The 72089-nt window shown below is 38.9% G+C and overlaps 1 pseudogene; it reads right to left on the bottom strand.

Annotated features, from left to right (window-relative positions):
• Positions 1-30028: 30028 nt before the first annotated feature.
• On the bottom strand, positions 30029-31078 carry LOC116756375 (annotated as a pseudogene).
• Positions 31079-72089: the final 41011 nt, after the last annotated feature.

Below are 72089 nucleotides of genomic sequence, written 5' to 3'. Positions count from 1 at the left end.
CATGCGGATTGAGAATTACTGTTGTACCAATTTTGTAAAATATGTAAAAGACAATCCGGTGTCTCTAAAAAATGTGTCTATTTCATCTAAATAGTCGAATTAGGTGTGAAGTATTCATGATAATCTTAGTACCCTTTTAATATTAGTAGGATCTGTGAAAACATCCCTTCTTTGATTCTTATTACTGTTGATGTGTGTCTTCTCTCTTTTTTCTTGATTAGACTAGCTAGAATTTTATAAAATTTACTGATGTTTATGAAAGAACCAGTTTATGCTCTCACCAGTTTTCTCTATTTTAAAATTTTATTGATTTTCTTTATAATTTTCTTTATTCCCCTTACTATGGATTTAATATGTTCTTCTTATTCTAGCTTATTAAGTTAGAAGCTTAGATCATTGGTTTTGGCTTTTATTCTTTTTTAATTCAAGCATTTAAAATTATAAGTGTTATTCTAAGCACTTCTAGAGATGCATTTCATAAATTCTGATATGCTGTGTTTTTATTATCACTCAGTTAAAATATTTTCTAATCTTCCTTTGAGTTGACTTAGGGTTATTTAGAGGTGTCATGTTTAATTTCCAAATAAGTGAGGATTTTCTACTTTTCTTTTTTCTATTGATTTGTTATTGAAGTAAAATTCATAAACATAAAATCAATCTGTTTTAAGTGTACAATTCACTGACATTTAATACATTAAGAATTTTGTACAACCATCACTACTTCTAGTTCCAAAAGATTTTGATCATCCTGAAAGGAAACCCTGCGTCCTTAAAGCAGTCACTCCCCAATCTCCGCTCTTCCTGGCACCTGGCAACCCCTTATCTTTTCTCTCTATGGATTTGCCTGTTCTGGATATTTCATATGAAAATTGAATCATACAATATGCAACCTCTTATGTCTGGCTGCTTTCACCTAGCACAATGATTTGGCTATTCATCCATGTTGTAGCATGTGTCAGTACTTCATTTCTTCTTATGGCTGAATAATATTCCACTGTGTGAATATAGTTTTGTTTATCCATTCAGCAGTTGAAGGACATTCGGGTGGTTTCCAACTTATAGCTCTTTGTGGGCAAGTTTTTTTTTTTGAATATCTGTTTTCAATTCTTGTGGGCATGTACCTAGTTGTGAAATTGCTGGGAATATGGTAATTCTATGCTTAACTTTTTGAGGACCTACACAACTGTTTTCCACAGTAGCTGTACTGTTTTACATTTCTACCAAGCAGTGTGTGCAATGTCTTCACATCTTGCCATCATTTATTTTCTATTTTTTTGATTATAGCCATCCTAGTGGATGAGTAGTGGTATCACATTATGATTTTGATTTGTATTTCCCTAATGACTGATGATTTTGAGCATCTTTTCGTGTGCTTGTTGGCCATTTATATATCTTGGTAAAAATATCTATTCAAGTCTTTTGCTCATTTTTTAAATTGGGTTTTTGTCTTTTTGTTGTTGAGGTGTAAGAGTCCTTTATACATTCTGGATACTAAACTTTTTTTTTTAGTTTAGTTTTATTTATTTATTTATTTATTTATGGCTGTGCTGGGTCTTTGTTGCTGCGGGCAGGCTTTTTTCTCTAGTTGCGGTAACTGGGGGCTACTCTTCGTTGTGGTGCGCAGGCTTCTCATTGTGGTGGCTTCCCTTGTTGCAGAGCACGGGCTCTAGGCGTGCGGGCTTCAGTAGTTGTGACATGTGGGCTCAGTAGTTGTGGCTTACGGGCTCTAGAGCACAGGCTCAGTAGTTGTGGCACACGGGCTTAGTTGCTCCGCGGCATGTGGGGTCCTCCCGGACCAGGGCTTGAACCTGTGTCCCTGCATTGGCATGTGGATTCTTAACCACTGCACCACCAGGGAAGTCCCTGGATACTAAACTCTTATTTGATATATGACTTGTAATTATTTTCTCCCATTATGTGGATTGTTTTTTCAATTTCTTGATAGTGTTTTCGGATGTACAAAAGTTTTACATTTTGGTGAAATTTAATTTACCTGTTCTTTTTCTCTTTTTGCTTGTGTCTTTAGAGTCATACATAAGAATCCTTTTCCAAATCTATGTTTATAAAGATTTACCAAATATTTTTCTTGTTTAAGACACTGTTCTTTCCTCATTGTATAGTCTTGGCACTCCTGTTGAAAATCAGTTGGCCATAGGTGTATGGCTTTATTTCTGGACTCTCAATTCTATTCCATTGGTCTAAATATCTGTCCTTATGCCAGTATCCTTCTCTTGATCACTGAAGCTTTGTAGTAAATTTTGAAATCCAGAAGTTTTGGTGCTCCAACTTTATTCTTTTTCAAGAGTCTTTCTGGTCATATGGGTCCCTTAAAATTCCATATGAAGTTTAGGCTCTGCTTTTCCATCTGCCAAAAAAAAAAATGCCATTGATATTTCAATAGGGATTGTATTGAATCTGTAGATTGCTTTGGGGAATATTGCCATCTTACTGTCTTCTAGTCCATGAACATAGACATCTTTCCATTTATTTAGGTCTTCTTTCATGTCTTTAAGCAATGTTATGTAGTTTCCAGTATACAAGTCTTGCAGCTTTTTGGTTAAATTTATTCCAAATCATTTTAATCTTTCTTGATGCTATTGTAAACGGAATTGTTTTCTTAATTCTTTTTTGAACTGTTTATTGCTATAGAAATACAACGGATTTTTGCATGTTGATCTGTATCCTGCAACTTTGATGAATTTGCTTATTAACTCTAATAGATTTTTACAGGTTAAGATTTTCTACATGTAAAATCATGTCATCTGTAATAGAGATAATTTTACTTATTAATTTCCAAATTGGATGCCTTTAACTTCTATTTTTGTTTTGTTTTTGGGAAAATTGCTCTGGTTAAAACTTCCAGAGCAATGGTGAATAGAAATGATGAAAGTGGGGGGCTTCCCTGGTGGCGCAGTGGTTACGAATCTGCCTGCCAATGCAGGGGACACGGGTTCAAGCCCTGGTCTGGGAAGATCCCCATGCCGTGGAGCACCTAAGCCTGTGCACCACAACTACTGAGCCTGTGCTCTAGAGCCCGCGAGCCACAGCTCCTGAAGCCCAGGCGCCTGGAGCCCGTGCTCTGCAACAAGAGAAGCCACTGCAATGAGAAGCCTGCACACCGCAATGAAGAGCAGCCCCTGCTCGCCGCAACTAGAGAAAGCCTGCGCGAAGCAACAAAGACCCAAGGCAGCCAAAAAAAAAAAAAAAAAAAAATAGGGAATCCTTGTCTTGTTTCTGATATTAGTGGGCAAAGCTTTCTGTCTCTCATCATTAAGTATAATATCAGCTGTGTTTTTTTCATAGATGGTCTCGTCGTGTTGAGGAAGTTCCCTTCTATTCCTAGTTTTTTGGGTGTTTTTTTGTACTATTTTAAAAATATTTAATTCTGCTATGGTCAAAAAGCATACTTTTATTACCTTTTAAATTTATTGAGACTTGTTTTATGACCTATTTATGGCTATTTGGTGAATCTTTATAATGCATTTTAAGAGAATGTCTGTTCTGCAGATTTTTGCTATAGTGTCCTACAAGTGTCAGTTAAGAAAAGTTGATTGATTGTCTTGCTCAAGTCTTTAATATTTTTCTAATTTTCTATCTACTTGTTTTATCAACTATGAGACAGGAATGTTTAAATTTTCAACTTAATTATGGATTTGTCTATTCCTATTTTCAGTTCTGTCAGTTTTATTCCATGTATTTTAAAGCTCTATAATTATGTACAGACACATTTAGGATTACTATGTCTTCTTTGACAAATTAACCCCTTAATCATTATGAAACAACCCTCTTTACCACTGGTAATATTTGTCTCCTAAAGCCTAATTTGCTGATGTTAATGGAGTCACTCTAATTTTCTCATCATTATGGTAAAATAGCATATCACTTATGATCCTTTTACTTTTAACCTGCATCTTTATATTTAAAGTGAGTTTATTATAATGTAAAATTGAATATTGCTTTTAAGAAATCTTGCCAATCTCTGCTTTTAATGGAGTACTTAACCATTCACGTTTATTATATTTATCAATATGATATCAGTTTAAGTCTATAATCTTGTTACTGTTTTATATTTGCCCTTTCTGCTTTTTGTTCCTTCTATCGTCTTTTCCTAACTTCTTTTGGATTAAGTGACTATTTTTTAGTATTACATTTTATCTCCACTATTGGCTTATTAGCTATCTCTTTGTTTTATTCTTTTACTGGTTCCCAAGATTTATAGTATGTACCTTTAACTCAGGGGTCCCCAGCCCCTGGGATACAGACTGGTACCGGTCCGCAGCCTGTTAGGAACCAGGCTGCACAGCAGAAGGGGAGCAGTGGGCAAGCAAGTGAGCAGAGCTTCATCTGCTGCTCCCCATCTCTCCCCATTGCTTGTATTACTGCTTGAACCATTCCCCCCAACCCTCATCCGTGGAAAAATTGTCTTCCACGAAGCCGGTCCCTGGTGCCAAAAATGTTGGGGACCGCTACTTTAACTTATCACACTTTGCCTTCAAATAGTATTATACCATGTCACATAAAACATAAGAATCTTACAAAGGTATAATTCCATTTACCCTCTCCCATCCTTTGTGTTGTTTTCTTGCATTTCTCTTCTATATATATTATAAACTCCACAATACCTTGTCATTCTTATTGCTACTAGTCAGTAATCTTAAAAAATTAAAAAATGAGAAAAATATGTTGCAGTATGATATATAAATGTCACCTTCAGCTTATACAATTTTGTATATCAATTATATCTCAATTAAAGAAAGAAAAATAATTTTATTTTTACCCACATCGTACCATATCCAGCATGCTTTATTGTTCTTTGTATATCTGTGTTTCCATATGGTGTTATTTTCCTACCACCTGAATCCTTCTTGACATGCAGATGTTTACAGTGAATTTTTTTCAGCTTTTGTTTGCATGAAAACAAAAATAAAATGAATGAAATATCTTTATTTCTCTTTTTTTTTTTTTGCGGTATGTGGGCCTCTCACTGTTGTGGCCTCTCCCATTGCGGAGCACAGGCTCTGGACATGCAGGCTCAGTGGCCATGGCTCACGGGCCCAGCCACTCTGCGACATGTGGAATCTTCCCAGACCAGGGCACGAACCCGTGTCCCCTGCATCGGCAGGAGGACTCTCAACCACTGCACCACCAGGGAAGCCCTATTTCTCTATTTTTGAAGGATATTCTCAATAGATATAGAATGCTAGGTTGATGGGTCTTTTTTTGTTTTGTGTTTCTGTCAGTTTAAATACATTATTGCATGTCTTCTCTCTTGCATATTTTCTGATGAAAAGTCCACTGTCACTCTTATATTTGTTTCTCCATCTTGTGTGTCCCCCATCTATTGTTTTTTGTCCTCCTCCCCACTTTATTGAGGTATAATTGACAAATAAAAATTGTATACACCACGCACAAAAAATTGTAACTATGTGAGGTGATAGATGTGTTAACTAACCTTATTGTGGTAATCATTTCTCAATATATGTGTTTATCAAATCACCACATGTACACCTTAAATTTACATGATGTTACTTGTCAATTATATCTCAGTAAAGCTGAAAAAAGAGCTAAAGGAAAATATCCAATCCAATATTATAACCCTGAAATAAATAAACACATACATAAATAAATACAAATAAACAAGCATATATGTAAAATATATTTAAGGTGTATATGTCATGTTTTCCTTTCTGGCTGCCTTTAAAAGCTTTTTTTTAATCCTTGATTTTCAGCAATTTGATTATAATGTGCCTTGAAATGGTTTTCTTTGTTTTTATCCTGCTTATAGTTTATTGAGTTTCTTGGTTCTGAGATTTATAGTTTTCATCAAGATTGGAAAAGTTTTTGCAGTTATTTCATTCATTCATAAATATTTCTTCTGCTTCCCTCTTTCTCTTTTCCCCTCTGGGTCTCTAATTACACACATGTTAGACTGCTTGTTATTGTCCACAGGTCACTGAGATTTTGTTAATTTAATAAATGTGTATTTTTTACTCTGTGCTTCATTTTGGATAGTTTGTATTTTTATGTCCTCAAGTTCACTGATCTTTTCTCCTGCAGTACCTAATCTGTTGTCATTTACATCCAATGAATTTTTTTTCAGAAATTGTATCTTTCATCTTTACAAGTTCCATTTAGCTTTTTAAAATAATTCCATCTCTCTTTTTATTGTTGTCATGTTTTTCTTTAAATCCCTGTGAATATCTATAGTAGTTGTTTTAATATCTTTGCCTAATAATTTCATCATCTCTGCCATTTTTGTGTCTGTAATTATTTACTGATTTGTCTCCTTGTTATGGGTAACACTTTTCTCTTTTTCACCACTCCAGGTATTTTATTTATTTATTTATTTTATTTTTGGCTGCTTTGGGTCTTTGTTGCTGCACATGGGCTTTCTCTAGTTGTGGCAAGCAGGGGTTACTCTTCATTGTGGTGCATGGGCTTCTCATCATGGTGGCTTCTCTTGTTGTGGAGCATAGGCTCTAGGCACATGGACTTCAGTAGTCGCGGCATGCAGGCTCTAGAGCGCAGGGTCAGTAGTTGTGGCACACGGGCATAGTTGCTCTGTGGCCTGTGGGATCTTCCCAGACCAGGGCTCGAACCCATGTCCCCTGCATTGGCAGGTGGATTCTTAACCACTGTGTCACCAGGGAAACCTGGTCCAGGTATTTTTGATTGAATCCAGGACATTGTGAATGTTAGTGTTTTGTCGGATTTTTGTCTTTCTTTAAAGAATGTCAAACTTCATTTTACTAGTAAGTTAAATGACTGGTAGATTGGCATTATCCTTTCTAGTCTTGTTTTAAAGTTTTTTAGGGTACCTCTGGAGTAGTCTTTACTTTAGGGTTGGGATACTTTGGTAACAAGTCATGACCTTCCAGAGATTTCTACTCCATGTCCCAAGTGTTCAGCAAGGTTTTTCCACTCTGACTGATTAGAACTTAGTATCTCTGAGTTTTGTGTAAGCTCTGGGAATGGTTTAGCTGACAGCTTCTTGGTAGTTCTTTACTTGACATGATGGAGTTTGTACTCAACAGCAGACTCAAGGGGATTTCTATGTCGATTTCTGGAGCACTTTCTTTGAAGTCCTCCCTCATATTGTACTCTGTCCCAAATATTTCAGCTGTGTCATTCTCCTCAAAGTCCAAACTCTGTCTTATCAATTTATAATTTATGAATTATATGATATATGAATTTATCATATAATATATGATATATAGCATATAATATATATATCATAATATATAATATATGAATATATATCATATAATATATGAATTTATGAATCATGACTGCTATGATCTGCTTTGGTTTTTCCTTTTTGTCATGTTCAAAAAAGTACTAGACAGACAGGCAGGGTGATCTTAGGGCTCATCTCATTTACCTCCTTCTTCTAAAAGATCTCAGTCCCATGTTTCCAAAATTTGAAAACATCTGTTTCTTCTGTTTCAGTTTTTCTAGTTCTTTATGGTGGATGGATAACACCAGTACCAGTATATATTTCAATATAAATAGAAGTAAATTAAAATTTATTAATTAAGCCTAATATTAATGAAGCAGATTCATGGAGAGAGTGCATGTTAGAAACTTTTTTTTCTTGGAAGCTAGTTTTTATTTATTAGTATTTTTTTAATTTTTAATTTCGTAGGCTGGGCCACATGGCTTGTGGGGTCTTAGTTCCCCGACCACGGGCAGGGGAACAATGCTAACTCTAGTGCTGGAAGAAATTTAGTTTGGAGCCATGGGTGTTGCATGGTATCCTACCATCGAGAAGTTTCAATATGTGGATGATAAGAGAGACAATATGAATTAAGTCTTTACTATATCCAATCACTGTGCTAAGTGTTTTACAAATTATATTGGAAGTGCTTGTTTTTGTATGCCCTTTCCCTCCCTTTTCTGGTAACTTTCCTTGGGGGAGTGATCCTCTCACAATCCATGTGCTTTTTTCTCACTCCTCTTAGGCACAGGTATAGGCATATTAAACAAGATCTCATTTTGTTATTGTTAAAAGGTGCATATGTGATCCAAGAAGAGCCAGTTAAATTGGGATTGATATAGAAATTCTTGAAGAAAGATAATCTGTATTTTTTACTGGGTTGTTAAATTGGAATAATTTAAGTTTGTAGCTGCCTGTGGCTATATTCCATAGGTAGATGGAGGAGACTCCTCTATAGTAAGAGAAATGAGGTTTGAGCTCAGAAAATCAGAGGCAAAAGGTAAGGAGAGAGCCTAGTGACATCTTTGAACTTTAGACCCACCTGTACCTAAAATCAGCAATTTTTATGGGTCACCTTTTTATTTCTTGAATTAGATTTCAAAGATTTCTGGCTAAGACATATTATTTCATATATTCTCTTATTAACTTTGTGAAGAAGTTACTATTGTTACATTTGTATTTCAGAAAAGGAAACTAAGACACAGGTTAGATAAATTAGCAAGAAATTACACATACCCAGTAAGGACTTGAGTCAGGATTTGAAAGCAGGCAGTCTGACCTCAGAGCCTGAGTTCTTTCCGCTAAATTAAACTACCTCTGAATAGTACCTTCAGGACAAGTAAAGGCAACTCAATAATGGGGAACCTAGAACCGAGGAATTCAGTAGTCCAGGCAGGCATTAAGCTGTCATTCCTTGAGAAATCTGCCAGTAGGTTACAAGGCCCAGCCCCAGTCTGAGTTTCAAGTATTATATGCTTTGGGGTAGAAAGTGATGCAAGACAATCATTTTCTATCTTTTTCCATCATCTGCCATTTCCTTTCAGCCCAATCATGTATTGAACGCCTACTTTGTGCTCAGGGCCACTTTCTCATTTCATTCCTTAACTATTTTTTTGCCAATTTAAAGATGCAGAGCTTTGTAAGCTATATTTCTGATCATAATCAATAAAATAAAAGTAAACAAAAAGACAAAAAAATCTCAACCTTGAAAATTAAGTTAAACAAGCCCCTGATTATAAACTACAGACCATAGGAAAAACAATGAAAAGTATAATAAGGAACCCCAAGTCTTTGGAATACAGCCAAACTCAGAAAAAATGTATATAATCTCAATAATGTTTGCTATTAAAGAAGAAAGACTAAAAATCAAGGAATTCAGGATCTAAAGAAATTATAAAAGAACAATGATAATAAAATAAGAGAATGTAGAAAGAGGGAATTTATTATTGTGTGGCTGGACCACACTGACTCCATTTTGTCAGCTCCATCTTAGGTCCATGGTCTTTCCCCATGAGCATGTGCATTTCTAACAAATTCCTAGATGCTGCTGAGGCTCCTGTTTGGGGCCACACTTCGAGAACTGCTGACTTCAAGGCTGGAGAGAGAGGACCTGAGGCTGAAGGTCAAGTGGCTCTAGCTGTGAGGAGAGTGGGCTGCAGAGACTAGGAACCATGCAGGCCCTGATGACATGATTTACCTTTTTGAGTTCTTTTTACTATCAATCCATCTACCTGCCGACTCCCTCTAAAGCCAGACAACCTCACCTACTTCAAAGGGGATTTAAGTATCATTAGTTGCAATGACATTTTATACTAATAAGACTTTATTGATACCTATAAAATATATACTCTGCTGGTATGCTACCAAGCAGTCTGTCCTACATGAGAGGAACCCAACTTTGCCTGACAGAATAAATGGATGCAATACATTTTGTAAAGCAGTATCTTTCATTTTTGTGTTTCGCGTTGACATTCTCATTTTCTGAATTCAACAGCACATCATTAGCGTGGTTTCTGGGTAATTTTTATGATGTAGCAAGATTGTAACTCTTTCTGAAACCACTGGATTAATTAATCCAGATTTATCTTCTCAGCATCCCTGGTTAGTAAGTAGCTGTATCAGTTCTACTGATAGAACCCCACTGACTTAGAAGGAGAAAGAGGAGCTTGTGACTCAGCATATAGTAGTTAGGGATTGCAGACTGCTGGACTCTTCCTTCTAGAGTCACTTTCCTTTTCTTTCTTTTTAAATTTTTTTCTGTTTTTGGTCATTCTACTTTAACCCCAGTGCACAAATGAGTGTGATTCAAGAATGCAAAAATTACTGTGTATATTCCCCACCGACCTGCTACAGTTTCTTAATTCCTACTATGTTGGACATTCTCTTTGGTTATCTTAGGTAATGGATGTTTGATGTAAGGATGAGCAGTAAGGAAACAAAGTCTCTTTGACCCCAGTTTTAAGAATTCATTTTTAGTAAAGATTATAGTGAAATCACAGGAAGCAATTTTCAGTGGTATCCAGTAAGAAGTTTTTTTTTTTTTTTTTTTGCGGTACGCGGGCCTCTCACTGTTGTGGCCTCTCCCGTTGCGGAGCACAGGCTCCGGACGCGCAGGCTCAGTGGCCATGGCTCACGGGCCAAGCTGCTCCGCGGCATGTGGGATCTTCCCACACGGGGGCACGAACCCGTGTCCCCTGCATCGGCAGGCGGACTCTCAACCACTGCGCCACCAGGGAAGCCCCAGTAAGAAGTTTTGACTAAAGAATTTGAGTAAAGATTTACCCTCCCACCTGAAATAAGTCGGATAAAATATATGAAACAACAATTTTCAAGTTTTCATTCATGCAGTGAAGAAAAGTGATTTCTGAGAGTTTTGAAAAGTAAGTTGAGCCCTATGATTTCCCCAGCTTACTGTGCTGAGAGAGTATCCAGGCGGCAGCACAGAGAAGGTGAACCCAGATGGAGCCTGGCAGGTACCCCAAGTTGAAGAAATGGAGCTGAGGGAGACCGAGGCAGTGGGAGTTCCAGGAGAGAGTACCAGGAAAGAGAGACACACAGGGGTCAACCTTGTACTCATCAGCACACGTGTATGAGGAAAGTACCTGAGACGTGAGAAAGAACCACCAAAAGGATTATGGGGAACAGCGCTAGGGCCTATTCTTATATTTTTATGTCCTCAAACCCTCCCCTCCACCTCCAACACACATTCAGAGAATTCTTGGGTAGATGGTCTTTCCTCTCTATCTTCTCTTTCCAGGATCTCTGCCTCCTTTGAGCAGAAGGTACAGGCTTGGAAATTAAGCCTGTTTACTTGTAGGGTCAGGACAGAATATCTCTGCTCCACTGCTCCTGTGTTCTGATCTTTCCCAGGCAAAATTTACTTAGCTGAATGTTGTGGACTGAATGTTTCTGTCTCCCCCAGATTCATATGTTGAAGTCTGTAAAAAAAGTTAATAAAGGAAAAAACCTCAGTTAAGAAGAGTTGGGAGACCAGGACGGGGAGCTCTCAAATCCTGTGATAATAGCTAACCAAGAAGAAAGACTTCTTTCCTGGCAAGAGCTCAGCCAGTGAAAAGCCATGGACTCTGTTTACTATGGCCCTCCCAACTTCCTTTTCTGCTCTATAAAAGCATGCTCCTTCCCTTGCTGTGAGGGAGGGGACTTGCACGTGGCTCACCATGGTTATAGGTTCTGAATTGTAATTCTCTACTGATCCTTAATAAACCCATCTTTGCTGGAGAAATATCTGGTAGTCTATTTATTCCAGGTCAACAAGTCCTCACAACCAATGTGATGATATTTAGAGATGGGGCCTTTGGGAAGTAATTAGGTTTAGAGGAGATTATGAGGGTGGGGTCTTCATGATGGAGTTAGTGTCCTTATAAGAAGAAGAAGAAACCAGAGCTCTTTCTCCACCATGTGAGGACACAGTGAGAGAGCAGCCATCTGCAAGCCAGGAAGCAGGCTCTTACTAGGAACTGAATCTGCCAGCACCTTGATCTTGGACTTACAAATAATTGTGTATAATCTTAGAAATAATCTTGGCCTCCAGAACGGTGAGAAATAAATGTTTGTTGTTTAAGCCACCCAGGCTATGGCATTTTATTAGAACAACCCAAGATGACTAACACTGAATTTCTAGTGTGCATATAGTTTGCAATGTCCACAGCCATATTAAATAGGTAGGCAGTTTTACTTCTCTGGGCTCCAGATGTCTGCCCCTGCTCAAGTTGAGGGGTGGACACTAGTGGAGTGCAGGGTCTGGAGAAGGTGGCAGGGATCTGTGTCTGACTCTACCTGTAAATAACTTTGTGACTCTGGGTAATCTAAGTAAGCTTTCTAAGCCTCAGTTTTTTCAAAGTATGGAATGGAAGTTATAATTTTAGAGTCTTTTTATAGGGTGAATTTAGAGCATTACATGATAATACCCCAAGTCTGAATTCCTGGCAGCCTGTGGAACTGCCCCATAGAGACTATAGTTTGCTAGGTATCAGGGGGCAGTTTACAGATTGATCATAGCTGCTGCATTTATGGCCTTTGTCCTGCTGATTTAACAAACGGGTGACCATGGTTGCCACTCAGGATCCAAGCTTGTTCTCCAGGATCAGCTTATTCCCACGCAGACACCTGAGTGCCAGGAGCTCTGTCTCAGGCAGCCAAGGTGACTCTAAATGTTAGTTTCTTTTCCATGGTGTCTTATTAGCCTTGCCAGTGGGGAGAATTTGGAAGTGTTCTTAAGAGCTTTTAGGCAGTTCAAGTGTTTCCAATATAAATAGCCCTAATAACTTACTCCAGTTCCACCAAAGTGACTGATTGTTCTGGATTATAATTATGTACTTTTCTGCATTGCTCTTTCTAATAAGTCTCTAATCACGTAAGCATTTTTATGCCATGGATCCCTTTGGTAGTCTGGAGAAGCCTATAGACTCCACAGAATAATGCTATAAATGCATAAAATAAAATATCCAAGGTTACAAAAGAAACCAATTACATTGAAATACAGTTATCAAAATAAAAAAATTACAACTTATGTCCTTTATTAACACATTAAATAACAAGATGTAGCAGAAAATAATAACTAATTTTGAAGTAGTGATGAATATAAGCTATTTCTGGAAATCTGCAATAACTGTAATATACTATGAAAGTATCCATGATTTCTATTGTTGACAAAGTTACAGATTCTCTTAATTTTATTGTAGTTCATTGCCTACATTTACAGTAGAAGTACATGCTAAATAATCAATAAGGTATTTGTACAAATAAAGATGTAACTTCCCCCATCCAAGTTCATGGACCTGTGACTTCTTGAGCAGTTAAGGACCTCTGCTCTGCTCAGAGCACATATGCAGACTTCTTTTCTTCTTCATATGGATACATGACCAAAAATCAGACAAACTTTAGAAATCCAGATATTGTCTCAGTTCCAAATGTGCTGTTAGGGATTTTTTTTTAAATACAATTTGTTTTTTTTACAAAGACCTTATATTGGTCTTTATTTTTTAAATTCATTTTATTTATTTATTTATTTACTTATTTATTGGCTGCGTTGGGTCTTTGTTGCTGCACGTGGGCTTTCTCTAGTTGTGGTGAGTGGGGGCTACTCTTTGTATTAGGCATTTTAAATAGGAGGTATTTGTATACGGGCACTGGGTGTCTACATGGATGTTAGATAAACAGCGCGTAGTTGAAAGTATCTGAAGTATCAGGTGCATCATGGGGAGTGTTTGTTTCTCCTTTCTCCCTCTTCTCCTCTCCCTTTTCCCTCTTCTCCTCTCCCTTTTCCCTCTTTCCTGTCTTCCCCTACCCCCTCCTCCTCCTTCTCTTCCTCCTCCTCTTTCCCAGTCCCCTCCTCTTCTTCCTGCCTTCTCTTCCACTCTGCTTCCTTCTTCTAATGAAAATGCCTGAAGTACAGAGAACCATGTCTTCTAAAGATTTGGTCATAGGCCTTCCCGCCACTGTGCCTTGTAAGGTGTGCAGCCCACAAGGCACTTTCAGTCAGCTTGTGAATGGGCTGTATGTGAGAGTTGTGAAGATGAAGTCCAGGCCCTGATATTCATGTGGTGGCAAAGGGGTGAGGGTTAGTAGCTTATCCGAATTGATTTAGATTGGCTTTTAAGGGCTTCCCTGGTGGCACAGTGGTTGAGAGTCTGCCTGCCAATGTAGGGGACACGGGTTCGTGCCCCAGTCCGGGAAGATCCCATGCGCCGTGGAGCAGCTGGGCCTGTGAGCCATGGCCGCTGAGCCTGCATGTCTGGACCGCAACAGGAGAGGCCACAACAGTGAGAGGCCAGCGTACCGCAAAAAAAAAAAAAAAAAGAGTATAGATTGGCTTTTAATATTTTAAAATCAAGACCTTGAGTAATAAATACATTTTACATTGTTACCTAATATACACATATATACTCGCAGATTTCATACATACATACATGTATACTTATAACGCAAACAGTGTTCAAGATGATACCTTACTGGGATGCATTCTGATATTTTTATTCTATTCTATCCTGCTTTATTCTATAATTAAAATATGCTAAATCGATTTCATGATCTACTAATAGGTTGTCATCTTCAGTTTGAAAAGAATAGATTCTGAGGATATGAGGTGAAATATGTTACATTGCAAAACCACTATAATACTCTTTTCACACAGTGAAAAGTATTGGTCCCATGTAGGGAAAAGGGAGCTGGATGGAAAATCCAGTAGTTCTCCTTTCTCATTGACTTCAGGCTCTCGTCTTTACAGTTTGTCTCCGTCTTAACTAACCATTTAGAAGGTTACCATGACTTCCTCCACAAAGAGTATGTACTTTTTCTAAGAATGAATTTTGATTAAATAACTAGGTCTTTGATGTCTCTTGGTAGGGAGTGGCTCTTCAGATGTTTGTATTTGTTTTGGCATGAGTGTGGACTACTGAAGCCTTTTGTCCTCTTGCTGTTTTATGTCAGTCTTCCCATCTCACAGCTCCTGGAATAGAAGAGCTGCCTGTCTTAGGATGCCATGACTTTATCCTTTGTGGATTGGGGTACTACTCCTTTTCAGTCATTTCCCTAGACAGTCAAATCACATCATCTTCACCAACCATTTGGATTGTGCCTGAAAAGGAGGTTCTCTGTCTTGGGGACAAATGGATAACAGAGGCTCTCAAATGAAGAAGGAGTGATGACAGTATCAAGGCATTTTGCCCATTCATGTCAGTGAGTTAGTTGCCATTGGGATGTCCCTAACTGGACACTGAGGCTGTCTGCCCCTGCAAGTTGTGGAGAAAAGCTATTGATTGTTTCTTACTCATAGAGTACTTAACACTGTAGTTAACTTTATAAGGTTCTCCAAAAATGTACCAGCGTCAGCTCAAAGGTTCCTGAGACATGCAAACCTGGCATTAGTACCTTACACAGAGCGCAAAACAGGAAAAAGCCCCGAGAAGGCACAATGCTTTTTTCACAAATAATTTGGCCTCATTTCTTTTTATTTCTACTGTGAGAGATTAGTTTAGACTCTTGTGATTCATTCAGATTTGTTCTCAACTCAGTGATGAGAGAACAGCCATAATATGCCATGTAACCAATTTATCTGTAAAGTCATCACCCATATAATTTTATTTTAATTAAAAAGTGCTTTCTGCATTTTCCTTTCCTTATCTAGCTTAATACCCACTGAAACATATTTTAAAATCTAATTGTCTCCTTGAATGGAGAAAGCTGTATTTTTTGATATTTTTTATTGTAGGGGATTCATAAGTAGGCCTTTAAATCTTTCACTCCTAGGTCATTGGACTGAACCTGGAAGAAATTTTCACTGAATGTATACTGTACTCATCCAACGGTTGATTAGTAATTTGCTTCCTAGCCCAGTGTACCTAGCTAGGTATAGGACATGTGCAACCACAGTGTAACAGCCTGGTGCCTGTGGCATTCTAATGGATGGGAACTACTAGAAAGTCAAGGATTAGTTGCTGTAATTATTCTTATCAATTCTCTGTTGTTTATTTATAGAGTCCTGAAGCCAGACTCTGAGCTCTGTTAGCTATAAACTCATGAGGATGCCTGTGGGGATTGTAACCTGGAGACAGACATTGTGAATAAAAACAAATGCTTTCATGTTGAGTGTGGCAACTGGGAAGGAAGATAAATAGCAGCAGGCCAAAGATCTCTTATTTCTCTATGGCGGAAGGAAAGCTTTGACTAGAGTCCCCACATGGCAGGAAACTTGGGGCAGGTTCAGACTTCATTTCTGGAGTCTGGGCTACATTGAATGATTCTTAGGTCTTCTCCACATAGATCTGCAGAAGTGTGTAGAAGCCCTGAGAGGCACAAGCTGCTTCTGAGCTGGCTGTTGAGAACATGTCAGTGCCTCTTTGAAGAATCTGGGGAATAAGGAAGCTGAGGAAATGTGGGCTCCTAGTTGATGTCATGGGTTAAATTCTTGAGTACTTAGCTGGTATTGCAGGTTGGCTCTCTGGACGAAGATGTTCAGATGGAATTTGGTGTGCAGGGTATTTATTAGGGATTAACACCTGAGGAAGGGAGGAGGCTTGGGGGGAAATAGGATTGCTTGGGCAGAGGGAGAAGCTGATACGTGATAAAGGCACCGCTAAGCTGTGGCCAACACTAGGGGGAGCTCTGGAGCATATTCTACCCATCAGAGTAATAGCTCATGTTGGGATGAAATTGCTGAGCCTATATACTCAATCAGTCACAGAATATTGGCTGCCTTTTCAGGGTGTATCGTTAGGTAAGGTGACTTTCTGCAGCTGAGGCAAACCCTGAGGAGCTGACAGCTGGAATAACATGTTGCCCCTGGAAGGGGATCAGGGGGACGCACCTCCATGACTACCACAGCTGGTAGGTGACAGAGTTAAAACTGAGCTTGGGTTCTACTGACTCCAAAGCTGATGGTATTCCTTCACACTTTCATTCAATTAATAAATATTTATTAAAGAATTTATTAGTGCCAGGCACTTTTTTAGGTGTTGAGGGTTCAGCATTGAAGGAAAAGAAAAAGAAAGTAAAAAATCCTTGCCCTTAGGGAATTACCTTTCAGTTGGGGGCCAAGCTGTAACAAAGAAATACAATATGTAGTATATTGGATGATGATAAGTGCTGTGGTGAAAGTAAAACATTAAGGGTGGTGAAGACTGTGTGTGTATACGAGGGAGGGATAAAATAGAGGGTATTGCTATTAAAAACAGAATAGTTAGAGGACTCACAAAGAAGAGGACATTTGAGCAATGACCCAAAGAAGAGACAGACATGTGTCTTATGGGTGTGTGAGAAACCATTCCAAGTAGAGGAAACAACCAGTGCAAAGGTCTGAGGTGGGAGCATGCGCCGGGTATTCTTATCGTAGCATTTCCCTGCAAGTTTTTGTGTGCAGTGTAACATCTAGCATAAGCTTTGCACAGAAGGCAGTGTTTTCAAACTTCCTTCATTTATGTACCACTGTGATACTTTTTGTAATATTCATGTACCATCTGTACTATTATTTAATTATATTTTTATTTAATTAGCTTCCCTTTTCACAGCTAAGTACATTTGTTTTAGAAGGAGACTTTTGTTTTGTGGAAATAAATGAAGACCACTCAAATGAGAACAAGCAAAGACTGTTTATTTGGAGCTTACTATATAGCATGGGAGTCAGCCACCATCACTTGTGTTTGGCACAGACTCAAAGTCAGACAGGGGAGTGGAAAAGTGGAAAAAATCAGGTATGCCTTGATTGGAGGCTGTTGTCATGGGGAAGCTGTAGGTGGACTAACTAGAATTGGGGTACTCTGTGCGATTGATCGGGGTGCATATTTAGCTCTCTTTGGTTGGTCCTAAGTTGGAAATGGGGGCAAAAATTAGGGAAGCTCTCAGTTATTAATCAAGTTCTGGCCATTTTGGGCCCATTGTTTACAGGGGTTATTGTTTGGCTTCCTGGACTGGTTGATGCAGATAGTGGTCTGACTTTTTACAGTTTTGACTTGTAGATAGTAAGTTGACTTCCTAGTCTGGTTACTGTAGACAATGGGTAGGCTTCTTGTGCTTGTTGGTACAGATTGTGGGTCAGAGTTTTATTTATGTTTTTATTTTTATTTTTTTGCGATACGCGGGCCTCTCACTGCTGTGGCCTCTCCCGCTGCGGAGCAACAGGCTCCGGACGTGCAGACTCAGCGGCCATGGCCCACAGGCGCAGCCGCTCTGCAGCATGTGGGATCCTCCCAGACCGGGGCACGAACCCCTGTCCCCTGCATCGGCAGGCGGACTCCCAACCACTGCGCCACCAGGGAAGCCCCAGAGTTTTATTTTTATATGTGGTCTGGCCATTATCCATTTGTATATGCAGTTTCTCAGTTTTATTTCCCTAAAATACAAAGCTAGCATCATTTAGTGTGTTACTTCTATTTTCAACATAATTACATATAAGTATAGATAACAGCAGAAACATATACACATGTATACATGAACATACCTGTTAAAAATGTTTTCCATGTGACACCTGAAATAATTTTATGTACCATTAGGGTTACATCAAAAGGGATGTGTATCATACTTTGTGATATTTTAGATATTCAATATATATTTTATTTTGAACTATCAGTCTGTAGGGTAACCGATATTTCCACAGTTTTGAGTGTATTTCCATTGATTTAAAATTTTTTTCTCCATTAATACTTCATCATCTCCTGAGAGGATTAACATGCCACATCACTAATTTAATCATTGGTGAGAATTGGTCTAAGGAGATTTGTTCTAATTGATTGATGTTAGTTTCCCTAAGCTCATGGGGTTTTGATGCAATAGAGAAATGGAATGAGTTAATGCTTTGGGAGAGATTGCTTCAGGGCATTGGTATTGGGTATGAGGGAGAAAAGGTGACAAGACAGAAGAAGGGTAGGTGACAAAAACTGATTTTTCACCGGTTACAGGGAACTCAGAGCCACATTCCTTGGGCCATATTCTTCAAACTGGGGAAGAAATTAGCACTTTTTCCAGCCTCATTTTGCCTGATCTTCGCAAACACATCCTTTGTTTATGCACATCTAATGTGCTTATTCATTTAGTCTAATGTCATTTTGTGTTTATCTTCTCCAGTTGACTGTGAAATCCTTGAGGGTTTCTGGAATTAGTCTTCCACATGCTTGAGCTCCGACTTATTAGTCCTGAGTTTGCCAAGTAGCGGCTGCTCAATAAATGTCAATGAGATAAATTAGCAAACAAATCTTCAAGGGCTCTTGCACATTGTGATTATCTTCCTGAGCCTGGTGAAAGTAATGGCCAGTAGGGTCTGTGTCTTTCTCGCCATGGAATTTCACAAATAGGTTCCTATCAAGTGCTTGATGATCAGGTAAAAAGAGAGCTTGGAGGAAGACCAGCTGTCTGACTCTTTGGTGCCCAAGCTCATGATTTAACAATATGCTTTGTAGACATTTGGCCAAATGAAAGACATTCTGTGCTCTCTGCTTGATGAATAACCCAGTCTTCAATTGTGGAGGTTTGCTTTTGTAAAGATAAGAAATGAGGTGTTTGGTGGAGAATTTTGGGGAAGACTGCCAGTACCCATGATAGGATAGCTTGGCAGTTCTTTGTCTATCTTATTTTCACATTCAGGAGCAAAAAGGATCCTCCTATACTTCTTTTCTCTAGATTTTTTTTTTCTTTTCTCATTTCTGGTGGTTGAGGGTTGTCACACTAACTTTGTGTTTTGAGCAAATATATATATATTCCCTAAGAATGTGAAATGGATCTGATTTAATAAATACATTTTCAGTGGTTTACATTTTCTCATGTGAAAGAGTGCAAACTTTAAGAATGATATAAGTAAAACTCCACCCAAATGACAGTCTGAACTTGCTCAAAGGGAGAGAGCTGTGTCATCCTTGCTTATCTCAACCTATCAAGGTCCAGAAGTAGGAATTTTCTTTTTTTTCAAGAAACTATTAGACGTAGACAGGTTTCTCCATACACGACAGCTTGCTGGTTAGTAATGTCTTTTACAGCATGAAAGACACCAAAAGGAGCACAATATCTTAGGGAACCTGGTTTCCCTTTTAGATATTTGGTTAAAGTACTTATTACGATATCTACAATTTAGTCCAAAATACTTCAACATAGCAGTGTTTTTTTTTTAATTAATTAATTTTATTTTATTTTGTTTTTGGCTGCATTGGGTCTTCGTTGCTGTGTGTGCTTTCTCTAGTTGCGGTGAGTAGGGGCTACTCTTCATTGTGGTGCGCAGGCTTCTCATTGTGGTGGCTTCTCTTGTTGCGGAGCATGGGCTCTAGGCACGTGGGCTTCAGTAGTTGTGGCCACGGGCTCAGTAGTTGTGTCACACGGGCTCAGTTGCTCCGTGGCATGTGGGATTTCCCCAGACCAGGGCTCGAAACTGTGTCCTCTGTATTGGCAGGTGGATTCTTAACCACTGTGCCACCAAGGAAGCCCTCATTGTTGTTTTGGGCTTATGTTAGTTTAGGCTATGTTTCAGCAGTAGGGTGGTGAGTTAGCAGTTAGTCAGAATGGCCGCTCTCCATAGGTGGCTACTGCAAGCACTGCAACCTCTGGTCGACATTAGACATTTTGCTAATCAGCATTATGCATGTTAGAAATCAGTGTTAATAGATAAAATTAGTATTTAATTAGCATACTGGATTTAACAGTCAATCCCTCATTAGTGAAATTAGTGGTATTTAAGATTAGTATATGGCTTGGCTAAAGACAATTGCCATTATTGCATGAAGAAGGTATAAAAAAACTTCCGACCATTATAGCTTTGGGCATGGTAGCTACAGTCCTGCTCTTAAGGTTTTCAACTGATTGAATCAGGCCCACTTAAATTATCCAGGATAATATCTTTCATTTAAAGTCGACTAACTGGGCTTCCCTGGTGGTACAGTGGTTAATAATCCGCCTGCCAAGGCAGGGGACATGGGTGTGAGCCTTGGTCTGGGAAGATCCCACATGCCACGGAGCAACTAAGCCCGTGTGCCACAACTACTGAAGCCTGTGTGCCACAACTACTGAAGCTTACATGGCCTAGAGCCTGTGCTTCACAACAAGAGATGCCACGGAAATGAGAAGCCTGCGCACCAAACGAAGAGTAGCCCTTGCTCACCACATCTAGAAGCCCGCACACAGCAACAAAGACCCAACGCAGCCAAAAATAAATAAATAAATTAATTAAAAGAATAAAGTCAACTAATTATGGACTTTAATCACATCTGCAAAATGCCTTCATAAGCAGCACCTAGCCTAGTGTTTGATTGAGAAACTGGGGACTGTAGCCTAGCCAAGTTGACATATCAAAATGAGCATTGTGTCCCTTCTTGGTTTTATAAGCAGCCAAAGCAGGTTTGGTGCCACTCATTCCTGTCCAGGCCCCCTTCATGGTCTAATTAGAAAAGGTCACCAATTGTGTTTAGTCTCAAGGACGCCTTTGGTCTCTTTCATTATTCTTTTGTTCATAATTCTGAAAATAAAAAGTAGTGTTTCTAAAGAGATTATGTTAAATAGCTTATCTTAACTTTTGTGTTTTTTACCCCCCTGAAAACCTGTTTGGACTTTCAAAATGGGCTTCTCCAGTTCAGTTCTCTGATGGAAAGAGGCTTTCTCTCCAAACATATTTCACTAAACAGCTGATGTGCTCTTCTGTATTCCATACAGAGCAGTGGTGGTATCCCAGAGTGAATGGCAGTGGGACAGACATAGGATTTAGAGTCTCATGGAGTCCCATGAGTTCCATGAAGCCCAAGCTCCAGGTCCTTTCTAATGAAGTCTGGCAAATTACTTAATATATTTGAACCCTTGATTCCTCATTTATAACACGGAGGCATTGACTATAGTTCCCATCAAGAATTGTTATAAAGGTCAGAAATAGTATTGAGAAAATCACTGGAACATGGTAGTTTCTTAATAGATGACTATAATCATCACTTAACCAACAATTGTACCGTCTGTTATACTAAATGCTCTAATCAATACCAGAACAACAACAGCAACAACAGCAAAACAAACACCACAGCGCCAAGAGGAAGAAAAGCCTGGTGTTAATACCACCAACATAAATATCCACATAAAACTGTCAAAGTTGTAATATTGATAAAGAACAAATGGTATTTATTATCCAGTTTGTAGTAATAAATTCTTCATGACATTGAATTTCCTTTCTACCTTCTTTCGAGTTGAGTCATGTGTATTTATGACATTTTCTAGCCTTTATTATTAGTTTCAAAGATGTCATTCTTTTTTTTTTTTAAGATTCCATATATGTGTGTTAGCATATGGTATTTGATTTTCTCTTTTTGACTTACTTCACTCTGTATGACAGACTCGAGGTCCATCCACCTCACTACAGATAACTCAATTTCGTTTCTTTTTATGGCTGAGTAATATTCCATTGTATATATGTGCCACATCTTTATCCATTCATCTGTCGATGGACACTTAGGTTGCTTCCGTGTCCTGGCTATTGTAAATAGAGCTGCAATGAACATTTTGGTACATGACTCTTTTTGAATTACGGTTTTCTCAGGCTGTATGCCCAGTAGTGGGATTGCTGCGTCATATGGTAGTTCTATTTTTAGTTTTTTAAGGAACCTCCATACTGTTCTCCATAGTGGCTGTATCAATTTACATTCCCACCAACAGTGCAAGAGGGTTCCCGTTTCTCCACACCCTCTCCAGCATTTATTGTTTGTAGATTTTTTGATGATGGCCATTCTGACTGGTGTGAGATGATATCTCATTGTAGTTTTGATTTGCATTTCTCTAATGATTAATGATGTTGAGCATTCTTTCATGTGTTTGTTGGCATTCTGTATATCTTCTTTGGAGAAATGTCTATTTAGGTCTTCTGCCCATTTTTGGATGGGGTTGTTTGTTTTTTTGTTATTGAGCTGCATGAGCTGCTTGTAAATTTTGGAGATGAATCCTTTGTCAGTTGCTTCATTTGAAAATATTTACTCCCATTCTGAGGGTTGTCTTTTTGTCTTGTTTATGGTTTACTTTGCTGTGCAAAAGCTTTTAAGTTTCATTAGGTCTCATTTGTTTATTTTTGTTTTTATTTCCAAAACATGTCATTCTTAAACAATGTCTCAGTGTCTGGATTTTGCCAGGGAAACCTGCTTTTACTATACTGTTATAAGTTTGTTGTCTTTTACTTACTCAGTATTACCACATTTCTGCTAATGTTATCCACATTTTATTTTAATATTAAACATTACAAATGGGAGGTAGTAAAATAAGCCTAGCCTTTAATAATTGGCAAAATGTAATTCCTCTTTCCTAGAACCAGAGAGTATAAGCATTTTTAATTTCTGATTTTCTTTAAATCTAATATATTTTGTGCTCTGGGTCCTAAGAAATATGTACTTGAGTTATTTGATTAGTGGCAGTAAGAAAAACCAGTTGACAAGACAATATCACATTCTTTGCAAAAGGCATGATTTTATATCTCAAAATATTTTGACTTGAAACATACAAAACAATAAATTTAATGATTTCAGAGGTATCGCCATGCTGTTGGGTTTGGAGATGAATCTTCCAGATAGGGACAGCTTGAGATAAAGTTGCATATAAAAATTTGTCTTGCTTCCCTTTGCCTTCCCTGATTTTCTGTCTCCCTAATCATTGTTATTATGATTAGGGAGACATTACATAGTCCTTGAGTTAATTATGTCATGCAGTGTTCCTAACCTCACAACTGTCTTGCCCACCCCTGCCTCAAACATTAAAATGCATTCACTACATAACTATTCCCAAAGGTTCCTCTTATCAACCAAATTAAGAGTCATTCCTCCTTCCCTTCCTCCTTTCCTTCCTTCTTTCTTATTGTGGACAAATACTGATTTCTTTAGGCTCACAGCACCAAATACTACTAAGTCCTGTGGTCATTGAGATGAAAAGGCATGGTCCTTTCCTTTAGCAAGCTTACAAAAAAGTGAAGAAATGGACAGTGAAAACACAATATAACATTTCTGTAGTGGACATCTGTGTAAGGTGCAGAAAGGACTGAGTTCTCAGGAAATTCGTGGTTCCCAAGGAGGTGTTGCTTTGAGCTAATTTTTGAAGGAGGGTGACTTCAGTCAGGTTGGGCTGGTATAACAAAGTACCGTAGAGTAGGTGGCTTATAAAAAATAGACATTTATTTCTTACAGTTCGGGAGTCTGGAAGTTTGAGATCAGGTGCCAGCATGGTTGGGTTCTGATAAGGAACCTCTTCTGGGTTGCAGACTGCCAACTTCTTGATGGAGAGCAGAAAGGAAGCAAATTCTCTTGTGACTCTTATGAGGGCACTGATCCCATTCATGAGGGCTCCACTCTCATAACCTCATCTAATCCTAATTATCTCCCTAAGACCCCACCTCCTAATACCATCACATTGGGGTGGGGTGGGGGAGAGTTTCAACATAAGAATGTTTTTTTGGGGGACACAAATATTCAGTTCATAAGAGGGTGACAGAGGTTTGCCAGCCAAATAAGGTGAGGGAGGAGTGTGTGTATGTGGTGGGGGGAGACTAGGGTCTTCCTGGTGGAGGAAGTTGTATGCACAAAAGCTCAAATCTTTGAAACAAAAGCTCAAAGGTCTTTATTAGGAAAGCTGTTGATAACTCCAACTTCCATAATAATTCAGCAAAGGGGTGATGGTAGGTTGTACGCTGTGGGAAGGAGGGGGAAGAGATAAAACTCTTAGATAAGAGAAGAGAAACTTGCACTTTATCCTTTTGATGAGGGGACTATTGAGAAATTTTAAAATAATTGTGTGAAATTAATCATGTTTTGCTGTGGAATCTCAGAGGTGTCTCAAGAATAGAGGTGAATAGGCCATTTTAGAGGCTTTGGCACTATTCTGGCTCAGGATAAAGAAGAGAGGTGGGTATTAATTTAAAAATTCATTCATCCTTCAACAAATGCTTATTGAGTATTTACAATATGCCAGGCATGGGGGCTACAGAGTGAATATGAATTATCTCTTCACTCACATTGCTTGTAAGCCAGTGGGAAATTAGACAATCAAACAGACTCTTTTCATATTGTGTTTCCGATTTTCTCCTTTGGGGATACAATGTGTTGTATATGAAAGAATCTTTGGATGAGACCATCTGGGGTTCAGATTCTGCCTCTGTAGCTTTCTACTTAAGAGACCTTGGACAAGTTACTTGTCCTCATCAAGTAATATGGCCAGGATTTGTGAAGATGAGAGAAGAAAGATGTATGCAAAGGATTGAGAACAGTGCTGGTACATCTCTTAGCTCTCAGTTTAGAGCTAAAGGAAGAAAGAGGAGAGGGCTGGAGCCAGGCAGGTGATGGAAAGTGAGGGTAACATGTAGCCTAGTATTTACAACTTGCTAAGGAGGCCAACACAAAAACAGTGTTTCCTTAAGAAAGAGTCTGTCATTTTCTCCTTATTTCTTTCTAGCTCCTGAACTAGTAGCAGTCTGGGAGGGAGGGCGAGGTACATCCAACATAGAAGTTACTGTAATTTGTCTGCCATGACATGGATTGTCCCCGCTTCTCGATTTCTCCACTCCCAAAGTTGGTAACTTTTCACTTCAGCTGTTTCCCCTGATGCATACAGACATGCTTGACACAGGGGCCAATGGACTATTCTTCAATTCAGGTCAGACAGTTCACAGAGACAGGAGTCTAGTATTAAGAATATATAAAGTGGAAAAAAGAAAGCAGAAAAGACCACAATGGTCAGAGAAAGGAAATGATAAGAGAATACTATCCATTTAGAGAGAGAGTTTTAGACTGGCCCCTCTTTCGCAACATTTTACATAATAAAGGCTCGGTAATTGATAATTGTCAAAATTCATGATTCTAAGGCAGTAGAATGGTCCTGGCATTTAGCAGAATGAGAGGCAACTGAGCACAAAATTGTCTGCAAGTGAACAGTGCCCACCTGACAAACATCTCTGGGCCGAGGACAATCCATAATTGTCCTTCAAATATGGATCTCACATTAAAGAAAGAAATCCTATATAAAACAATATCAGAAAAAACAAAACAAAACAATATTAGGTCTCTCACCTGAGGATAGATTAAGATCTGAAAGGCAGTTCTTTTTGGAGATTGCAGTCCAGAAAGTCAAGAACGTTTCTTCCAGAGTTGCCACGGCAACATCTCCTTCTTATAACATGAAGGAAGATAGAGGTCATGTTGGTGGGCTGTTTAAACGTTGCTCTGATCATGTCTTTTATTTCCATGGGAGAAAGGGGAAAAAGGCAATAGGCAGGAAAAAAATAAGAATGGAAAATAAAAGAGATAAAGGGATTTTCCAAATAGATTTTGTTATTGAAGGATTCATATTAATTCAATTGGATTTAAAGTCTAATAGGAGAATCCAAAATGAAATCTCTGACACTTCAAGGTGTAATAAGTATTCAAGTATAAGATGATGCAATGGCTACTTTTGTGTTGTGGAGAGGTACTTTAAACTAGATTTGTAGGAAGAGAGGAGGCTACAAAAGCCATCACTTAAGATGTAGTCCAAGTGAAAAAACAGGTTTTCTTTAAGTTAATACAGCTTCTTTTGGTGATTTGTACTCAATATTTAAACCCACACTTTAGAATTATACAAAACCTCTGTTAAATTAGAGAATGGGATGATATCCAGCCAGGAAAATAGAAACACAGAGGTAGTTTAGCAGAATTTAGTATAGGAAACTAGTTTTCAGATATGAATTTATTGGAAAAGTTAAAGAATAAAGCGGACATTATGTTCTGTATATTTTACCCCTGTGCTCCCCAAACACACACAGAGTGGAGGGGACAGAGAGTCAAGCCAGAGATTAGCAAAAACAGGAGCTGTATCCTGGTCACCCCACTGCTGGAGGGACAAAGGGAGAAGGTAGTGGGTACAGGACTCCAGGGGCCAGGCAACCTGGTGGGAGCAGTAACCATGGTAAGGCAGACTGGCAGGATCTAGGACCACGGAAGAGACAAGTTGCTGCTGGAAATACAATCCAAATCAGAGAGGGGGAAAAGGAGGGAGAGAAGAAAAGAAGGAGGAGAGAGAGAGAAAGTTTTTTGCATTTTCCCACCAGTGCCTCCCAGGCCAAACCTAACAAGAACCTTGTCAAGGGAGCCTGGGAAGTACTATTGCATGGATCAGCCTCCATGCAGGGCACAGGAAGGGCGCTGAATGGATGTTAGAGACAGGCAAATAAATCAGCAAAGGAAGTGTGGGAACATGAGAGAAGGCTAAAATTATGGACTAGTGAAAAGTCTGAATTATAAAGTACTTGAAATTACTTCAGAATGCATATTATATTCGACATTTTGTTTAGGGGGTCTGAGATTGTTCTAAAAAGGCCAATATCTTGGGTTTGAAGTCCAGAGATCCTGGGTGCTGCTTTCTAAAGTATAGAATCTGTGGCATCAAAGACAGCATCATTTCAGTTAGAGCAACTCTTTTTTAGTATCAGAATGAGATTCACCAGGATAAAAAATTTGGAGAATAGAATGAATTTCTTTCCTGAATAGCTAATTATACTTCTAAACTACTGCAAATAAATATACACAATATCCAATTCAATTTGAAGAACTGATCAGAAAAGTGATTGCAGTTGAGCTACAAGAAAAATTAGTGGAATGTTGATGCCAGCTCTATGCTAGAATCCCAGAATATCATCTTTGAATCTAGAGCAGTGTCTCTGGACAGCCTCTATGGTTACTATCTTTTCACTGCCTCTCCTTGTACTATTCTAGCAGGCAGTACTATTCTATTCTTCTAGTACTATTCTACTATTCTCGGCAGGCGGACTCTCAACCACTGCGCCACCAGGGAAGCTCCTTGATCGTTTGTTTTATCTTACCTTCCACAATGCTTAGGATAATGTGTGTATATAGTATAGCAGTATGTAGCATATAGAAGGAACACAAAAAGTAATCTACTGAAGGTCATGATCCCATGCTCTACCCACAACTCTTGGGCCCTTCAACAGCTCTGTGTCTTTTCCTCATGCTGTTCCCCATTGCCTTGAACAGGCTTTTCCTTTTATCTTTATGGAGAACTCCTTCTCTTTCAAGATTCAGCTTATATATCACTTATCCTCCCTAGCTATCTTTGGCTCTTCCTATCCCAGAAGTCTGACTCTCTGAAAGCAGAATAGGGCTTCCCTGGTGGCGCAGTGGTTGAGAGTCCGCCTGCCGATGCAGGGGACGCGGGTTCGTGCCCTGGCCTGGGAAGATCCCACATGCCGCAGAGCGGCTGGGCCCGTGAGCCATGGCCGCTGAGCCTGCGCGTCCGGAGCCTGTGCTCTGCAACAGGAGAGGTCACAACAGTGAGGCCCGCGTACTGCAAAAAAAAATAAAAATAAAAAATAAAAGCAGAATACATTTCTCCCTTATTTGTATTCCTACAATATATAATTCATTCTTTGTTATGTAGAAAGAACCTTTGGTGTGAGAGTCAGGCAGATTTGTGTTTGAAACTCAATTATCACTTGTGGTCTTGCATATTTTGTCTTTTTTAATGCTCAGTGTTTTGTTAAAATATGAAATTTAGGATGATAATTATTTATTTCACTGATTTCTTGAAGGGTTAAATAAAATAATAAATGTTCAGAACTTTGCCTAAATCCTGGCACATACTGGGTACTCAATTTTTATCTATCATAATGGCATTTATATTCATGTATTTTAGTTTTGTGGGCATCTATATACCTGCTATATTTTAATTGAATCTTTTGTATCTGCAGAAGAAAGGACTGAAAAGGTCTATTGAATTAAATTGTTTTCTTTTTATTACACAAGTACTTCTGTGATGCTGAACACTTTATATCTGCACTATCCAATATGGTAGCCACTAGTCACATGTGATTATATTTAAATTAGTTAAAATTAAATACAATTAAAATTCAGTTCTTTATTCAAACAGTGTCTGGCGGTTACTGTATTGGACAGTGCAGATTTAAGAACATTTTCATCTTTGCAGAAAGTTCTTTTGGATGGTGCTGCTCTAGATTGCAATAGTACTGCTTCTAGCTCAGCATAATATTTCCAGCTTGGTCAGCTATCTCCTCCATCATTCTGGATCCTATATTTGTAGCAATCCAACTATGGTTTAATTTCACTTTTGAGCAGCCAAATCATACAACTAATTTATATAGAATTTACAATAAGTTAAATTACCAAGTGCTTTAACTTTTTTCTCTATAGTGCTTTCATAATATTTTGAAAGTATTGACTATACCAAGTGTTGGCAACTTTTTCTGTAAAGGGCCGGATACTAAATACTTTAGGCTTTGCAGGACATACCGTCTCTGTTGCAACTACTCAACCCTGCTATTGTAGCATGAAATCAGCCATAGACACTACGTAATAGTATGCATGTGGCTGTTTTATTTATAAACTAGGTTGTGGGCCACAGGTAGTTTCCAAGGCCTGGTCTGTTTTCACAGACTTCACTGCTTCCTGTAGTGACATAGCCAGTCCTTTCTACCCTTTCCCCCTTTTTCTTTTGGATCAAAATAAGTCTACCTATAAACACTTTTAAATTGTTTTTTGCCAGACTGGAGAGAATCCAATCTCAGTTGGTACTAGGGGCTCACCTTCTCAAAGATTTCATCAGAATTCTGAAGGTTTACAGAGACCCCCAGAAAGTAAAGAGATATTAAGAGGTGCTAACATAGTATGCTTACTGTGTACCAAGCATTGTTTAAACCCATTACACCAGTTAGCTCTTTTAAACCTCACAACAACCTGCTTTATTGATGAGGCAAAGAGGTAAACCCAATCTAGACAACCGCACAGTATTAGTCTCTACACAAGCTTGCTTCCAGGCAGTGCTTGTGTCCTTGCTTTGACCTCCAAACTCTTTTTTTTTAGAACAGGACAGTGGCTCAAGAACCACTTTTCTAAATATATTTCCCATACAAAATAATTTCAAGATATAATAATTATTAGTTCCTTGTACAGTAGTCTATTTAAACAAGAATTAATCAAATAGTAAGTATGTGAAAACAGCAACACCACAAAGATTGAGCCATATTACTGGTGTAATCAAACATTAGAACAGTCTTGGAACAGGCAAGCAAAATATTCAGAAGGCTGAATCATGGCTGCACACCTAACTGATTTCAACCATGACTTGTACACTGTGAGACAGCACAGATACCTTATGCAGATGGTTCAGTAGCAGAATGGCACTTGGTTTGCTCTTAATAGAAGCAACATAAATGCAACTGACAATCTAGAGACAGACAACGGCCTTATTCACATGCTGAAAATCAGGTTGTGTCCCTCCAGTCCACACTCCATTCACTGTGCAGTCTGTCGATGAGTAAACACATAGTGCAGGATTCATTCAGTGGGATCTAGGCCTCGTGGTCTAAGCAAAATCAATTCTTGGTTGATACTGCAATACCATGGGGTATGGGGGTATGACTGATACGAAGGGCCTTCCTGAGGGCAGACTTGTGAAGCTGAGCAGTTCAGACACCGAAAGTTTTTGCCTCTTAGTCTCCATCTTGTCATGTAGATGAACTCCATAGTATGGTCCTTCCCCATAATTTCACCATTGTACAGCACATTCAACTCATAAGAACTTGGAAGTTTTAGTTTTAAACTTAGAAATTTTTTAATAGTTCCCATAGTTATATGTGTAGAGCACCAAATGAATTTCTTCATTAAACCCTTTACTACATTGTCCCCTGATTGTCCATTATTTCATAAACAATCTAGACATATAGCAATCTATGGGTCACTTCTGTGATAGTCTTTATCATCTTGATTTTCCTCACCTTCATCTACTTTAGGCTTGTCAACTTTTGAAGTATCATCTTGTCCATTTTCTTGAGGCTTGTTTTTCTTCCAAAATTCAGACTCCCACTCAAGTTCTTATTCTCGTAGTAGTGACAAACTTAAATATAATTTCCTCTAATGTGTTATCCAACTTCAGCGTTTCTAACGGGTTTGTCTCATGAACCTGTTTGCCACACCTTGGGCAAATCATTGCTGTCTTCAAAGTGCTGGACAATACAAGTCTTACAGAAGGTATGGAGGCATTCTGTCACTGTAGCTGGCTTGATCAGATACAGATATAGCAGGTAAAGATTGAAATGTAAGGATTGATGTAAGGATAGAAGTGTTTCACCAGGTGTTTCCTCTGTAGCCATTCGTGGTTAGCTAGGACTGGCTCTAGTAGTTCAGGCAAGCAGAGGTATGAAAGTATGATCCCAGGAGCTGGTGTGGAGTTCCCAACTGGATGTCCTGAGGCATGAAAACTGAAATCCAGACTTCTCATGAGATCGCTGGTCGTCATTCCTTTTGGTGATTCTGCTTTCCCATACAGTTCTGGAGGCTGGAAGTCTGAAATCAGGAAGGCACCATGGTTGGGTGCTGGTGAGAACCTTCTTCTGGTTTGCAGGTGGCCGACCATGGTTGTATCCTCACACATGTGAAGAGCAGAGTAGAGGAAGCAAGCTGTCTCATGATTCTATTATGATACTATTATTTGCATGAGGATGCTTCCCACATCTTTATCTCCAGAACTTCCTGAGCTCCAGTCTTACCATCCACGCAAGCAACTTGTCCATCTGGGTGTCTCATGAGCACATACAGCTCAGCATTTCTCAAACAGAAATAATTATTTTCCCTCTTAAGCCTGCTGTTTCTCTTATATTGCCTTCCTTTTTGAATAGATTTCCAAGCTGCATATCTGCTTGTCATCTGATTCCTCCTCTGACAGCCCTACCAATTACCAAGTCCTGGAAATTTTTTTTTTTAAATAAATTTAAAAAATTTTTGGCTGCATTGGGTCTTCTTTGCTGTGTGTGGGCTTTTCTCTAGTTGTGGCGAGCGGGGGATACTCTTCGTTGTGGCATGTGGGCTTCTCATCACAGTGGCTTCTCTATGTTGCGGAGCACAGGCTCTAGGCGTGCAGGCTTTCAGTAGTTGTGGCAGGCGGTCTCAGTAGTTGTGGCTCATGGGCTTAGTTGCTTCACAGCATGTGGGAACTTCCCCGACCAGGGCTCGAACCCATGTCCCCTGCATTGGCATGTCCATGTCCCCTCTTAACCACTGCACTACCAGGGAAGTCCCAAGTCCTAGAAATTTTGAATTACTTTGGGAAATCACTTTCAAAACCACTTATGTCTCACTTTTGTAACTTCCACTTGCCCACTTGTCTGTATTCCTGACCATCTCATAATTGGCCTTTCCTTCTATCAGTCTAGCTCTCCTTCCAGATAACTAGTCCTCATGATGCAGTCTGAGAGGTCATCCCAGTATGCAAATTGAACCATGTTATTTTCCTGCTTGAACTCTTCATTGGTTTCCTGCTGCTCTTAGAATTGTGAATTTCATCAGCGACCAACAAGACCCTTCATGATCCTATCCCTTCTTACCTCTCCAGCACATCACAGTGTGTTCCTTTTCACCCTGTGCTCTGTTCATAGTGACCTTGAAGTCTTTGCATAAGCTCTTTCCTCAGCTTGGAACACATTTCCCTCAATTTGGCCACCTGGCCAACCCCTGCCCATTCCACTTTTTTTTTTTTGGTGAGACAGACCTGTGCTTAGATGTTGCTTGCTCTCCATGCCTTCTGTGACTTCTGAGGTGCCTTCTCTAGTCCCTCAAACCAGGGTTAGGTGCCTCCTCTTTACTCTCACAGCACCTGTAACTAGTCCTATTCAGCATCTATCCTTCTAGGTTGCAATTGCCAAAGGTTGCTTATCTTTCCCATAGACTAAACTCTGGGAAGGCAGGGTTGGTCTTTCCTGCTCTTATAGCCCTACTGCTTGCACAGTGCCTAGTAGAAGCTCTATACATATTTAATAACTGAAAAAAAAAAAAAAGATCAGAAAGAGGAAGCTAGGAATATGGGCTCTGGAGTGAAAAAAAAGAAAAAAACCCATGGGTTTAAATCCCACCTTTGCTCCTAATAGTTATATGACCACTGCTACTTGCTATATGACTTATGTTGACCTCCTGAAGCCTCAGTTTTGTCATATGTAACATGGGAATAATAGTAAAACCAAATTTACAGAGTTGTTTTCAGACTTCTGTGAGATAAAGCATGCAGATCAATTAGCCCTGTGACTGGAACATGGTCATTGCTCAATAAATGTCGCTATTAGTAGTACCGTCCTTGCAAGGCACACAATGTCTAAAACCAGACTGCCAGGATTCAAATCCTGGCTTTAAAAGCGTAAACAGACTCACAGATACAGAGAACAAGCTAGTGGTTGCCAGAGGGGAGGGGGTGGGTAGGATGGGCGAAATAGGTGAAGGGGTTAAGAGGTACAGATGACCAGTTATAAAATAAAAAAGTCACATGGGTGTAATGTACAGCACAGGGAATATAGTCCATAATTTTGTAATAGCTTTGTATGGTGCGTAATCTATAAAAATATCGAATCAGTATGTTGTACACCTTAAACTAATATAATATTGTAGTTCAACTATATTTCAATTTAAAAAAAAAACCTGGTTTTACATCCTACTAGGCATGGGACCTTGGGCAAGTCGTTAACCTCTCTGTGCCTCAGTGTCCACATGGTTAAAATGGGAAATTAACACCATATGCCTTAAGGTATTATTGTGAGGGTGAAATGAGCGACTGTGACAAAGATTCTCTCCTTGACCAAACTTTATAGTGATGTTCTTTTGAGCCCTCTGCTCAACTAAACCTGACCCTTCGGACTTCTGTCTCCATCCTTGTAAAGTCTAGTTTTAGCAAGAATCCTGTCAAGTCAGTTTAGCAAGAATACTCCACTCTTGATATCTGATCACTCTTGACATATGATCAAATTCCTCATCACCCACCATCTCCCTGGTGATATCTGATCACCCTTACCTGCCTTCAGCAAGAATCCTGTTAGGTTGGTGTAGCAAGAATTATGCTACCCTCTGAGACAGTTTTTCATCCACAGACCCCTCTACTTTTCTCCTAGGCTATAAATTCCAGTTTTTAACTTGTTGCATTCAGAATTGAGCCCAGTTCTATATTGAGATATTTTTTCTCCTATTGCAGTAGTCCTGAATAACAATCTGTTTTTATTGTTTAAACTACTGTCGGGGTCTGGTTTTTCTCTGACACCTGGCATACTATGTCAGGCTATGGGAACATTTGCCATTATTATTGCCTGTATAAAAAGGAAACTGCCCTTGTCTAAAGGAAATAGTAAAGTTTAATTTTTGTTTTTAGCCTCTTTCTGGAAGGGTAAGAAATATAACAGGAGCTGACAGTATTGTTCCAAATGAAAAGTAAAACACTGTCAATCTTTTAGACATTGGGCCCATTCAGTGCTTAGCAGCAGATGATCATAAAAACCTAGATGTTTTTCACAAATCAGATTATATAGGGATTTGTGACCAAACCTTCACTTTCTCAGGGATTTTCTGGTATTATGCAGTGAAAAATGCTGTGTTTTGCAAAGCTCAAAACTCATGGTATCACATGGGTAAAAATTATTTACAGGTAAGTTCAGTTGCTGTGGAATCATTTAAAATATTTTATATGATCAAAGAAGATGCTGGTAGGTTGCTTTAATATGTGATTTTTCAAATGTATAATAATGCTTTCTTTTTCTGAATTTCCACCATCCCTAGTCTTTCACTTCATGAAGAAGCATATACAACTCAGTTCTAGTCTTTTGTATTAACTCTCAGATAAACAGAATTTTCATGTCGGTTTTGGAAGTTTTCAAGAGATGTGTTTCTTATGAGAGCCTAAGAGCTGGGGGTAATTAATACACAAATGAACAAATAGTAGAAGGGAGTGATATATCAATGTCAGAATTCTGTAAGTATCAAATAACTTTTCTACAATTAGAAGCAGCATGCTTTATGATTTTAGTCACTGAATAAATAAACAGGGAGCCTGCGAAACACTGAGTCTTATAGGTGAGAATGAGTCTGGGAACCAAGGAGGTAGACGTCTGTAAGAAGCCCTAAGCTCTAACATACTAGTTTAAAGAAAAAAAATCCCTAGGAGAAGGAATTGTCATGAAAAGAGGTTAAACTTGTATAAATATGGTGACTCTATTTTTATCTCCTTGCATTAATTGAAAGCTGTTTTTTTGTCTGATAACATTTCCTTTCCAGTAGAAAATACTTACTAGGAGACAGTTTTCCACAGGTCTCTTGCGTTTCTGCATATCCTGTGAGTAGAGGCAATGGCTGCCTTTGTCTAGACTATCTTTTCAAGGATATTTGTATAGCAAACAGCCTTGGAAGATAAGACAGTGTCTCCCTTCAGAACAAAGGGCGGGCTCATCACAAAACGTTTGGGTTCCCAAAGCTCAGGGCTCCTCTTCTGCATTTCCAACCTGCTGAGTGTGCAGGTGTTTCCCTTGTCATCCCCATGAGGGAATTACATGTCCTGAAATGACACAAGAAAATGATAATATTCTGGCTACTACTATTGCTATAAAACTATCTATATATCTTTAGATATCTGTATCTATATATATCTATATGTATAGATATAAAGGAATCTTGTTTCTTCTGCCAGTACCCACGAAACTGTGTGTGGCAGCTAATTTGCTGCTTGCAAGTAGGATTAAATCTCAGAACCCTTCAAAATTCTTGACAATACTTTTCTTATGTTCTATTTCCAGAAAGAAAATTTATATATTCTTTGCTCTCCCATAATAATTTCTTGTTTTGAGTTTCCTTTACATGATTTTTTTCTCATTCCTTGTCTCAGCCACCTATAAACAACATATAGAGATTTTCCTACCATTCTTAATGATTTACTGCATCACTGATCTCTCTTTCTATTACCAGTCCTGAAGCACCTCCCTTGGGAACATCTTTATACTCCCTTTCCAGATTCTCAGATGCCTCAGTTCCAGTGGCCTCCATTAAAAAAAATTACTTAATTACCTGGTTTGAACTTAGTTAAACTAAGTCAGACTTAGTCAAACATCAGTCAAAACTCCACTGCCTGCAAGATTTCAAATTTTGAAATTTCCTCTTCTCACCACGACCTCGTCTTTTTCCTCTTCTACTCTATCATTCATCCTTAACTAGCTCCTGGCCTCATCTTTTCTTTTAGTCCTTTGATATACTTCTCTCAATTCTCGCTTTACTTAATTTTGATTATAATATTGAGTGCTAAATACTCTGTTGTGCAAACACTCTTTTCTCACAACAAATTAGGAGGATAGGCACTATTACGATCTTGATTCCTCAGACTAAAACTTTGAGACTTAGGGGTGAAATAAAATTCCCAACACTACAGAGGTAGCAAGTTACAGAACAGGGGCTTCATTTAAAGGCTGATAAACTCTAGATCTATATCTGATTTCTGGCTTTACCACCTATTTTGTAACGATAAACTTTTAAAGTCCTATAGGCTACTCTGTAGAGTATTAGACTATTGTATATTGCAAAATAAAGTAAAAAATCTGGATAAATGTACCTATAAAATCCCTGCTACTTTCAGATTCATTCTACCATTGAGCAACTTTTTTTTTTTTTTTTTTTTTCGGTATGCGGGCCTCTCACTGTTGTGGCCTCTCCCGTTGCGGAGCACAGGCTCCGGACGCGCAGGCTCAGCGGCCATGGCTCACAGACCCAGCCGCTCTGCAGCACGTGGGGTCTTCCCGGACCGGGGCACGAACCCGCATCCCCTGAATCGGCAGGCAGATTCTCAACCACTGCGCCACCAGGGAAGCCCCCATTCAGCAAATTTTTGATCACAGGTTGTTGTTGACTTTTTATCATATTTCTCACAATGATTGTTTAAAATCTTCTCCAAATTCCTCAAGCCTCCAATTCTATACTAGTCTCTCTGGTTTGAAGTCATCAGTAGAAGCTCTCAGTTCATTCCACTGAGGTTCATTCTCTTTCTCTTTCTTACTTCTTTCTCTCAGGATGCAATATCTTCCAAGCCTAGACCTTCCATCTGTGGTACATTAAAAAATTACTCTTACTCCTATAACTGCCAGGGCTTTATTTGCATTTTACTTTCTTGTATTTGGATTTCACTCCCTTCACTCACTGAAATGTGGGTCTCAGAAATACTGGTCGCAAAAATCAGTAAGTATTTTATAAACACTCAATTTAATCCCCTTCTGTTAGTTATCATTTTCACTACTTCTGTATAGCTTTTGATACTCCTTGTTTCCAAGTAAAAGCAAATGGCCAGGACTCCAAGCAAGGTCTCTGAATTTGGAACCAGCTTTGAACTTGGACTCTTCAACTAAACTAGCTATGAAATCTTAAATTTTAACCTCTCTGAGCCTTAGTTTCCACATCTCCAAATGAGAACTTTTATATATACCTTCAGGTTTCTTAGGAAGATAAAATGAAATTATAAAGTTCTGAGCATGTTTCTGATGAATAAGGAATCTTCAGTAAATGACAGCTATCTCTGTTATGTCATTAACACAGTGTCTGATACATAGTAATTTGTTTCTGTTTTCCTCCCCTAACTTCTCTTATTTTATGTGATGTTTCATATTATTTGTTTTCCATTTACTTTTTGGACAGATATTTTCTTCTTTCGTTGGTCTTGTCTTCTTCTAACTCTATGTTTCCAAACTTAATCCTTAGACCACTTATTTTATCTTTTTATAATTGTGTCTTTGTCCAGTTGTATCCTCTCCTGCATTTTCTACTATCATATTTATGCCAGGGATATCACGATCTGTGTCTCTAGTGCCATGTATTTTAACTCAAAGATTATAAAATTACAGAATACTTGAGCACATGATCATTATAAAAATTCAAATAACATAAATATATAAAGAGTAAAACATGAAATTTCCTCTCCCCACCAACATCTAGTCTTACAACATCTGCTATGTCTCTTGGGTTTAGAGGGTGGGACATGTGTTATTATCCGGATTTTTCCATGCATTTGTATCCAACCAATAAGCAACAACATACAGGATTTGATTTTTTAACATAATGTAATCCTAAATTCTCAATCTGCATTTCCATTTTCCTGTTATAAACTTTCACCTGGGTATCCCAGTGGAAAATTGACGTGCAAGCTGTACAAAACTACACTCATGTCCCTTCCTGAACAGCATCTACTCCTGACTTCTCTGTCTGCCTGGTCCTTGTGGATAAACTTAGTCACTTTGCCATCTCCCTCTCCTTTATCCCCCACCACATCAAACCGTTTGCCAAGTTGTATAAATTCCAACTCTATGGTGTCTCTTTTGTCCTTTTTCTTAAATTCTCTGAGATATTTTGGATCACACTGATAGTGTGATTCAGACTACCAATTTGTGTAAGAATTGCTTTGTATTTCAGTTTTGTAGGAAAGGTTTTTCTCCCTTCCTAGACCAGTGCCAAGTTTTAGATTCTTGTTTGTTCTTCCATTCTGTGTTTCCCCCATCACACTTTAATTCTTTATCACACTCTCTGCTTTTGCTACTGCAGTAGAAGTTCTTCAAGAGCAGAGACCACATTCCTCACTTTCAGTTTCTTAATAGGTTCTCCATCTTGGACATTTATGTTCCCTTTTCAGTGCTAAATCAAACAATGGTGCTTCTTACGACTGATTTTTAAAAATTTTTATTGGGATATAGTTGATTTACAATGTTGTGTTAGTTTCAGGTGTACAGCAAAGTGAATCAGTTATACATATACATACATCCACTCTTTTTTAGATTCTTTTCCCATAGAGGCCATTACAGAGTATTGAGTAGAGTTCCCTGTGCTATACATATACAGTAGGTCCATATTAGTTATCTATTTTATATGTAGTAGTGTATATATGTCAATCCCAGTCTTCCAACTTATCCCTCCCCCTCTTACCCCCCCCAGTAACCATAAGTTTATTTTCTACATCTGTAACTCTATTTCTGTTTTGTAGATAAGTTCATTTGTAGCCTTTTTTTAGATTCTCCGTATAAGCGATATCATGATTTTTTTTTTTTGCTATACAGTAGGTTCTCATTAGTTATCTATTTTATATATTGTAGTGTATATATGTTAATCCCAATCTTTCAATTCATCACCCCCCCACCATTGATTTTTGAACTTGATTTGATGAAGTGTGGGAATTTTCCCACCTCTAGTGTCTTCCTGCCTTAGGCTGTTCTGCACATCTTGGCAGAAAATATTCATAAAACCCAGCTCCAATCATGTCATTCTTTTGCTGAAACTGTTTGTTGGCTCCCCACTGACTACTGAATATGTATACAGTTCTTCTCTTGGTGTCAAGGCCTTTCATGATATGACTCCAAAATATCTGTCTGGTTTATCTACTCCCAGTTGTCATTCCCTAAGCTCTAGATTACTCATATTTCTCCCAGTCCTTGCCAGTCAAGTTTTCATAGGCCTTATTCTCTAGCTTTGCTGTCTTCCTAAGACTCTCTCTATATTTAGGAGCCCTGCCTCCATCTCCATTTATAGATATTCTACCCATCTTAAAGCTTCATTTCAAATGACACCACCCATAATCCTGCTGGAATTAATCATATTTTATCTTTTTTTTCCCAGCTGTTTGGGACTTTGTCAGCAGCAGCTCTATCTTGGTCATCTGTGTACCTCTTGCAATGTCTTGCACGGTGCGTGGATATATGGAAAATTAGGTGTCAGGAGTTGCTGATGGAGGCAAACAGATAACTTTTGGGGGGTGGGTAACTACTTCTGGAGGGAGAAAATAGGGAATAATAGCAATTAATTAATGAATTTTAAATTTATCCAATACATATTTATTGGATAGATACTCTATACTGGGCACTGTACTAGGCACTGAAATGTGATGGAAAATGGGCAACATTACCTCTGTCCTTAAAGAGTTTAAAATTAAGAAAAGAAAACAATTGTAATAAATAATTAAAATAAAGAGTAGTAGAGGAAGTATAAGGTACAGTGGGGACACATAGCTGAAGAGTCTGACCTGTCTACTGAGGATGGGGGAAGTGACAAAGTGAAGGAAATATAGGGTCTAGCCACAGACAATGGGCTAGGTGTGGCAGATTGTTTCATACAGAGAAAATAGTAAGTCTGATGGCCTTGTGGTTAGAATTCATGGGACACGTGAAACAAGTTTGGTGCAGCTGGTGTATAGGGTAAGCAGAGTGGCAAGAGACATAGTGAAGAGGTCCAATCACAGAACCATGTAAACCATGGTAAGGAGTTTGAATTTTTCCACTAAGGACAATAAAAAACCATTAAAAGATTTTGAAGCAGGGAATGACTTGATTAGATTTATGTTTTGACAGTTTCCTTTTGGTGTGGAAATAGAGGTAGAATAAATTCAAGGAGATATATTGAAAGTCTGTTTTAGAAATCCAAGCAAGGTAGAGAGAGAGAGAAAAAATATGAATGAATGATGACAATTACTTATCTTAGGGATGTAGCTGTGCAGATTTGAAAAATGTTTAGGAGACTGCACAGCATAATAGTTAAAAACTATGGCTTTCTGAATTTTCACTTCATATTTTTTAGGTGAACAACATGGCAAGTTAGCTAACATCTCTCAGGTCAAGTTTCCTCATCTCTAAAAATGGGAATAATAAAGAATTCAACTACATAATGCACGTAAAAGCTTTTTGCACAGCCCTTGGCACATAGTAATCACTCAATAAAATATTACTTATTATTAGAATTAACACAACTTGAGTGACTGGGAAGGATGAGGGAGAAGATGGAGACAATGAGATCATTCAGACTGTGGTTTACTTATTGAGTGGATAGTGATGCCATTCAATGAAATTTGGAAGCAAGTGTTGAGGAGGGGTGGGAAGACAATGAGTTTGAGTGAAGATGTAGGAATTAGCTTAACAGGTCTGGAATTCAGGAGAGAGATTTGAAGTTACTTACATAAGGGTATTTCTTGAAAAGATTGGCAGGTTTCTATCTTCTCCTGTCCTTATTACCTCGCAATCCATGTTGCATTTGTTCCCACTACGCTATAGGAAGTGGAGTGCTCTAGTTGCTAATTTAATTCATGTGAGTGGATGGGAATGTCTGGGGAGTAGGTGTGGTGTGAGAATAGAAGAAGGTGCAGGGAACCCTGGGAACACCAACTTCTAAGGGGTGGGTAGAGGAACAGGAGGCTGTAAAGGAAAAGGGAGTGTGTAACCAGAAGGAAAAACCAGGAGACAGTCATGCCACAAAGCCAGGCAGAACAAGTATTTCCAGAGGAGGGAATGGTCAGTTGTTCTGTTGAGTGTAAAGAAATGTAAGGTCTAAAAATTATTAACTGGATTTAGCAATGATGATGTTAATGATGAACATTGTCATAGAGTGAAACTTTGCATAGAGTGGTGAGGACAGGAGAAAGATCTGAGTAGACTGAGACCTGATTAGGAAGTGAGAAAATAGAATCCTGGCAATGCTTTCAAGAAATTTGGCCGTGGAAGGGTGAGAGAGAACAGGAGCTGAAGAGGGAGATGAGGGTAGAGAATTTGTTTTGTTTTGAAAAATGGGGTGAATATTAGCATATTTAAGTGAAGATAAGAAGGAGGTGGTAGAAAGGTAGAAGTGTAGAGGGCCAGGAAATTAGAGAGAAACAGGTGAAGATAGAGCAGAGAGGCCCATGAAAACACTCTGGAGTTGAAAGATGATAAATTAGGGATTCCAGCATGATGAGCCAAAATAAGTCCATCGTGGCATTTTGGTACACAATCTTTCCAAAGGGCTTCCCTGGTGGCGCACTGGTTGAGAGTCCGCCTGCCGATGCAGGGGACATGGGTTCGTGCCCCGGTCCGGGAAGATCCCACATGCCGCGGAGCGGCTGGGCCCGTGAGCCATGGCCGCTGAGCTTGTACGTCCGGAGCCTGTGCTCCGCAACGGGAGAGGCCACAGCAGTGAGAGGCCCGCATACCGCAAAAAACAAACAAACAAACAAAAAACAAACACAGTCTTTCCAAAGATAAAAGGGCTTTGGACTAAAGTAAAGCAATTTCTGTGGCTCTGTTTTATAGTAGGTGATTTCACGAAGGTCATGGGGTGAGACTCACATTTATGAGAAGATGAAAAGAGGAAGCTTTTAGAGAGGTTATGTTTGTACTTATAGAAGCAAAGAGTTTCTTCAGAAATGGCAATAGAGAATGAAGAGACATCAAACATCTGAAGAACTGACTTGCTTGATCATCTAGGAGACTGGTCTTGGACACTTTTTGGCAAAAAATGTTGCATATGAAAGAATGTCTAGATGTAATCAATAATCAGACTTTGAGGAAGGAGGATCATAAAGAAACTTCTCTTGAAGAACAATAACTGAAGCTGAGTAGGATTGATATATGTACATATTTTACATGACATATCCCAGGGGAAAGCAAATTATTTTGTAAGAATTTTAGAGAAATACAGTGTCTGTTTTCTTTTAGATTGTGAGGCAGCACAGACATATCTGTGCTAATTTCAGAGAATGTTTTATTTATCTGCCACTTCTTTAAAACCTTCTATCTCCCAACCATGCACATTCTATATTTTTGACAAATGGGCCTTTTGTGCACAAACTTCATAATCAAATTGGTTCAAGAATAAATTGCTGAAAGTGGAACTTTCTTACATTAGCCCTTGTGACAGCTAATGAAGATGAATGGGATAAAGCAGGACTTCCCTTTATGAAGGAGGAGCTCTCATTCCCCACTGTGTTGGCTAAAGGCAAATTTGTTTGCAAAGGTAAAAAATCGAATAATCTAATTGCTTAATTCTTGTGGAAAGCTATTGTCAGACAGCCTGCTCAAATACACAGACATTTGCTAAAGAAGCAAGTGTAAAACTCTTGCATACACATCCAGTAGAAACCTCAATTTTTTCTCCATTGGACATTTGATCAGAAAATGTTTATATTTGATCTGAAGAAAAAAGTATTCTCTCGATTTCACTGATGTTCAGATTAACTATCTGAACAAACATTTCTAGTTGCTTTAATTCTGGGAAATAAAGACCATAGTTGGAATTGTGGAATGACTAGAACTATGGAGATCATAAGCAAATTTGAGAATGGTTCTTGTCCTCAGCTAATACAACAGCCAAGTATATGAAGCAATTGGAACTCTTGTACACTGCTGGTAGGCATCACATCGGCACAATTACTTTGGAAAATTGTTTGGCAATATCTACTAAAGGCAAATATATACCTACACTATGGTCCAGTGATTTCAGTCCTGGCCATTACCCAACAAATTATTTGTATGAGAATGTTCATTATTGCCATTAGTCAGCATAGCCCCAAACTAAAAACAACTTAAATATCCTTCTACAGAATAGAATAGAATACCTGCATAACAATCAAAAAGAACGAGCTATCGACCAAGGAACAACATAGCTGAATCTTAAAAACAATGTTGAGTGAAAGAAGTCAGAGGCAAAAGAATACACACTATATCTGTATGGTTCCATATTTTTAAAAGTTCAAATACAAGCAAGATGGATGCATGAGGATAAAGGTTAGAATGGTGGTTACCCTTGGTGGCGGACATTGACCTGGAGGGGGCACAAGAGAACCTTCTGTAGTGCTGGAGATGTCCTAGACTCCAGTGTGATTATAAGAGTAGCAATTAAAAGAGGGTTATACATATGTAAAGATCCACTGAGCTGTATATTTCAAATTTGTACATTTTACAATATGTTATACTTCAATTTTAAAAATGGACCATTTCTCCACATCAGTGACTTTTTTTAAGCCTTTTTATCTACAGAGAGGGCAAAAGAAGGCAATTATCAGGGCTTGTCTCCTTGACCATGACTTTGCTGGCCTTGGATGTTTTCAGGTAGATCAGACCAAGTGACAAAACATCACTAAACTGAGTAATTGATTTTCGGTTAGGAGGTAACAACTGAAACAACTGAATATTTATTGGATTTAAAGTAGTTATTAAAGATAAATTTGATTTACAGAGCCACAGAGGCTTTGAGAGCATTCTGTAAACAACTCTTTTTGAATTTGTTCTATCCATGAATCAATAGTCACAGGCCTATGACCTTGACCACCTCTTTGTCTCTTAGTTTGTGGCCTTATTTACCCTTATCTAAGCCTTCTAGAGGTCCTTCATAGGCTCTGTCAATGGCCAGATTTCACCTTCCTTACACTTTGACCCATGAACTTCGGAAATACACAAGGAGATAGTGTTGCACTTTAGAAAATACAAGAAAATTAAAATGTCTGGAATTTTAGAAAATATTGCAGTGTAGGGGAGGCAGCTAATTTTCACAACAGCAGTCTATTCTATCAATAGATGATGAAGCCTGCATGGAGCAGGATGATGGCTCTCTGTTTCCGGTGTGGTTGAAGAAATTGACTTGCTTATAGCAAAACACCCTCAGGATGAAAGTCAGGAAGAATTGGAGAACTGGAAAGGACCTTAGATCAACTTAATCTCATTTTTCCAAAAGCATGAAAACCATGCAATTGAGTAAGGATATTTATTACACCTGTTTATATTTAATCCATTGAGAAGGACAAAGCACATGCCCTGACATCACTAGAAGGAAAATAATACTTTTTACCCCTATTATATTTTAATGATTATCTGTGCAATGCAGGTATATATTATGATAGCAAGGAAGACAGACTTTGGAGTTGGAGCAGTGATGCTGAATCCAGCCTCTGTACCCCGACACTGAATTAAATCTTGGAGACAGAGTTTTGGGTGAAGTAGAAAAGAATAGCTCGGGCTTCCCTGGTGGCGCAGTGGTTGAGAGTCCGCCTGCCGATGCAGGGGACACGGGTTCGTGCCCCGGTCCAGGAAGATCCCACATGCCGCGGAGCGGCTGGGCCCGTGAGCCACGGCCGCTGAGCCTGCGCGTCCTGAGCCTGTGCTCCACAACGGGAGAGGCCACAACAGTGAGAGGCCCGCGTACCGGAAAAAAAAAAAAAAAAAGAAAAGAATAGCTTTATTGCTCTGCCAGGCAAAGGGAGCCACAGCAGGCTAATGCCCTCAAAACTGTGTGTCTTGACCTGGAGGGGATAGTGAGGAGTTTTATAGTAATGGTTCAAGGAGAGTGTGATCAGCTCGTGGACATTCTTCTGATTGGTTGGGGGTGAAGTAACTGGGAGTCATCATCATCAACCTCTGATTCCAACGGGTCTGAGGTCTCCGTGCTTGTGGGCAGCATACAGTTAACTTTTCCCACTTAGGGGGTGGTTCAGTATCTTCGAAACAGCTCAAAGATATTCTTTTGTATATCCCTTGAGGGGGAACCAGGAAGGATCCTGCCCCAAGGCTGCACTATTGTTTCTTTACTATTCCTCCCTTGTCTTTGCATCCCCTTCCCTTGTTTAATTAGCAACTGTTTGAACCTGCCTGTTGGAACTCAGAGAAGGTCATGGAGGCTGAATGAAGCCTGTTTCCTGTAATCAAGAAATGGGGGGACACAGAAAGCCTTTTGTGCCTAGGAGCTCCACAGAGTCCAGCTCAGTTTCAGCAGGGAGTTCAGGGTTTGCTGTTTATTGGTTATGTGATCCCTTGCAAGTTACTTAACTTCTTCAAATCCCATCTCCTTTATTGCTAACGTGGAGCTTATAGTAGTGAGTTGACAAACGTAGCACTTAGCACTTAGTAGAACAAAGCCTGGTACATCTTAGCAGCATAAGCATTACTAATCATTATCATCAAATAATAATAACAACCACAACATAATTATAACAACTACTATTTATTAGCTTATATTTGTGTAGTGGATCTAATGTAAACAAGAAGTATGTGAGACTGCCAGTGTGTGTTAACGCCAAGCTCTTCCTGTCCTTTTTTATCCCTTAGCCCACTGTGTTTATCCTCCATACAGAATTGAACCAATTTATATAATGGTTTTAGAAGTGAGGTAAATAGGATGAGATTCATTAGTGTTGGACTGATTTGTGCCTAGCAACCCTCTGGGAAATTTCTTGACAGCTAAGTCATCTAGTCCCCGTGGTACCAGTTAATAGAAAACGCTTCATCTATAGTGAATTCATTTGTCATTGTAGTTGGGAACATTCAATTTTCTAATCTTTTTTATTTGCAGCTGCACTAGGCTCAGAGTGTTCCAACATTTTTATTTTAAAGGTATTGTTTACATTTGAAATTATCATTCAGAGAAGCCAAATCTCTTCCTAGTTGCGAGGCAAGGTAATGACTTTGTAGCGCCATTAAAATATGACAGTAGTGCAGCTATGGGAGCTGGTGGGGCTCAATGCGTCTGCTAAGCTAGAATAAAGTACGTGTGTACCTGAACTTCTGTATATTAATTAGATAGAAGTATTCATCTGTATTAAATTTGGACATTATAATCTTGACTCATATTATTCAGTGATGTTAGGTGAATGAACAAGTGTACCAACTAAAACTAGTGCCCATATCTATGACTGTGATTGAAGCTGTATGACACCAACCTAAATAATAACTTTAATTTAAAAATTAAAATATATATTCATATCATTTGTTCCTTGTCGACCAAAATACCCATTTGTCTGGTTCAAATGCTTATGGCTTAATTAGTGATTTTGTTATTATGGAAAAACTATCTAAATGTGAATTACAACTAAAGCATAGTTTTGATTTTATGGATCTAGAATAGAGATAATTCTTTTCTCTGGAGAATCATTCTTTGAAACTGGAGCTTGGATTTGGAAAAAAGGGGAAAATTTGAATTTTATGGTATATTTAAAAGAATAATCCTAGAGACTAAAATTTACTTTCATTTATTTTATGCCAGTAATAGACATAAGACTATGGACATGAAAATACTCTGAATATGGATATTAAGATCCTTCAATCTGTTATCTAGTATCCCTTCTGAAGCAAGTGTTTCCACTAGAACATACCGTACTCAAATTGTTTGAGTCACTAAGGCATCCATTGACTCAACTCTACTTGTTTTTATACCATCGCCTTTAGATGATACAGATTTTTAAAAAACAAAGCTAACAGGGAAGAAAAAAAAGAATGTTCCATAAGAAGACACGGAAAACAAAAAGAACTTTAAATTATGGTAGGTCTGTTCATCTATATGCATTGAGAGCCAATCAGATGGTGAGCACAGAAACAGGGGAGAAAAAAAGCAAGTTGACTGCGGCGAGCCGCTTCTGACCAGCAGAATGACGAGTCACCACACGCTAGATTCTTCTCGTATCACACTTTATTGGAGTACAGCTTGGTTTTAGACAGATGGAAGGAAGACCCCGAGCTTTGTTCACACTGGCTTTTTATAATGCACTATAACCTGTGGCACCCTGTGGTTGGCTGGTTAACTCAACCTGTGGTTGGCTGGTTAACTCAATCTGTGGTTGGCTGGTTAACTCAACAAGATATGTGCTGTTCACAATTTATTGGTTGCAATTCTGAGCCTTTATTAGCATATTGGCTCGTCGTGGCGCATGTGTGGCACATAGCCTTTGGGCTACTCCCTGATAAGCGTTATCTGCGACCAGCAGAACAACGGCTTCCACGTTATCTGCGGCATGGCAGAACAACGGCTTCCCACATCTCCCCCTTTTTGTTTTCTTAGACCCAGGAGCTGAACTCGAACAATGCCCGCACAAGCACTCACCCCATGGGATGCTCGCTGAGCAAGAGTTAGTTCGAGAAGCTGGCTCATCACCCTCCCCGTCGTGCAATGTCCATACAGACCGCGGAGTGCAGGGGCTGATGTTCCTCGTGATTCCCATCAAAAGTGCAATGGTCATAAACCTTTTTGTGCAAGGGCAATCACTACGGGTCGTTCAAGATGGAGATCCAGGCGCCAGGGGAGTCGCCTTTACTAATGGCCACCAATGCCTGCGTGAACAACATCTTATCTCGCTTTGTCCGAGTTCGCAAACGACATATCAACCACAGGCACACCACAAGTCCCGCCATGCAACACACTGCAAACATCCCTACACCGACCCACTCCTTAAAGAAAGTAAAGGCAGAAGACAGCCAGGTAGTAAAGTCCCCAAGCGTAACGGGGTAAAAATTGGAGGCGTATTGACAATGGCAGCACAGTAAGGAGCAATCCTGGTCCGGTTAGACTCAGTGCAATTTTTTGTATTGTTCGGTAGGGGGACCACGCCCTCATGTTTCAAAAGTAAGGTGGTAACATTCACTGCATTCTGGCTAGAGTTCCCTGTACCAGAGCCAGAATGTTGACCCTGTGATATTTTGGTCAAGGCTTCATTTAGCATAGACAGAGGAACCTGATTTCCCGTAAGTGGGTTATTCCAGGCAGTCAAGGTTTTTCGAACTAAACGAATGCAGTCCACAGAGGCATTCCAACTAAAACAAAGGGTATTATTTACAACAAAATTTGTAGCATTATAATGCACCCATTTATCATCTAACGATACAGTGCAGGCTGTATTCATCTCACAACTGGTGGAATAAAATATTGGAAGCACTCTGCTATGGGAATGGACCGGTAGAGGAACTGGCCAGGACCGGCTAATTCCCCAAAAGATCTTGTCCTCCGCCTTGAGTAGGGAAAGCCCATCAACACCATCCAGCTCAGCATCATCCCTTGAGCGCCCTGCATCGCCCTTGGGATCCTCTTCCACGACTCTTGTTAATCTTGTCGGGACCCAAATCGGATCTTGATCCTGCGGAAAAACACAAAGAGATCCCCTGGATCGCGCAACAACGCGATCCGGGCCGTTCCATTGATTAGACAACACATCTTTCCACATCACTCTGCCGTAATCCTTTTGTTCACGTATCATATGGCGTTCAGCAGAAGTTTCTTTCTCATCATGTAAATTCAAAAAATTAAGAGTAAATAAGGCAAGCGACAATTTCTGCTTCGGGGTGCAATTCTCCGCTATTCCCCCTTTTTGTTTTAAAAGCAATTCTTTAAGTGTGCGATTAGTTCGCTCTATTATACCTTGGCCTTGTGGATTATAAGGCAGGCCTGTAACATGTTCTATTTGCATTTTGTGACAAAAGAGAGCAAAGCTCTTGGAACTATAAGCTGGGCCGTTATCTGTCTTTAGTTTAGCAGGCTTGCCCCAGGCTGCCCAGGCTTCAAGGCAATGAGTAATAACATGTTGAACCCGTTCTCCAGAGAGAGGGGTAGCATGTACCACCCCGGAATAGGTATCCACAGACACATGAACATACTGGAGCGTCCCAAAGGAGGGAACATGAGTGACATCCATCTGCCACAGCTCGTTTGGGGACAAACCTCTGGGATTTACACCAGTCTTTTGGGCCGGCAAAAATTGGGCACAAGTGGAACAAGACTTAACAATATGTCTGGCCTCGGCTCTAGTAATGAAGAACTTCTTTCTCAACACTGCAGATGATACATGATATAGCTCATGAAATTCTTGTGCTTGCTGCTTTTGATCCAAGGATAAGAAAACACGCGTTGCCATATCAACTTGTTCATTGGCTTTTGCCATTGGACCAGGCAACAGGGAATGAGCCCGTATATGGGTAACATAAAAGGGGTGTTGGCGGCGCAATATCTGAAACCTTATCCCGGCCAACAAGGATGCCACTGTGCTGGATGATCGAATATGGGGGGTCACTTCAAGATGTTTCACTGCATTAACCACATACAATGAATCAGAGATCAAATTAAAGGGTTCTTGAAATCGTTGAAAAACTTCCAAAACCACATGACATTCCACCACTTGAGGAGCATCAGGTCGATAGTCTATAACGACAGGATGCTGACCCTGAACCATGTAAGCCCCTTTTCCGGATTTTGATCCATCCGTATAAATGGTCAGGGCATCATTTAGTGGTCGCTCTACAGTGACCCTTGGAAAAATGACAGGTTGCTGGATAACGAATTTCAAAATTTCACTCTTGGGCAAATGGTTATCAATAGTTCCAGAAAAGGTATAAATAAGTACAGACCACTCAGAGGTGGTAGCAGTTAATATTTCTATTTGATCCTTAGTATAGGGAACTACAAGTTTTTCCGGCAACATTGCAAAGGCGGAAACACATTGTTTAATACCCAAGAAGGCAACCTCAGCAACCATAGATGGATAGTGAGATAGCGTCTTCATCCCCAGAGACTTGGTATGAATCCAAAGCAAAGGCCCATCTTGCCAAAGAACACCTGTTGGAAATCCTAAGGTTGGAAGAACACACATCCAAATAGGCAAGGCATTGTTATAACGCTGTAATTGTGCTTTCATAAGAGCCTGTTCCACCTTCTGAAGAGCTGTTTGGGCCTCGGGGGTCATCTGACGCGGGGAATTAAGATCAGGATTACCTTCCAATACAGCAAACAAAGGCTGTAATTCAAAGCGAGTCAGACTCAAATACGGTCGAAGCCAATTAATATCCCCAAGCAATTTCTGAAAATCATTCAAAGTTGTTAAATGATTAGTTCTAATTTCAATTTTCTGAGGTATTATTGTGGTCTTATTTATAACGGCTCCCAAAAAACTAATAGAATCTCCCTTTTGAATTTTTTCAGGGGCCAAATATAAACCTCTAGTCTCCAAAGTCATTGATAAATTTCCTAAAGCCTGCTCAAGCAGTGTCATGCTAGGGGCTGACAGCAAAACATCATCCATATAATGAATGATTTTAACATCCGGGAACTTCTCCCGTACTGGCTGTAAGGCAGTGTCAACATAAAGTTGACACATGGTAGGGCTATTGGCCATACCCTGAGGAAGCACGACCCATTGATACCTCTTATCAGGCCTTTCATGATTAATTGAGGGTAATGTAAAGGCAAACCTCTCTTTGTCTTTGCTATTCAATGGAATGGAAAAAAAGCAATCTTTTATATCAACAGCTATAACAGGCCACCCTTGCGGAATGGCTGTCAAGGCCGGTAGACCGCTGTATGGGTCCCATAATTTGCATTTGTTGATTTATTGCTCTTAGATCATGGAGCAAGCGCCATTTCCCTGATTTTTTCTTAATAACAAAAATAGGAGTATTCCAGGGTGATTGAGAGGGTTCTAGGTGTCCCAATTGTAATTGTTCCTCTACTAATTGCGATGCTGCTTCCAATTTCTCCTTAGACAACGGCCACTGAGGAATCCACACGGGCATTGTGGTCTTCCATGTAATAGGAATCATTAACTCAGTGACCCCTGAGAAAAACCCAGCCCCCTGCGATTGGGGTTTCCCTGAGCTTCTATAGGAGTAGCAATACCTTGTAAATTTTTGCCTATCCCTCTGCCCGGTATAAAACCAGACCTGAGCATCATTTGCTGTGCAGCCTCGGAATAATCATTAGTAAGTTTTAATTTCATCTGGCTTTGCACATCCCTTCCCCACAGATTAAGTGGCAATCCTTCAACCACAAAGGGTTGAAACTTCCCTTTCTGATCTTCAAAAATCCAGGTCAGTGTTTTAGAGCTAATTTGGGGTGCTTTGGCGTATCCTAAACCCTGTAAGGTCTGAGAGGAGGTCTGTAAAGGCCAGGATTTTGGCCAGTAGGTGGCAGTAATAATACTGCGATCAGCTCCGGTATCAACCAGACCGGAAAATACCTTTCCTTCTATAATTAAATCCAGCATAGCTTCCAGATCCGCCTCCTCCTTGGGATTCAACTCATCCTGAGACAAATAAAGCGCTTTAAATTCATCTAAAAGTGGATACAATCCTGGCGTTGCATCCGATTTTTCTATTTGTTTTTCTCTTGGATCCGATTTTTCTGTTTGTTTTTCTCTCCTTTTCCTAGGAGTCTTAGGCCTATCTACTGTAGTCCCTATATTGTCACTTTCTGACGCACTATCTTGATATATGCTAAGAGCTTTACGGCCCATCTGTACAATATCCTCGCATTTCCCTTCTCTTAAGCACGAATGTATCATTCTCCATAACGGAAACGTGCCTCGAGAGAGCTCCCCCGGAAACGTGCCTCGAGAGAGCTCCCCCATTTCATGACGATCAGCTAAGTCCTTCCCCAATTTTTCCCAAGATGGAACAGTCAGGCTTCCGGATACTGCAAACCATGGAGCGGCACCATCAATATCCTGCAATAACTTACTAATCGTTTTGTGCGAAAGCTTAAGTCCTTGGCTGTTCAAAAGAGCTTGAATGGGTTCATGAAATCCAGCAGACGGTTCCGTAGATAAACTGTTCCCCATAGTTCACTCTCCTAAACAAACAACTTACTAAAGTGGGAGACACACTCGGTCAAGCTGATGGACCCGCAGCTACACGCAGACAAAAAATGCGAGAACCGGGGCTTCCCTGGTGGCGCAGCGGTTGAGAGTCCGCCTGCCGATGCAGGGGACACGGGTTCGTTCCCCGGTCCGGGAAGATCCCACATGCCGCGGAGCGGCTGGGCCCGTGAGCCATGGCTGCTGAGCCTGCGCGTCCGGAGCCTGTGCTCCGCAACGGGAGAGGCCACAACAGTGAGAGGCCCGCATACCGCAAAAAAAAAAAAAAAAAAAAAAAATGCGAGAACCACAAAAGGACGAAAGCAACAATAGCATACCTGGACTACTCACCGACGGTCCACTCCGTGTGTCGAGTTCTGAATCGGTCCCCCACGCGAGGTGCGAAGTTCCCGGGTTTCGGCACCACTTGCGGCGAGCCGCTTCTGACCAGCAGAATGACGAGTCACCACACGCTAGATTCTTCTCGTATCACACTTTATTGGAGTACAGCTTGGTTTTAGACAGATGGAAGGAAGACCCCGAGCTTTGTTCACACTGGCTTTTTATAATGCACTATAACCTGTGGCACCCTGTGGTTGGCTGGTTAACTCAACCTGTGGTTGGCTGGTTAACTCAATCTGTGGTTGGCTGGTTAACTCAACAAGATATGTGCTGTTCACAATTTATTGGTTGCAATTCTGAGCCTTTATTAGCATATTGGCTCGTCGTGGCGCATGTGTGGCACATAGCCTTTGGGCTACTCCCTGATAAGCGTTATCTGCGACCAGCAGAACAACGGCTTCCACGTTATCTGCGGCATGGCAGAACAACGGCTTCCCACAGTTGACTAGATTCAACTATTTAAGGGTTATTTTAAGTGGCCAGGGAAGAATCTCTTAATTTGCCAATTAGTATTTTTTCTTCTATTATGTCATGTAATCAAGAAATATTTTTGTAGTGCCTCCTAGAAGCCAAGGTCTTCTAGAGGTTGGGGATTTATCAAAGAACTAGCAGGAGTGGGGTGTGGCCTGAGATAAGCTAGGAGACTGGTGGTTCCTCTGAAATTTTCAGGGAATGGCTATGGCTGTGATAAGAAGCTGTAAGGGAAAGCAGTATGAAATGAGACTAGAAACGTAGGTACTTAGGCTGTGGATTATATGTGGTAGGGCCTTTTCACTGTGCCCATTCCTCCAGCTGTGAGCACCCTGGTCTCCTGCTTCATCTCTCTAGTCAAAAAGGCAGACGTAGTCCAGGCTTTCATGGGTCCAACTAGCCAAAAACAAAAATCAGGAAATGTTAAGTGTTAGGAAGGCAATGAAAAAGAGAAATGTGATAGAATAGAAGTTTGGGAGAGTATAGCCTTAGGTAAGGTGATCAGGAAAGACTTCTCCAAGAGGGTGACCTTTGAGCTGAGATTTAAATGACAAGGAAGAGAATATCTACAGAAACCCTGAGTTGGGCATGATTTTTCTAGAAATAGGAAACAAGTCTAAGTGAGAGCAAATGGAAGGGTGAGGAGGATATTGGAGTCATTCAAGCCATAACAGAGCTAAACTCCCAGCTCCTCTCCTCCGCCAACATCCTTGGGTTAGAGAAACAACCTAACAACAGCCTGTATAATCAAAGCATATTACTCATTCATTCACTTAAGAGAGTAATTTATAACTGCAGGAGTTTTTATAGGACATGAAATTTATGTTCCTGGAAAACCTCCTATTAGGAAAAATTGTGTACTAAAAATAACAAGGCTTATGGGAAAATAAAATTGAGGCAGACCACTAAAAACTTATGTTAGTTTGTTACCAGAACTTTAACCAAGACAGTAATGGTGTCTGAAGGCAAAACAGCTGTGGGGGTGTTGCCTCATGGGTTATTAAAAATACACAAGCAAAATAAAATGAAAATGCTGGCTTGTTAACATAGAGACAACACAACTGGAACTGGAGTTCTGAGCAAAGGAAGAGCATTTAAAGGCTGGGGTACACGTCTTTGGAGAACGGATCCTGGGTGCAGGCACTCATTTGAAATAATATAGAACCAAAAGGGTTCCTGTCTGTGCAGCTACCAAGCAGAGACGATTGTCCTTTCCTGCTGAAGAGTTTACTTTTCCTCCACTATTATGGCTCCCCTTGGAAAAAATTGCATTTAATTAACACAACTTTTGCATTCTACACGGATAGCATTTCTCTACTTACCAACTGCAGATGTACTAATTGGTTTATAACACACATTGTGGGCAGAAAACTTTACCTCATTTGTTTTTAGGTTTTGTCCCAATAAGCATATTGTGATTCAATTCAATTCAATTCAACTAGAATTTATTGAGTGCTTAGTTTGTGCATGTTACTTTAATAAATGTGTTTAATAAAAGACCTGGTTAGTTAATGTGTCATTGAATTCCGGAGTCTTCACTTTTTGTGGCCATATCATGTGTGATTGGGAAGAATTATTTTGACATTGGATGGTTTTAAGAAGACCAATTATTATTTTCTCTAAAAGAATTGCATATAAGTTAACTAAGCAAAACAAACTGAAAGTTTATTAGTTCATTTTAAATGTATAAGGGGAGTTTTTTTTTTTACATCTGTATTGGAGTATAATTGCTTTACAATGGTGTGTTAGTTTCTGCTTTATAACAAAGTGAATCACTTATACATGTGTTCCCATATCTCTTCCCTCTTGCGTCTCCAAGGGGAGTTTTTTAAAAATATAATTCTGTGGTATGCTCATGAAAATTGAATAATCCATCATTTATCTGTTTTGTAAAGTAAGAATTTCTGTTTAAAATGGGAGACACATTTTCAAAAATAACTTCTCTGCTTTTCTCTGGTGCAGCATTTTCTGTAGTGTGTTCTAAAAAATAGTCATTCTCAGTGGTTGCTAGTAAGCATTAAATAAAATGGGTTGTATAGTGGTGGCAAAAATTTTACCTCTAGCTCTTAGGGTCTCCAACTGGGCTTGAGAATTCAATTGATATAAAACAGATTAACAGGAGAGAAATACATTTATTTAGTATAAGTTTTACATGACACAGGAACCCTAGTAAGGAAACAAAGACCCAAAAGAATAGGCAAAATCTAAATGTTTTTATACTAGGTTGAACAAAGAGAGGCAATTGTGGAAAATAATTAAAATAAATGGGAAGAATAAAGGGAGATAATTATTTTAACAAGGTCTGTCTGTATAGAATTCTTTCAACCTCAACTCCCATCTCTGGTGGTAAGGATGTTTCTTTCCTCCTGGCTTTGGGATAGCAGCTCTCACATGAAAGTTTCATTTTCTGTTTTCAGGAAGAAAAAAGGGTCGGTAGAGCACCCTGCTGTTCTTCAAGTGCCTTTAACTCAAAATGATCATTATGCCCAAGTGACCTATTTTGGGGTAGCATATACTGCCACCCTTCACTTCCATAATCAAGTTAACTCTGGGCACACTGGTTAAACAATGAAACACATATCTTTACTATTAAACTTCTAAGAGTTGTCTAATATTTTAATGTGCCTTGTGAATCTCTAAGAAGGGGACGTGCTACCTGTCATTTACCAAAGTCATTTGTCCATTGAACTCTTCATGGAATATCCTGTGAGACTGATGTTTTAACAACACAGTTTGGGAAATCCTTATCTATTTTGCAAGACTTGAAAGCAAATAAACAATCCCTGTCTTCCTCATTTCCTTCCTTGACCATAAAAACAAGGAGAAACCAGGCTCCATACTGACATTCTAACTTCAACATGTTGCCATCTAAATAGTCACGGCACCCACATGTCTGTAGGGAATTTCATGATGTGCAAAGCAAGTATTATCAAGTAATTGCCATCAGAAAAGTAGTGTAGACATGACTGAAGTTGAAGTGTGCTGTACAGAAATTTAGGGAGCAGTGATGCCAGGATATAGATGAAATTTAGCAGTTCTGTATGCAGTATCATAGTGTTTGGGAAATGGTAACTTGAATGTAATTTTCTACCTTTCCATTTCTGTCAATGGTAAGTCAACATTTGTGTTCATATCAAAACTCCTTTTAACTTACTTATTCACTAGTTTCAATTTTATGTATAAATATTTTAAGCAGTGACACATTAGTGATGAGAATTTTTTTGGTAACATGTCACATTTTATGCATTTTCCTGTCAGATTATATGGGATACTTGAATCCCAATCTAACTATGAAATCACATATTTCAAAAGATTTGAGTGAGTTTATTTTAAAATTAAATTAAAACAATTTATTTTATCTTGTTAGATTCTGTTCGACTGTCAACATCATCTGGGAAAATACCTAAAACAAATGAGTAGAGGCCTAAGAGAACACCATGTGAAGCCAGTAAATTGTGTGGTCAAAAGAAGCCTAGAAAATTCTGAAGCTTAGCTACAAAATATGATATACATTAATCCTGTATGTTATTTCTTATATATTCTAAAGATTGAGAACACTGAGCTATATTAAAGGGAAAAAATATAAGGACAGTCTGCATGCAAATGTCTGGGAATTAAAACCATTTGTTTTTAAGGTAACACTTGCATCCCTAGAAGGGCAAGAATCTAGGTGGAGAATTCTCAAGTACTAACTTATCTTTAGTTTTTTTTTCCTTTTTCATATTACTATTAAGCCTCTGTAAATTTTGTACAAATTAACATATTCATTTGTTGTAGTAATACCTCATCTTCACAGATGGTAGCTCCCATAGTTCAGCAGATAAATTAAATGTTGAAACTCTGCTATATCTCCTTTCTCTGTGTTCCATAGTACTTTGCACATATCTTTATTATAGAATTTCTCATAACACGTTATAATTATGTGATTATATCCTCACGCCATTTGGTAGGATCTAGGTCTCATTTATTTTATATTCCTAGTAGCCTCGAGAGTGCCTCCTATCTGGTAGATGCTCATTTCTCTTCTTTTCTTTTTTTTTTTTGTTTTTTGAATTAAGGAATCTGTATTCTAGTCTCTGTGGAGGATGTGTGCTTGCCTGATAAATTTTAATTGTCTTTGCATTATTATTCATTTTTTAATTAGTAAGATTTATTTTACAGCAGTTTTAAGTTCACAGCAAAACCTAGTGGAAATTGCAGAGTCCCACATACTCCTTATCCCTACACATGCACAACATCCCTGTACAACATTGGTGCATTTGTTTCAATCTATGAACTTACAGTGATATATCATTATCACCCAAAGTCCATAGTTTTACCTTAGGGTTTACTTTTGGTGTTGTACATTCTATGGGTTTTGACAAATGTATAATGACATGTATCCATCACTGTAGTTTGTACAGAATAGTTTCATTGCCCTAAAAATCCTCTGTGGTGTGCCCACTCATCTCTCTCTACTCCCTAACCCCTGGCAACCACTGATATTTCTACTGTCTCTAAAGTTTTGCCTTTTTTCAGAATATCATATAGTTGGAATCATACAGTATGTAGCCTTTCAGATTGGCTTCTTTCACTTAATAATAAGCATTTAAGTTTCCTCCATGTCTCTTTATGGCTTCTTAGTTCATTTTGTTTCAGTGTTGAATAATATCCCTTTGTCTGGATGTACCACAGTTTATTTATTCCTTCACCTACTGAAGGACAACTTGATTGCTTCCAAGTTTTAACAATTGTGGATAAAGCTTCCATAAACATCTGTGTGCAAGTTTTGTGTGGACTGGTAAATGCCTTGGAGTGCTATTGGGGGATTGTATGGTTGGATTATGTTTAGTTTAGTAAGAAACTGTCAAACTGTCTTTCAGACGAGATTGGGTGCATTCAGTGTGGTAAGGCTGTAGACTCGAACTGTCTTTCAAAGTGGATGTACCCTTTTGTACTCTCACCAGCAGTGTTGCTCCACATCCTCACTGGCATTTCATGGTGTCAGAGTTTTGGATATGGATCATTGTAATAGGTGTGTATTGATAACTTGCTGTTTTAACTTGCATTTCCCTGATGACATATGATGCTGAACATCTTTTCATATTCTTCCTTGCCATCTGGATAACAATTTTGTTGATATGTCTGTTTAGACCTTTTGCCCTCTTTTAAATTGAGTTGCTTTCTTATTGTCTGGTTTTAAGAGTTCTGTGTATATTTTGGATAATAGTCCTTTATTAGATGTGTTCTTTGCAAATACTTTCCCTAGGTTGTGGCTTATCTTCTCATTCTCTTGGCAGTGTCTTTCACAGAACCAAAGTTTTAAATTTTAGTAAAGGCCAGTTTATCAATTATTTCTTTCTTGGATTGTGCCTTCAGTGTTGTATACATTGGTAAAATACCATCACCATACCCAAGGTCATCTAGATTTTCTCCTCAGTTTTCTTCTAGGCATTTTATAGTTTTGTGTTTTATATTTAGTTTTATGATCCACTGCTTTTGCTGCATCCCACAAATTTTGATAAGTTGTGTTTTCATTTCCATTTAGTTAAAAATATTTTAAGACTTCTGAAATTCTTCTTTGATCCATATATTATTTAAAAGTATATTGTTTAATATTCACATATTCTGGGATTTCCTAGTTATCTTTCTGTTATTGATTTCTAGTTTAATTTTATTGTGGTCTGAGAGCAGCCTTTTATGTGTTCTATTATTTTAAATTTGTTAAGGTATGTCTTTTAAAAAAATATATATTTATTTATTTGGTTGCACTGGGCCTTTAGTTGTGGCAGGTGGGTTCCTTAGTTGCGGATCACTGGCTCCTTAGTTGCGACATGTGGACTCCTTTAGTTGCAGCAGGCGGGCTCCTTAGTTGTGGCATGTGAACTCTTATTTGTAGCATGCATGTGGGATCTAGTTCCCTGACCAGGGATTGAATCTGGGGCCCCTGCATTGTGAGTGTGGAGTCTTATCCACTGCGCCACCAGGGAAGTTCCCTGTTAAGGTGTGTCATATGGCACAGAATATGATACATATTGGTGAATGTTCCATGTGAGCTTGAGGCGAATGTATATTATGCTATTGTTGGATGAAGTGGTCTATAGATGTCAATTATGCCCAGTGATTGGTGGTGCTCTTGAGTTTAACTATGTCCTTACTGATTTTTCTGCCTGCTGGATCTGTCCATTTCTAATAGATGGGTTTAAAGTCTCTAACTGTAATAGAGATTCATCTGTTTCTCCTTGCAGTTCCAAAAGTTTTGCCATACACATTTGGATATTCTGTTAGGTGCATACACACTAAGAATTGCTGTGCCTTCTTGGAGAATTGACTTCTTTACCATTATGTAAAGCCCCTCTGCTTCCCTGATAATTTTCCTTGCTCTGAAGTCAGCTCTGTGTGAAATTAATATAGCTACTCCTTCTTTCTTTTGATTAGTATTGGCGTGGTATATTTTCTCCATCCCTTTACTCTTTAAAAGATTTTTTAGCTTTTATTAAAATTTTTTTAAAGAATTGTATTTAAACTAAAACAAAAATTCACCCATTTCTCACCCATCACCCTTTTAATCTATATGTTTCTTTATATTTAGAGTAGATTTCTTGTAGATAACATACAGTTGGGTCTTGTTTTTTGATTCACCGTGGCAACCTCTGTCTTTCAATTGGTGTATTTAGACCATTGCTGTGTAAAGTGATTGTTGATGTAGTTGGACTGATATCTACCATATGCTACTGTTTTCTATTGTTAGACCTTGTTTTTTGTTTCTGTTTTTGTTTTTCACTTTTTCTGCCTTTTATAGTTTTAATTGGTAATTTTATATGATTCTACTTTTTCTCCTTTCTTGGCATGTCAGTTATACCTCTCTTTTTACTTTTTTTCAGTGGTTGTCCTGGAGTTTCCATTATACATTTACAACAAATCCAAGTCCACGTTCAAATAACACTATACTGCTTCATGGGTAGTGTCAGTACCTTATAACAAAATATTCCTAATTTCTCCTTCTCATTTCTTGTATCATCGCTGTCATTCATTTCACTTATACATTAGCATAAATATTAGTATATATATACACACATACATAAGTATACATAATCTAATACATTGTTGTTATTATTTTGAACAAGCTATTATCAGATCATTTAAGAATAAGAAAATAAATATGTAATTTTACCTTCACTTATTTATTCTCCAATGTTCTTCCTCTCTATGTATTTCTGAATTTCTGATCTCTATCATTTTCCTTCTCTCTGAAGAACTTCTTTTAAATTTTCTTGCAAGGCAGGCCTACTGGCAACAAATTCCCTCATTTTTTTTTTTTGTTGTTGTTGTTTGAGAAAGTCTATTTCTCCTTCATGTTTGAAGGTTAATTTTGCAGCGTACAGAATTCTAGCTTGGTGGTTTTGTTCTCTCAGCAGTTTAAATGTTTCACTCTACTCTCTTCTTACTTGCATGATTTCTGAGGAAGAGTTGTATGTAACTCTTACCTTGTTCATCTACAGCTAGGATTTATTTCTTCTGGCTTCTTTCAAGATTTTTAATTTATATTTGATTTTCTAAAGTTTAACATGATATGTGTAGGTGTAGTTTTGGGGGGCATTTATCCTGCTTGGTGTTCTCTGAGTTTCCTGGATCTGTGTTTTAGTGTCTGACTGACATTAATTTGGGGGAGATTCTAAGTCGTTATTGCTTTAAATATTGCTTCTGTTCCTTTCTGTTTCTTCCCTTTCTGGTCTTGCCATTATGTGTATGTTACACTTTCTGTAGTTGTCCTACAGTTCTTGGATATTCTCTTCCTTTTTTTAAAAGTATATGGGGGTGTGTGTGTACACACACACACACACACACACATATATATATATTTTTACTTTTTTCTTTTCAGTTTGGGAAGTTTCAATTGTTGTATCCTCAAGCTCAGCGATTCTTTCCTCAGCCATGTTTAGTCTACTATTGAGCTCATCAAAGCATTCTTCATTTCTGTCACAGTGTTTTTGATCTCTAGGATTTCTTTTTGATTTTTTTTTCAGAGTTACTATCTCTCTACTTACATTATGTATCTATTCTTACATGTCTACTTTCCCACCAAAGTCCTTAGAATATTAATCATAGTTAAAAAAAAAGTTCCTAGTCTGATGACTCCAACATTCTTGCCATATCTGACTCTATATCTGATGCTTATTCAGTCTCATCAAACTGTGTTTTGCCTTTTAGTATGCCTTGTAATATTTTGATGAGAGGTGGACATGTTGTACTGGGTAAAGGGAACTTTGATAAATAGGCCTTTAGCAATGTAGTGGTAAGATGTGGGGAGAAAGGAAGTATTCTACAGTCCCATTATTATGTCTCAGTCTTTTGGTGAGCCTTTGTCTTTGGACTGTGAACTTCACTGGTGCTTCTCAGTTTACCCCCACCCCTTAATTGGGACAGGATGGCTAGAGGGGACTGGAGTTGGGTATTTTTCCTCTCCTGTGTGGAAGGTGAGATACTTATGGGGTTGAATATTTTCTTTCTTCCAGGTGGGTTAGACTCTGATAAAACCCCAGGAGGTTAAAATGATAAGTTTTCATTTTTTTCTGGTAAAATGGTTTCTCCTGAGGGCTGGCCTTATTAAGAAGGACGGAATACTCTGGTGTATCTCAAAGTGCTTCCTCTTCCCCTCTTCCTGCCAGAAGCAAGAGGGACTTTCTCCTTTAATATTCATTGTGGGCACCTGGTAGAGCTCCTGGAAGTAAAACTCACAAAATCTTTACCCCATTGACTGAGTCCCCCTGGAATTTTTTACTCACAGATTGGTCCACACTGAGCCTTCAGCAACTTGTGAATTACAGCTCAAGTTTTCCTACCTTGGCACTGGTTTCCATGGCAGTTTCTGCTGGTGGATTTCTGTTATATAAGTTGTGATTCTCTGTATTCTTCATCAGTCTCTCCCGTTTTCAGGGCAGTGGTTTGCCCTGTGATATCACTTCTCTGACAGATCTATGAAGAGCTGTTGATTTTTCAGTTTTTTCATATTTTTACTTCTTGTTAAGGTGCCTTGGCAACTAAGTTCATTACATGCTAGACTGAAACAGTTCCTTCTTTCTTGTTCATTTTTCAAGGCACGTGCACCCTTTGGTTTCAGCTCCTCTTAAGTTTCTCATTGTTGCTATAGAATAATTGTTGAAAAGTTGTGAATGAATTCATACATATGTCTTATAATACAGCTTTTCCTGAAGTTTATTTCTGTACTTTCACATTGTTATGCTTAATCTATAAAATTTTAGATGACTTGGGCTTCCTTTATATTAGATATTGTCTGCGTGAGATAAGGAGAGAAACAGATGGCTGACAAACTTCAAATCTGACCTTTAAAGCCAAATTCAGAAAATGAACTGATCAGAATGTTTGCCACTGCTACTTGTATTCTCCAAAGTCAGAAACTCACATTTCTTCCTAATATTTTTTTTCCATAAACTCGAGAAATCACATTTTTCTTTACATTTAAAAGGTAGCTGGATTTCCTCTAATAATGTCAATTCTTTGACAAAGTACATTCTTTTTCTCCTTAAAAGAAGGTAACCTTTTAAAGAAAGTCATGGTAGGATATAGACGCAGTCAAATTTCTGTGAGTACATTATGGTTCCTGTCTTAGCTTGGACTAGGAAGTTGAGCATGGAATTATGGACAAAAATTCTCCTCAAAAAAATTCTTTAGAAAAAGGACTGCAAAAACCCCTTTATAGCCATACCCTCGTGGAATATTTAGACATTTATGTTTTCTTGAGCTCTAGCATATCCATATTTTCTGGAGCAATTCAGTTCTTGTATAATTTTGTCCTTTCTTAATGGAAGTGATGCATTAAGTGATGCACTTAATAAAAAGATCTGGGCTTTCCCAGTGGCGCAGTGGTTGAGAGTCCGCCTGCAGATGCAAGGGACACGGGTTCATGCCCTGGTCTGGGAAGATCCCACATGCTGTGGAGTGGCTCGGCCCATGAGCCATGGCCGCTGAGCCTGCACGTCCGAAGCCTGTTGTCCGCAACGGGAGAGGCCACAGCAGTGAGAGGCCCGCGTACCGCAAAAACAAAAACAAAAAACTAATATTTATACCATTGAATAATTTAAATATAAATTAATAAATAAATTAATAAGTCAGGATAAAATATAGTGATAGTCTTATTTTTTCCTTTAGAAAGTATAAGTGGTATTTTTTTTACATGAAACGTGAGGAATATTGAATTTTTTACTTTTTCTCCCTTGCCTTTCCTCCTTCCCTTCCTCCCATTATCTCTCCTTCCTCCTTTCCTTCCTCTCTCCCTTCTTCTTCCCTTACTCCCTTCTTCTTTCCTTCTTTTATTTTTCCCATCAATGGCTATTTGTTAAATCCATATGCCAGACACCTGCAAAGTGTGAATTTTGTTCTTTTATTTTTAAGATTTACTTTTTGTTGTATTAAAAGAGGAAAGGGGGAGGATTAAGATGCAGAGATAATGAAGAATAAAGAAGGCAGCAAACTCACTCAATAAACCAGGTAAGCAGACCATCCCTGGTTACTTTTCTCCATGCCTCCCTCAAAGAATGAACTCTGAATGCTTTGTGACTCCAACACAAATTTCCACCCTCATATAGATCGTTCTGGTACTCCCTGGGAAGACTTTGAACCATAGGTCATTGTGAGGACTCAGTTAATCTTTACCAAGTTAAAACCTGGGTTCTTTAATTAGCCCTATCAAACATCTGATCTAGTTCTGTTTAGGGTTCCTGTTCTTTAATTTTAATTTTCATGGAATTTCCATTTCTAATTGCATTAAAATATATTACTTCTCAGCCACCAAAGATTTGCTGCATGATTCTTGCTTGCCAAGTTTCCCAGGTGAATTCTAACAAGGCACTGTGGATGAGATATTAAATAACTATGTAACTCTGTAGCATACATTTCATTAGAACATTGTCAAGTAGAGAATGAGAGCTCTAGGAAGCTGTTTCTAGCTTAATTCAGTTCATTGGAGGGAAAAGAAAGTAAGTTGATCTCTAGTTTCTACACCTTATCTGTCACTTTCTCTCAAAAGAATAATGTGCCTTTCAGGTGAGAGCTTCTCTAGTTTGTTTCATTTTTTTTTTTGACTTTAATATGCTTGGAGCAGGTGTTGTATCTCTGTGCTCTGCACAGTGTCTGGCTGCCTAGCCTATGTTGAAGTTCCTTTTACTGCTGCTCCTTATTTAGTGCTGTGCTACAAGTTTCCACTCATCTTATACGATTCATGGGTGAACTATAGCCCTGTGCTTTCCATAGTGTATTTGATCCATGCTACACAGGTTATGTAGGCTGTTCTAAGGTCTACTTGTCCTTTGAGTCTGAGCCTTATTTTCCTTGTTTGATGAGCTTTTAGGCCAAAACCTTCAAAGGTATGTGCTGATGCAACTGCATTGAGGAAATTAGTGATGTTCACTTTGGTGCTTTGCGACTACATACTTTAAAAGTTGGGTAAGGAGAAAGAGATATAGAGATGTGGAAATAAAGATGATAATCTGGGCTGGAGCTCTGGACCCAAAGAGAAGAAGAATATACTCAAGACTAAAAATCATGAAAAAGGGACAAAATAATGATTTTTAAAAAGCATTTATCTGGGCAGAACGCATTCTGACACTTCTGGTGGTAAATAATTGTTGCCTCATATACTTAATGGATGAGATACTTTAGAAGACAATCAGAGCCATTAAGTGTTTTATCTGGGAAGACCCTGTATCAAAATATCGTAACTCCAAAGACACCTTTCATGAACAGCTAGGAGCTGGTTTGTTATTTGCCAGGGCTTAGCAGAGATCCTGGCTTGGGTCTCAGTTGGTATTCATAAGTGTCTGGGAAAGTTTAGTCATCTGGTAAGAGAATGGAGGGTGGATCTTTTTGAATAAACTTGCTTCAAGAGTTTTGCTTGATCAAGGAACAGGAAGTTTTTCTTTAAGAGCTTAGGGTAGGCGGGAGGACAGAGTGGCATTTGCCTCAGCTATTGTCCTCCTGCTAGCTTTAAGGACTTGAGTTTGAACCCTGTGGAGAGAGGGGCTTTAGGGGGAAGGGAAGCTGAAGGGCTGTTTCCAGAGTTGCTGATAGGACCTGAGACATTCGCATCACTGTGTTAGTGGGGAGAGGGGTGTGCACTGAGACTCCAGGGACATCCTGGGTCTTTGCTGAAGACTTGGGAAATCCAAGAGACAGCTTCCTTGACACTAACAGATGGAGTATCACAGCCAATACCCACAGGCCAATGAGATCTGGAACACTTGCCTTAAACCGTTTGCCTTTGTTGGTGCATAGAAAGATGCTAGGGGTAGAAGTCAGGGTGAGACAAAGATTGTACTAAGTGAAAAGGAAGCACAGGCTGTGTAGTGACTTCACCATGAGAACATAAACATCTCAGGAAATCACAGTAATCATCTTAAAATTTAAGGCACAGAGTTTAGAGTCTTCCTTTTTTTAAATCCTAAGGTGGTACTTCAGTCCCTCTCTCCCTCCCTCCTTATCCCCTGTCTCCTTTTTCCTTCCTCCAACCATTATTCCCTCCCTATCTCCCTTTTTCCTTCCATGCTATTAAAAAGGAAGCAGACTGTAATTATTTTCCCTTTACTATATCCTCAGTTTATGTTTTGCTACATTTTGATGTTACTGAATAGGCCCCAGGGATTGACTAGACGTTGCCTGAGAACTCTCAGTGTAAGCTGCATCCTTAAATCATCCATCCTAGAACTGGGTAAATACTGATTTTTTTGCTTGTGTATCCATTCCGTGCATTCATTCCCTGATTTTTCTTTGTACACTTCCCCCTTCATCACTGTCAGTCCAAATGGTGTTGGTAGGGCTAGAAGGGAGGTGTAAGAGGAGTCAAGACCCTGGCTCCTCATATGGCTCAGGGTTTGGCCACGAGGGACATGTTCCCCTGAACTTTTGTCAGAGTTGTTGTGAAAGAGGTGTGCGCTCTTCTGCTGGGACCCCTAACCTGGCAGAATGGAGCTGGAGCTGCTTGTGGCTAATTTTGGCACTATACCGGAAGAAGAGCCTGTCTGAGCATGAGGCCAAGAAGAGGAGAGCAGGTCTGAGAGGAGCAAAGCCGGTTTTCTGAATACATTGTTGAACCTTTGGGTCCAGTCATGCCAGATGAACTTTCAGGTTTGTGAGTCAAAATGGACTTTTTCTGCTTAAGCAGTTTGAACTGGGTTTCTGGCACCCGGAGTTTCCAGAGTCTGTCTAAACACAGCACCCAAACCACACCTGCTGATGCTGTGTGGGGAAGATGATTAATTGAAAAGAGATAATGCCATGGAACAAATGCCTCTAAAATAGGCATCTAAAAAGAAACCTGACTACTACAGTGATCTGGCTTTACTAGGGGTGGAGTTGGGGGGATGCCAGGAAGTGCTGAGGTCCCTCTAGTCATTACATCCCCTCCTCCATAAAGTCTGCTTTCTCTTTCAGGTCTACATATAGGCTCAGGATAGGGTTTGAGGGTTTAACACTGTGAGCTTGAGAGAGGGCCATTTCGAGGTGTTTTGGCATACCATGACTATCTGACTGCTCGTTCGCAGGTCCTGTGCTAACAAACACACTTGCCTGAGCTAGACCTTGGCTCTTCCAGATTGTCTTATTGTCTATATGCTGGCTAAAAAGTAGAAGGGGGTGGGGCAGTAGATCTCATGATTGGAAAATGAAAGCCTTTCCACATTTCTTTCTGCCTCTTCTAAGAGACTTATTTTTAGAAGTGTAAAACTGGCAGGTATGTACTGTCTTCCATTCTGTGTACCTGACTGCTTCAAGGATACAGGCCAAACTTGAAAGTGTTTGGAGAAGAAAAATGCAAATCTGTGCCTCAAAAATTAATCACACGGAGGAGAGATTTGGAGATTCAAATGTGTGACTCTTGTCTCGTTAAAGATAAAGGTGAAATAAGATTACTGGACATAACCAATTAGAAAAGTGTGGCCTCTTGGAGATTCAAGAAGCAACTCATGGCGATAGTTGGGGGAAATAAGGTAGGAGGGTTAGGTAAGGAGGCTGGCTGATCCACCACCCAGTAACCACTGCTAAGCAGTAGAAATTGGCGCTTGAAATTTAACCAATTTGAATTGTTGGCCTAATTCAGCCTCATTCACTGCAGCCCTGCAATGGGGCCCAACATTGGGACTCAGATTTTTCTGTGTCAAAGACAATCCTTCTAGCATTGTCACACTGTTTTCTTTAAATCTGATAAAAATGTCTTTAAAATTATCAACATGTCTTCCTTTAGTGCTGCAGCCTAGGGGACAGAATTTTAAATGTAATGTTGCAGATACACAATCTAAGTAATTAACTGTTTTGGAGACTGTGTTTGTCTCACTGTGACTCCCACAAAACACTTAGGTGTAGCATGACAAGGTGTTAAAGTGTATGCATATATATATAAAGTGTGTGTATATATATATATATGTGTGTATGTGTGTATTTACTTCAGGTGCCAAGGATTGGATTAATTGTAATTCTTGGTTTATGACACATTCTCATTACTAGTCCCATGAATGGACCATTTTTATTAATTTTCTTGGCCTTTTGGGCATATAGTTGGATGGCACTTCCTATACCCTCTGAAATTCAGTATGGTCATGTGACCTGCTATGGCCAACAAAACATGACCAACAGAAGTGACATGAAGCATTTCTGAGCAGAAGCATTAAAAGCAAGAGTATGATTTGTACACCGTTCCCACTGCTCTGATGGTTATGGAAACTTCCATAAGCCTGAGCCCCTTGCTGACCTGCACTGTACATGGAGAATGGGCAGGAAATACACTTTTATTGTGTTAGATATTTTAGGTTGTCAGGACAGTATAACCTAGCCTACCTGTCTGTGCAGTTAATCAGCTACTGTTTCTTAGTGCCAAACCCACCGTTCTCTACCTTGTTTCTGGGGCTGGGATTTTGCTAACCATATTCCTCCTTGCCCAGATGGCTTCCTGTTATATTCTACCAATAGGGGTCTTCAGAGAGAGACTGGAAGACAGCAGGATGTGAAGGGACTTCTTCCTGTGTTGCTCATTATTCCTGTCATCATCGCTTCAACAATGACCTCTTGCCCTGACAAAGTCAGTTGATTCCAGTTCCCAGCTTCTTCTAGCATTCTCAGGCCTAGCTTTATTGTGCCCCTTCCCAGGTAGAGCACATGTCAGGTAGAGTCCCTTCCTCAGACTCCATGAGGCCCCTCCTCTAAGCTTCTGAGATTTGATAATCTTGACGTTTTCTGTTTGTTCTTCCAGCCCTAAGGCAGCTAGTTCCTGTAGTTACTATATCTATGCTACTTTCATGTTCTATTTTAGCTTTTTTTTTTTTTTAATGTGGACCATTTTTAAAGTCTTTATTGAATTTGTTACAGTATTACTTCTGTTTTATGCTTTGGTCTTTTGGCTGCACGGCATGTGGGATCTTAGCTCCCTGACCAGGGATGGAACCCACACCCCCTGCACTGGAAGGTGAAGTCTTAACCACTGGGCCGCTAGGGAAGTCCCTCTTTTAGCTTTTTAATTTCTCAAATACTCATTTAACCAGTTCCCCATATTAAATTCTCTTTGTTAAAATAATTTGTATGGTTTCTGTTTTCCTGAATGGATCCTAGCTGATACACAGACTGATACAGTTATTTTTAACAATGTAATAAGCATCCATGAATTTGCTACCCAAAGCCAAAGTTAGGACCTTGATAAACTTTATCTAATTGTGTAAAGTCTAATGTAACCATATCTCTCCTCTCCATTCCATCTTCCAACCTCTTCCCACAAATGGTAGTCAGTGGCTTTGATCCTGTGTTCATCACTTCCTTTCTGTCCCTTTTATGTAGTTTTATTGCATCTATATGTATACCTAACCCTAAAAATTATAAATTGTAGTTATAGTTGTTTTAGCTTTATAAAAAGGGATAATATATAGTATGTAATTTTTCAGGATTTACTGTTTAATTTATCATATTGCTAGGATTTATCTATATTGTTGTTTGTTGCTTTGCTTGTTTTTTATTGCTGTATAATGTACCATTGGGTGAAGAGCCTGAAGTATATAATTTGAAGTAAATTAGAAAAATCAAAGTCTAGGTTTTATTTGATTTGGAAACAAAGATTTGATACTGAAAAGTGGTACTATTGGTCTGTCTGATACAGTTTCTGGACATACAGTCTGGGCTCATAGATCAGGTATAGTGAGTAAAGAAAATACACATCTCACTAAGCATTTACATTTGCTAAACATGCAGAGTCTCAGGAGCCTTTGGGTGAAATGTGGAATGGGGTTTTTGTCTTTATATAATTTAACGTTTTAATTTAACAACTAATCCTAGGGTAGAAGGAGAGTCAACATAGAAGTAAAATAACATGAACCATATAATCAGATGCCTTACTGTTTAAAGTTGTCTCTATAAATCAATGTTGTTCTTAAAAGAAAAGCCATTTTCAGTGAAGTATCTTGGCAAGCATTTCCTGTGGGTTAGAAATGGGTAGAGATACAAGGAACTGATAAACTGTGAAATTCTGTAAGATACTGTTAATTACAATTAACAGCAATTAGAAAAGCAACAAAGAATTGAAAAGTGGTCATTCTCAAAACAATTCTAAAGGCTTCCTAGTCTGTCTGAAGGTATTTCTGTGGCAGAGCTTCCTTGCCTAGTACCAGCCAGTGATTCCAGTGTTCTGAGGAAAAACCACCCAAGAGATACCTAGCAAATATTGGGTAATGAAAATAATAGAAACTAACATTTATTGAACATTTACTGGGAACTTGGGCCTGCTAAATGATTTACATGCATCACTTCATTTCATCCATACAAGAAGGAGGTACTATCATTGTCTCCATTTTTATGGATGAGGAAATTAAGATCTAGAGAGAATAAGCCACTTGTTCTAATTCACACAGCTATTAAATGATGAAATTGAAATTTAAACCCAGGTCTGTCTCTCTACAACCTAAGTTCCTAATCTCACTGTTCTTCTCAACTTCAGCCAGACACAGCCTCTCTATTTGTGTTGTATTTGATCTTTACTTTTATAGTCATGTAAACTTCAAACTGTCGCTCTTAAATGCTAGAGAGGCAGGGAGTAGAGCTTACATAGACAGGACCACAGAAAACAAAGCTACCTGAATTTTAACCTTATTTCTATATTCAGTCATTTATTCATTCACAGAATTATCCATTAAACATTTAATGCTGTGCCAGAAATGGTATCACTCCAAAGATAAGAAAGTCTCTGCCTTGAAGGAATAAGTGAAGTTATACCTTTTCTTATTCTTAGGATACCTTTCCGCATTTGAACATGTGCTAAACCACGCTTTACTTTGAGTTAATGGAAAGACATTGAAGAGTTTTATAAAGAGAAGTAAAGCAGTCAGTGTTATATTTTTACTTCACTTCTCTAGCAGCTGTCTGGAGGGAAAAATTTCACAGAAGTCCCAAACTAAAGGCAAGGGATCACTAAAGAGCTATTGAAATTAAAGGGGTCCAGTAAAAGATGTGGAGGGGTCACATTAGGATGGAGCAATGAGGATAGAGTTCAGAAACACTACACGTAGAAGGTGGTGGAGAAAATGTAGTTACAGATGGCTCTCAGGTTCCTGACTTGGATAAATGGATAAACAGTTGTGTTAATTACTGACATAAACAATATGGAGCAAAAGAGCAGATTATAAGTGGAGAGAGAAGTTAATGAGCTGAGTTGGGATATGTTGAATTTGAGGTACCTAAAGCCCATCCAGATGAATGTGTCCATCAGGCACCTGGATGTATTATCTTATATATCTCTATATTCTCTCTCTCTATTAGGTAGAGGTCTTTTCTGGAAATAAAATTTTGAAACTCATCAGCAGAACTTTAAAAACTTTTGAAGAGGGTGTGATTGCAAAGGAGAGCATGTAAAATGAAAAGGCCAGAAGTCCAAGGGAGAGAAGCCTTGGGGCGAACAGAGATTCAAGGGTACATTCCCCAGCAGTGGTTCAATAACTAATTCTTTAACTGGGTTCAGTATAAAGTTTTATCTTTTGTAAATTCTTTCCTTGATATATATATATATATATATATATATATATATATATATATATACATTTCTAGCATTTATAATTTTATCATATCAAGCTGTTTTTATTTCTTATCTACCTACTTTTTTCCGTAATCCCCTAGTTTTTTTTTTTTTATAATGGAAACATTTTCTTCTTTTATCAGTTTGAGGATATTAAAATACTTATTTTTAAAACTTTTCATATGCTTTATTGTTTCCATTTCTTTGAGAATCAGTACTCCCTTTTGTTGAGTTTGTGGGCTTTCATTTAATGGGTTGGCTTTCTTTGTCAGAGTTTAAATTCTAACTTTCAAGTTCATCTTAAGTAAGAGATTCTCTTTTCTCTCCTGACACCATCCTTGTACTTGGTGATTTGGCATTGCTTCCCTTTGGATTCTCAGAGTTCCCAGTTCAAAAATATTTCTTACATTGGCCCAGGGATAATGTACGTCCAGTCCTAGAAGTCTTCATTTTTTCTTGTGATTCAAGGGCAACAGCTTTTCATTTCAGCCTCTGTTCACAGATAGGAATAACCTTTTTCCAGCACATATTTTAAACATTTGAGCCTGAATGTGGGCTGACACATATGGAGTGTTTTGTCCTTATTCTCCTGCTGCAGCAGTGGACCTTCCAGAGACCAACACTTTTTTTTTTTTTAAATCCTGGTGCATAGCATGCTTAGAGCTGCAACTCGTTTTCATTATTATGGATTTTTTTCTATATCTGAACCATGAAGATACTTACATTATTTTTCATTGTACCTATGTCTTTTAAAAACATTGAAAAAATTTAAGCTATTATTAAGTGTTTGGAGTAAAGGAGGGATGGGGATTTGCAAGGGAACTCACTCTACCAGCTCAATAAGCTTGCTTTTTGCTTTTGTTTTTTCAGGGTAGCATAAGAGAGATTTAAGCGTAATTATATCTACAGAGATATTCTGGCCAATGAAAGGCAGGTATATAAAAGTATAGACACATTTGCTACCAGATGTGGAGATGAGGTAATTTAAAAAATAAATGTAAACTTTCATGTTATGTATATGCTCTCTAACCAGTTTTCTAAAAACTTGGTTGATGAACATAATCTTGGTAAGAAGGACCACTTTGAGCAGTGGTGACCAAGAAATCTTGTGTTTATTTAAAACTTTTGTTTCCCAGTTCTCAAAGAGAGGCTATCTGGGGGAAGGTGAGGCAACACAACAGTGGTAATAATGTCACTGATATAGTTATTGGGGGGAGGATAGGATTGGAGAGAAAGCAGAGGAAAGAGGAAGGTTGATCATGGCTGTAAGTCTATGCTTTTCTTATCTGTAGTGAATTTGTTTTATTTCTTCTCTTGGCAAGATTTTCTTCCAATAGAAAAATTACTTTGATACTCTTATTTCCTGTATCAAAAACTTATTTCCTCTGAACTTAAAAAAAGATCTTTCTGTGCACTCTCTTTTGTGGTATAGTGATATCCTAATCTGAATGCAGTCTTCTGGAGTACTTCCATTAATCTTTAGAGAGGTGTTCTAGTCCCCTTGACTATAACAGAATGCCTTTTTTTTTTTTTTGGTGGTACGCGGACCCTGCTGTGGCCTCTCCCGCTGCGGAGCAC

Source organism: Phocoena sinus, chromosome 7, assembly GCF_008692025.1.
Source record: "Phocoena sinus isolate mPhoSin1 chromosome 7, mPhoSin1.pri, whole genome shotgun sequence".
Classification (NCBI taxonomy): Eukaryota; Metazoa; Chordata; class Mammalia; order Artiodactyla; family Phocoenidae; genus Phocoena; species Phocoena sinus.
Note: the sequence above shows the minus strand (reverse complement) of the source record. Positions and strands in the feature narration are given on the sequence as shown.